Source organism: Oncorhynchus clarkii, chromosome 9, assembly GCF_045791955.1.
Source record: "Oncorhynchus clarkii lewisi isolate Uvic-CL-2024 chromosome 9, UVic_Ocla_1.0, whole genome shotgun sequence".
In the NCBI taxonomy this organism is placed as follows: domain Eukaryota; kingdom Metazoa; phylum Chordata; class Actinopteri; order Salmoniformes; family Salmonidae; genus Oncorhynchus; species Oncorhynchus clarkii.
In genome coordinates this window covers 66358171-66430259 of record NC_092155.1, presented here as the reverse complement: position 1 = coordinate 66430259, position 72089 = coordinate 66358171, and the positions used below count along the sequence as shown (strand labels likewise).

General features: G+C 40.0%; 1 protein-coding gene and 1 pseudogene across 1 annotated transcript; both read left to right on the top strand.

Annotated features, from left to right (window-relative positions):
* The first annotated feature begins 21352 nt into the window (after nucleotides 1-21352).
* On the top strand, nucleotides 21353-47178 carry LOC139416787 (E3 ubiquitin-protein ligase MARCHF9-like). Its single transcript, XM_071165855.1, has 4 exons — nucleotides 21353-21716; nucleotides 45404-45559; nucleotides 46067-46259; nucleotides 46723-47178. Exons 1-4 carry the CDS (start codon nucleotides 21393-21395, stop codon nucleotides 47049-47051), a joined length of 1002 nt encoding a protein of 333 aa, XP_071021956.1. The 5' UTR covers nucleotides 21353-21392; the 3' UTR covers nucleotides 47052-47178.
* A 6784-nt stretch (nucleotides 47179-53962) lies between these two features.
* Nucleotides 53963-68309, top strand: LOC139417602 (natural resistance-associated macrophage protein 2-like; annotated as a pseudogene).
* The last annotated feature ends 3780 nt before the right edge of the window (nucleotides 68310-72089 follow it).

Sequence of the window (72089 nt, the reverse complement as noted above, 5' to 3'; positions counted from 1 at the left end):
TTATGTTTGGAGGAAAAAGGGGAAGGCTTGCAAGCCGAAGAACACCATCCCAACCGTGAAGCACGGTGGTGGCAGCATCATGTTGTGGGGGTGCTTTGCTGCAGAAGGGACTGGTGCTGTTCACAAAATAGATTGCATCATGAGAAAAAAAAGTGGATATATTGAAGCAACATCTCAAGACATCAGTCTGGAAGTTAAAGCTTGGTCGCAAATGGGTCTTCTAAATGGACAATGACCCTAAGCATACTTCCAAAGTTGTGGCAAAATGGCTTAAGGACAACAAAGTCAAGGTATTGGAGTGGCCATCACAAAGCCCTGACCTCAATCCCATAGAAAATTTGTGGGCAGAACTGAAAATGCATGTGCGAGCAAGGAGGCCTTACAAACCTGACTCAGTTACACCAGCTCTGTCAGGAGGAATGGGCCAAAATTCACCCAACTTATTGTGGGAAGCTTGTGGAAGGCTACCTGAAACATTTGACCCAAGTTAAACAATTTAAAGGCAATGCTACCAAATACTAATTGAGTGTATGTAAACTTCTGAGAATGTGGGAATGTGATGATAGAAATAAGAAATAACAGCTGAAATAAATCATTCTCTCTACTATTATTCTGACATTTCACATTCTTAAAATAAAGTGGTGATCCTAACTGACCTAAGACAGGGAATTGTTACTAGGATTAAATGTCAGGAATTGTGAAAAACTGAGTTTAAATGTACTTGACTAAGGTGTATGTAAACTTCTGACTTCAACCGTACATGTGAGATGAGTAATGCAAGATATGTAAACATTAAAGTGGCATTATTAAAGTGACTAGTGATCCATTTATTAAAGTGGCCAATGATTTCTAGTCTGTATGTAGGCAGCAGCCTCTCTGTGTTAGTGATGGCTGTTTAACAGTCTGATGGCCTTGAGATAGAAGCTGTTTTTCAGACTAGTCCCAGCTTTGATGCACCTGTACTGACCTCGCCTTCTGGATGGTAGCGGGGTGAACAGGTAGTGACTCGGGTGGTTGTTGTCCTTGATGATCTTCTTGGCCTTCCTGTGAGATCGGGTGCTGTAGGTGTCCTGGAGGGCAGGTAGTTTGCCCCAGGTGATGCATTGTGCAGACCACACCACCTTCTGGAGAGCCCTGAGGTTGTGGGGGTGCAGTTGCCGTACCATGCGGTGATACTGCCCGACAGGATCCTCTCAATTGTGCATCTGTAAAAACTTAAAACTTTCCACCTTCTCCACTGCTGTCTCATCGATGTGGATGGGGGTGCTCCCTCTGCTGTTTCCTGAAGTCCACGATCATCTCCTTTGTTTTGTTGACGTTGAGTGAGAGGTTGTTTTCCTGCCACCACACTCCGAGGGCCCTCACCTCCTCCCTGTAGGCTGTCTCGTTGTTGTTGGTAATCAAGCCTACTACTGTTGTGTCATCTGCAAACTTGATGAATGAGTTGGAGACGTGCATGGCCACGCAGTCATGGGTGAACAGGGAGTATAGAAGGGGTTTGAGCAAGCACCCTTGTGGGGCCCCAGTGTTGAGGATCAGCGAAGCGGAGATGTTGTTTCCTACCTTCACCACCTGCGGGCTGCCCGTCAGGAAGTCCAGGACCCAATTGCACAGGGCGGTGTCGAGACCCAGGGCCTCAAGCTTAATGATGAGCTTGGAGGGTACTATGGTTTTAAATGCTGCGCTATAGTCAATGAACATAGGTATTCCTCTTGTCCAGATGGGATAGGGCAGGGTGCAGTGTGATGGTGATTGCATTATCTGTGGACCTATTGGGGTGGTAAGCAAATTGAAGTGGGTATAGGGTTACATGTAAGGTGGAGGTGAATGATCCTTGACTAGTCTCTCAAAGCACTTCATGATGACAGAAGTGAGAGCTATGGGGCGATAGTCATTTAGTTCAGTTACTTTTGCATTCCTGGGTATAGGAACAATGGTGGCCATCTTGAAGCATGTGGGGACAGCACACTGGAATAGAGAGAGATTGAATATGGCGGTAAACACACCATCCAGCTGGTCTGCGCATGCTCTGAGGACGCTGCTAGGGATGCCGTCTGGACCGGCAGCCTTGCAAGGGTTAACACATTTAAATGTTACTCACGTCGACCACGGAGAAGGAGAGCCCACAGTCCTACAAGCATTTCGCTACACTCGCATTAACATCTGCTAACCATGTGTATGTGACAAATAAGATTTGATTTGATTTGATTTGATTTGACCACGTCGGTGGCACTGAATTATACTCAAAGCTGGCAAAGAATGTGTTTAGTTTGTCTGGAAGCAAGACGTCGCTGTCCATGACATGGCTGGTTTTCCTTTTGTAGTCCGTGATTGTCTGTAGACCCTGCCACATACGTCTCGTGTCTGAGCCGTTGAATTGTGACTCCACTTTGTCTCTGTACTGACATTTTGCTTGTTTGATTGCCTTGTGGAGGGAATAACTACACTGTTTGTATTCCGCCATATTCCCAGTCGCCTTTCCATGGTTAAATGCGGTGGTTCGCACTTTCAGTTTTGCGCTAATGCCACCATCCACGGTTTCTGTTTTAGGGTAGGTTGTAATAGTCACAGTGGATACAACATCTCCTATGCACTTCCTTTTAAACTCTACAGCAGAGTCTCACAACTCAATTGCTGGTTGAAAACTGTTTTCTGCCTCTCCCAAAAGATAGAATTTGTAGATAATTAGCCCTCTTTCTGGGACACCCAGGACCAAGCCTGGCCTGCTGAGGAGTGACGGACTCCATCCTAACTGGAGGGGTGCTGTCATCTTATCTATCAACATAGACAGGGCTCTAGCTTTTCTAGATCCACAATGAGATAGGGTGCAGGCCTGTCATTATTGAAAGAGATTGTGATATCTCACATCTCAAAATATGGCAACAATATTAGATTCCTCACTTCCAAGGCAGTCATTGTCAAATAACTAAACACGGATCACAATGTTGATGTGATTTGCCTGACTGAAACATGGCTCAAGCCTGATGAATTTACTGTGTTAAATGAGGCCTCTCCTCCTGGTTACACTAGTGACCATATCCCCCCGCCCATCCCGCAAAGGTTGGAGGTGTTGCTAATATTTACGACAGCAAATTTCAATTGACAAAGACTGCGTCTTCATCTTTTGATCTTCTAGTCATGAAATCTATGTAGTCTACTCAATCACTTTTTATAGCTACTGTTTACAGGCTTCCTGGGCCGTATCCTCACTGAGATCCCTGAATTCCAATTGGACCTTGTAGTCATGGCAGATTAAATTCACATTTTTGGTGACTTTAATATTCACATGAAAAAGTCCACAGACCCACTCCAAAAGGTTTTCGGAGCCATCATCGACTCAGTGGGTTTTGTCCAACATGTCTCCGGACCTACTCATTACCACAGTCGTACCCTGGATCTAGTTTTGTCCCATGGAATAAATATTGTGTATCTAAATGTTTTTCCTCATAATCCTGGACTATCGCACCACCATCTTATTACGTTTGCAATCGTAACAAATAATCTGCTCAGACCCCAACCAAGAATCATCTAAAGAAAATTCTCGGACAACCCAAAGATTCCTACTGTACATGCCCTTCCAGGCTACCCAAGGACATCAGAGTACAAAAATTGGTTAACCACCTAACTGAGGATCTAAATTTAACCTTGCTTAATACCCTAGATGCAGTCCTACCACTAAAAACCAAAAACATTTGTCACTAGAAATTTGCTCCCTGGTGTACAGAAAATACCCGCGCCCTGAAGCAAGCTTCCAGAAAATTGGAACAGATATGGCGCTCCAACAAACTGGAAATCTTCCGACTAGCTTGGAAATATCAAAGAGCCCTCACTGCTGCTCGATCATCCTATTTTTCCAACCTAATTGAGGAGAATAATACAACATTTATTTTTAATACTGTCACAAAGCTAACTAAAAAGCAGCATTCAACAAGAGAGGGTGGCTTTCACTTCAGCAGTGATGAATTCATGAACTTCTTAGATGAAAAGATCATGATCATTAGAAAGAAATTACGGACTCCTCTTTAAATCTGCGTATTCCTCCAAAGCTCAGTTGTCCTGAGTCTGCACAACTCTGCCAGGACCTAGGACACAATCATGAAAATAATCATGGCCTCTAAACCTTCAAGCTGCATATCCCTATTCCAACTAAACTACTGAAAGAGCTGCTTCCTGTGCTTGTTCCTCCTATGTTGAACATAATAAACGGCTCTCTATCCACCGGATGTGTACCAAACTCACTAAAAGTGGCAGTAATAAAGCCTCTCTTGAAAAAGCCAAACCTTGACCCAGAAAATGTAAAAAAAACCAAAACAATCAGCCTATATCCAATCTCCCATTCCTCTAAATTGACAAAAAGCTGTTGCGCAGCTACTCAATGCCTTCCTGAAGACAAATAATGTATATGAAATTATTCAGTCTGGTTTTAGACCCCATCATAGCACTGAGACTGCACTCATAAATGTGGTAAATTAGATTTTAATGGGGTCAAATCAAGGCTCTGCATCTGTCCTCGTGCTCCTAGACCTTAGTGCTGCTTTTGACACCATCGATCACCACATTCTTTTGGAGAGATTAGAAACCCTAATTGTTCTACACGGAGAAGTTCTTGCCTGGTTTAGCTCTTATCTATCGGAAAGATATCAATTTGTATATGTGGATGGTTTGCCCTCTGACAAATAATTTGTAAGTTTCGGCGTTCCTCAAGGTTCCGTTTTAGGACCACTATTGTTTTCACTATATATTCTACCTCTTGGTGATGTCAATCGGAAACACAATGTCAACTTTCATTGCTATCAAATCAAATCAAATGTATTTATAAAGCCCTTCTTACTTCAGCTGATATCTCAAAGGGCTGTACAGAAACCCAGCCTAGAACCCCGAACAGCAAACAATGCAGGTGTAGATGCACGGTGGCTAGGAAAAACTCCTTAGAAAGGCCGGAACCTAGGAAGAAACCTAGAGAGGAACCAGGCTATGAGGGGTGGCCGTCCTCTTCTGGCTGTGCCGGGTGGAGATTATAACAGAACATGTGTGTGTGTGTGTGTGTGTGTGTGTGTGTGTGTGTGTGTGTGTGTGTGTGTGTGTGTGTGTGTGTGTGTGTGTGTGTGTGTGTGTGTGTGTGTGTGTGTGTGTGTGTGTGTGTGTGTGTGAATGCATTATATTAACTATGTGCCTAAAAGACCATGTACCCTACTGTAAACCCTCTGTGTACTTGTTATCCCAATTGTACCTGATCTGGAGTTTATGAGACTTACATTTCCAAATAAAAATCACAAGATGATATAAATGTTTTACATTGACTTATCTGAGACTCACTTCTGGGCAGTAAATGATCTCAATTCACATGTTAGTAATTATTGTGTAATAAATTGTTATTAGTAATTATTGTGTAATTTTATCCCTGGCCAGCTAAGAATTAGCTTGTTTTTACAATGTGCACCTCTATCTATGTACCACACGGTGGCAGCACAGCACTTATACCAATTCAACTGCATAACATCCATATTCACTTGTCTAAAAGGAGCGGGGAGGAACTATACTGAGCAAAAATATAAACGCATCATGTAAAGTGTTGGTCCCATGTTTCATGAGATGAACTAAAAGATCCCAGAAATGTTCCATACACACAAGAAGCTTATTTCTCTCAAATTCTGTCCACAAATTTGAGCATTTCTCCTTTGCCAAGATAATGCATCCGCCTGACATGGAAAGGCAAAAGGGGGATACCTAGTCAGTTGCACAACTGAATGCATTCAACTGAAATGTGTCTTCCACATTTAACCCAACCCCTCTGAATCAGAGAGATGCAGGGGGATGCCATAATCGACATCCACATCTTCGGCTTCCTGGGAACAGTGGGTTAACTGCCTTGCTCAAATCAAATCAAATTTTATTGGTCACATACACATGGTAAGCAGATGTTAAAGCGAGTGCAGCGAAATGCTTGTGCTTCTAGTTCAGGGGCAGAACGACAGATTTTTACCTTCAGCTCGGGGATTCGATCCAGCAACCTTTCGGTTACTGGCCCACACAGGTGTGACATATCAAGAAGCTGATTAAACAACATGATCATTACACAGGTGAACCTTGTGCTGGGGGACAATAAATCGCAGTCTATAATGTGCAGTTTTGTCACACAACACAATGCCACAGATGTATCAAGTTTTGAGGGAGTGTGCAATTAGCATGCCAACTACATGAATGTCAACCAGAGCTGTTACCAGAGAATTGAATGTTCATTTCTCTGCCATAAGCCGCCCCCCAATGTCATTTTAGTGAATTTCACAGTACATCCAACTGGCCTCACAACCACAGACCAAGTGTAACCACGCCAGCCCAGGACCTCCACATCTGGCTTCTTCACCTGTGGGATCATCTGAGACCAGCCACCCGGACATCTAATGAAACTGAGGAGCATTTCTGTCTGTAATAAATACCCTTTGTGGGGAAAAAAATGATTCTGATTGGCTGCTCCTGGCTTCCCAGTGGGTGGGTCTGGCTCCTAAGTGTGTGGGGCTCTGCCCTCCAAGGCCCACCCATGGCTGCACCCCTGCCCAGTCATGTGAAATCCATAGATTAGGGCCTAGTGAATTTATTTCAACTGAATGATTTCCTTATATGAACTGTATCTCAGTAAAATTGTTGAAATTGTTGCATGTTGCATTTATATTTTTGTTCAATATAGACTTGATAGCAATATATTCCTGGGAGATCAGCTGACTAACTCACATTCACACAGCAATCAAATGAAATCAAATTGTATTTGTCACATGCGCCGAATATAGCAAGTGTAGACTTTACCGTGAAATGCTTAATTTACAAACCCTTAACCAACAGCGCAGTTCAAGAAGAGTTAAGAAAATATTTACCAAGTAGACTAAAAAATGAAAATAATAAAAAGTAACAGAATAACAATAACGAGGCTATATAAAGGGGGCACCGGTACCGAGTGAGTGTTAAGGTAATTTGTACATGTAGATGGGGGTGAAGTGACTGTGCACAGATAATAAACAGCGAGTAGCAGCAAATTAAAATGTAAATTGTCAGGTGGCGATTTTATTAATTGTTCAGCAGTGTTAAGGCTTGGGGGTAGAAGCTGTTCAGGAGCCGACCCCCCCCCCCCCCCCTTCTATTTGGGTACTAAAGGTACTAAACTGTGATTAGAATACTTTTTGATGACCTATCATGCCCGCCGATGTGTGCCACGGGAAGTATTAGACTCTAGTCACAAAAGGAAGTGGTTATTTCAGCAGTAATAGTTTTCAGAGCCCTCTACTCTTCTTTCTACCCATCCCCCATCACATCTGCTTTTCCCTCTTGCGGTTTTTCCTACATTTTCTGTTTTAGTTCTTAAGAATGTAGGTACAGTAGTAATAATGAAATAATAATAACAATAATAAATCAAAAATGTGTACTCTGGGTGAAAAATACAATTCAAATATATAAGTCAAGATGAGTGCAGAGGAAAGAGGGTAAACTAGATCCCAACTCTCTCAGCCCATATACGGTTCGAGGTCTCGAAGGGAAATGCGCGTGGATCATATAGAGGAGACTCGTCGGATCCCTCATAAAATAAAATCAGCAGCCTCCACAGACACCACACCAGCGTCCTCCACCTCCACAACCACCAGACCAGCAGGTGCAGCCTCCACAGACACCACACCAGCGTCCTCCACCTCCACAGAAACCACACCAGCGTCCTCCACCTCCACAACCACCAGACCAGCAGGTGCAGCCTCCACAGACACCACACCAGCGTCCTCCACCTCCACAACCACCAGACCAGCAGGTGCAGCCTCTACAGACACCACACCAGCGTCCTCCACCTCCACAGACACCACACCAGCGTCCTCCACCTCCACAACCACCAGACCAGCAGGTGCAGCCTCCACAGACACCACACCAGCGTCCTCCACCTCCACAGACACCACACTAGTGTCCTCCACCTCCACAACCACCAGACCAGCAGGTGCAGCCTCCACAGAAACCACACCAGCGTCCTCCACCTCCACAACCACCAGACCAGCAGGTGCAGCCTCCACAGACACCACACCAGCGTCCTCCACCTCCACAGAAACCACACCAGCGTCCTCCCCCTCCACAACCACCAGACCAGCAGGTGCAGCCTCCACAGACACCACACCAGCGTCCTCCACCTCCACAGACACCACACCAGCGTCCTCCACCTCCACAACCACCAGACCAGCAGGTGCAGCCTCTACAGACACCACACCAGTGTCCTCCACCTCCACAGACACCACACCAGCGTCCTCCACCTCCACAACCACCAGACCAGCAGGTGCAGCCTCCACAGACACCACACCAGCGTCCTCCACCTCCACAACCACCACACCAGCTACTGATATAAACAAATGTATGTATGTAATCTTGTCAGGTTGTTCCATTTATATATCTCAGTACACTTGCAGGCACATTTTTCCAGGTGTTGCAGAGGCTTGGGGAGGAAAAGGTGTATATGTGCAATCTAAATGGTTGTTTTTCCATGTAACAGATTTACCTTCATTGTGTTTCTTTTTTTCTGCCAGACCATCAATGCCTACATGTTCCATCTGGTGCAGAATTTTAACAGGCAGTCATCTGAGCAGCTTTCTACATTGACACCTTTAAAACTACTGGCATTTGGGGGAGCAAGAAATTAAAACTTAAGGTTGGTTGGATTACTCTCATAATATCATAATATTACATATTATATGTTATATTTGGCAGGTTTTGAACTCAAGCAAATGTTACCTTGCTCTTTTAAATTTCAGATAGATCCAATGATGTACAAGTACATTATTGGCATCATCAATGAACACAACCACTGGACTGTGACGGTAAGAGCCGTTAAGGCAGTACTAAGAACTAAGAAATACATACATAATACAGAATATACATGTGAACACATACACGTGTGTAAAATGTGTGTGTGTCATATGTGTGTATGTACTGTATGTGTGTGTAATGTGTGTGAATGTAATATGTGTGTATGTACTGTATGTGTGTGTAATGTGTGTGAATGTAATATGTGTGTATGTACTGTATGTGTGTGTAATGTGTGTGAATGTAATATGTGTGTATGTACTGTATGTGTGTGTAATGTGTGTGAATGTAATATGTGTGTATGTACTGTATGTGTGTGTAATGTGTGTGAATGTAATATGTGTGTATGTACTGTATGTGTGTGTAATGTGTGTGAATGTAATATGTGTGTATGTACTGTATGTGTGTGTAATGTGTGTGAATGTAATATGTGTGTATGTACTGTATGTGTGTGTAATGTGTGTGTCTGTCTGTCTAAACTTGAAAGGTTGTGCTGCCATCCCAGAAGAGGGCTCTGTTCCTCGACCCAATGGGGGAAAGGGCCAGAAAGATTCAAAGATGCCAGGGGGTGACAATGTAAAAACTGCTTTTAATTTAAAAAATTACAATGAAATCAATAAAGTCTTTGAAATGCTATACTGTTATTAATCTCTATATTGTAATCAATAAAGTGTTTCAAAATGCTGTACTTTTATTAACATATATGTTCAGATCATTCCTGAGAGAGAAGGGGTGTAATATCTCCAGATGAGTGTGTGGTACCCTTCCTCACCCATGCCAACAAGATGTTACTTCTTGTGGGGTCTTTGCCTTGAAAGTAAGTATGAGAGTATAAGTAATGCACAATTAACCTACTGAAGGTATACTGACTAAAAGGCAAAACAGAACTGTCAAATAATATTATAGCTGTGTCGTTGTATACTTGTGATTATAATCTTAAGTGTAACATCATTTTGTTTGGGAAAACTGAAATGCCCATCACATTTTTTCCCCAGTTTGCTGAATGTGTTCTGAAGGAGGAGTTTGATTGTCTTTTCAAATACGAACAAAGATGTTTAACATCATGAGAGAAGAAATAGCAGTCACTCTCCTCCAAAACACTGCTATGTTCAATTTATAATTTAATATAATTGTAGATTTAAAAAAACAAACATTTATATGGATCTTTCAAGGTTATCTTTGATCCTACTTCTGATTAAATGGCCACTAAAACACATGTATTTAAATCATTTTGTTACAAGAAACCTATTCTATTCCCTTGTTGCCTGTTCCCAGTTTGTTCAGAAAAATAAATGTATTGATGTATAAACTACTTGACATTATGTTTTGCTAGATGACATGAGCTAACTGTGCCACTTCTGTGGGGAGGTGGACAATAATGAGGAAGACACTAACTGGGTGATTGCTTGTTCACTTCTAAAGGCACATTTTAACGAGTACGAATTTGTATAAGCAGTAATATTTCCAGAGGTAGTATTAGCCGCTTTGTCTGATAATTAAATAATTGTAATTCAAGAAAATGTATTTAATGTTTTAAATATATTAAAAATGTTCATCATAAATTTCAGATTGGTTGTAACCGCTGCCCACGTTGGTTCCACCAGTCCTGTATGAAAACCATCCCATCATTGGAGGATTGTGTCTGCGCTGCCTGTCAGGACGAGGTTAGGCTTGAGGTCAGGCGACAGTATCACCTGGAAAACTTCCCATAAAATGTGGACTAAATGTTCAGTCGAGCTGTTGCAGCTTTCCAATTTGTTTATGTTATTTATTATCTTTTTATATTTGATTTATTAAAAAACATGAGCTGGCGCACACCCAGAATAATTAGTTGTGTGGAGGTGCTGACTAACCGTGAATAAACTATAAACTATCAAAATAAAGAAAGTCTCACACTCAATATATAAACTCTCAGCAATTTAATGGGTTTTTACCAATGTTTCGGCATCACTGTGCCTTCCTCAGGGTAATGTCATGAATTCTTGAACCAGGTTATGTAGACAAAGTGCAATTAGTGCAACCAATGACAATAGTGAGGGGTGTGTCATAATGATTAAGTTAATTAGAATTCCAGCATAATTTCACATCCACAGTGGAAAGCTGTTTGGAATCAGGACAAATCACCAAAAAAGAGGTTGAATTTGTATGTGTGAAATTTCCCAAGATACCAACTTTCTAGACAGTCGTTAAATTACACAAACAAGTGTCTCCTCCTCCAGGTAGACAGACCCATTGTAGCAGCAATTGACTCTGTGACATCCAACATTTCTACATTTGTGGATTGGTTGAGAATCTCCCATTTTATGTCAAAGACACTAGTCACATGATCTCATTGATAGAGGGCTTAGGAAGGATACCAGAGGGCACCCTGTTGGCCACTTTTGATGTGGAGAGATTGTACACTAACATCCCACACACTGGAGGCTTGCAGACGCAACACTTCCTACAGCAGAGAGACTCTACCCTCTACCCTTGCATTACAACTTGCTGAACTGGTACTATCCAATAACTACTTTGTCTTTGAGTCAGACTTTTTCCTTCAAAGTCGGGGTGTAGCCATGGGCTCCCCCTTCTCCCCCAACTATGAAAACCTGTATGTGGGACAATTTGAAGAAGCACTCCTTCATAAAACACAAACACGCCCCTTACTTTATAAAATACTCCTATGGAAGAGATACATAGATGATGTCTTTGTGCTCGGGGAAGGAAGTCAGCAGGAACTAAATGAATTCCAAACTTTACTAAACGAGAGCTCTGAATACCTCAAATTCACCATACAGACTGATGAGAGAAAAATAAACTACCTGGACTTTTGGATTATCAAAGAGAATGATGCATTACACACAGACTTATATACAAAGCCCACAGACTGCAATACCCTGCTACATTGATAGTATGCATCCCCTTCCCCTCAAGAATGTTCTACCATACAGCCAGTTATGCAGGGTTAAACAAATCTGTGGCAACCAGACAGATTTGGACAGCAATGCTAAAGAAATGACAGATACATTCAAAATGAGAGGCTACAAGGACAAAACTCTTGATGCTGAAATTATGAAAATATTTCAAAAACCAAGAGAGGAATTACTAAAAACTCAACCAAAGAATAAAAACAACGCAACCATCTTTTGCACTAAGTACACCAAGAGTTCGGAGAAAATGAAAGCAACCCTGAAAAAGCACTGGCATATTCTGCAATCAGACAAAAAAAATTGCACACCTCTTAAAGGAACCCCCACTGGTGGTCTATAAGCGTGGTCGCAATATTGGAGATAGTTTGGTGAGATCTGACATGCCTCCTGAGCCCACTCAGACACTATTGACACCTATCCCAAATGGGAACTACAAATGTGGCTCATGCGCAGAGTGCAATATCACTATAAAAGCGTATTTCTTCAGACACCCACATACAGGTGGAAAGATCCCTGTTAGGGGATCATTTCATGCAAGACCAAGGGAGTAATCTATCTCATCACCTGTTCATGTGGAAAAGCTTCTGTAGGACAAACGAAAAGACAATTAAAACAAGCTGAGCACCGCAGCTCAATCAGGTGTAAGAACATTGACTATCCTGTAGCAGTTCACTTTGTTGAAGCTAACCATCCAATCTCCTCCCTCAAATACACAGGCATTGAGCATGTTGTTCTACCAAGGAGAGGAGGAAACATCGAGATTTTGGCAGGCAAGAAAATTGCCTTGCTGAAATCCTCCCCCTCTTCTAATGTCCTTAATTTTGTGGCTAGAATCAAATGCTTTCTGTGGCACACATCAGAGTCAAATACTTTCTATAGAACAAACTTCACATCAGGATATGCAACCGAAATGAATAATTAATGTATGTGTGTTGTATTAAACATAGAGGATGGAGTAAAATGTAGGCAAGCAATAAACATTTCAGAACAAGGTCTGTACCAAAACAATTCGAGCTTCTACTTCTCAAAATTCACCTTTCCAGAAACAAGTCTCTCACTGTTGCCACTTGCTATAGACCACCCTCTGCCCCCAGCTGTGCCCTGGACAGCATATGTGAATTGATCGCCCCCCATCTATCGCCTGAGCTCGTGCTGCTAGGTGACCTAAACTGGGACATGCTTAACACCCTGGCCATCCTACAATCTAAGCTTGATGCCCTCAATCTCACACAAATTATCAATGAACCTACCAGGTACAATTCCAAATCCGTAAACACGGGCACCCTCATAGATGTCATCCTAACTAACTCGCCCTTCAAATACACCTATGCTGTTTTCTTTCAACCAAGATCTCGGCGATCACTGCCTCATTGCCTGCATCTGTAAAGGGTCTGCGACCAAACGACCACCCCTCATCACTGTCAAACGCTCCCTAAAACACTTCTGTGAGCAGGCCTTTCTCATTGACCTGGCCGGGGTATCCTGGAATGACATTGCCCTCATCCCGTCAGTAGATGATGCCTGGGTATTCTTTAAAAGTGCCTTCCTCACCATCTTAAACAAGCAAGCCCCATTCAAACAATTTATAACTAGGAATAGTTATAGTCCTTGGTTCACTCCAGACCTGTCTGCCCTTGACCAGCACAAAAACATCCTGTGGCATTCTGCATTAGCATCAAATAGCCCCCATGATATGCAACTTTTCAGGGAAGTTAGGAACAAATATACACAGGCAGTTGGGAAAGCTAAGGCTAGCTTTTCAAACAGAAATTTGCATCCTGTAGTACTAACTCAAAGATGTTCTGGGACACTGTAAAGTCCATGGAGAATAAGAACACCTCCTCCCAGCTACCCACTGCTCTGAGGCTAGGAAACACTGTCACCACCGATAAATCCACTATAATTGAGAATTCAATAAGCATTTCTCTACGGCTGGCCATGCTTTTCACCTGGCTACCCCCACCCCGGTCAACTGCCCGGCACCCACCACAGCATCCCGCCAAAGCGCCCACCATTTCTCCTGTACCCAAATCCAGATAGCTGATGTTCTGAAAGAGCTGCAAAATCTGGACCCCTACAAATCAGCCGGGCTAGACAATCTGGACCCTCTCTTTCTAAAATTATCTGCCAAAATTGTTGCAACCCCTATTACTAGCCTGTTCAACCTCTCTTTCGTATCGTCTGAGATTCCCAAAGATTGGAAAGCTCCCGCGGTCATCCCCCTCTTCAAAGGGGGTGACACTCTAGACCCAAACTGCTACAGACCTATATCTATCCTACCCTGTCTTTCTAAGGTCTTCAAAAGCCAAGTTAACTGTCACGGTCGTCCTCCTCTTCATCTGAAGAGGAGAGGCGAGAAGGATCAGAGGACCAAAACGCGGCGTGGTATGTGTTCATAGTGAATATTTAATAAAGAAAGTACTGAACACTGCATACAAAACAATAAACAAATAACGACCGTGAAGCTACAAATGAGACCTGTGCTGACACAAGCCACTAACATAGACATTCACCCACAAACAAACAGTGCAACCCAGGCTACCTAAGTATGATTCTCAATCAGAGACAACTAATGACACCTGCCTCTGATTGAGAACCATACTAGGCCGAAACATAGAAATCCCAAATCATAGAAAATCAAACATAGACTGCCCACCCAACTCACGCCCTGACCATACTAAATAAATACAAAACAAAGGAAATAAAGGTCAGAACGTGACATTAACGAACAGATTACCGACCATTTCGAATCCCACCGTACCTTCTCCGCTATGCAATCTGGTTTCAGAGCTGGTCATGGGTGCACCTCAGCCACGCTCAAGGTCCTAAACGACATCATAACCGCCATCGACAAGAGACATTACTGTGCAGCCGTATTCATCGACCTGGCTAAGGCTTTCGACTCTGTCAATCATCACATTCTTATTGGCAGACTCGACAACCTTGGTTTCTCAAATGATTGCCTAGCCTGGTTCACCAACTACTTCTCTGATAGAGCAGTGTGTCAAATCGGGGGGCTGTTGTCCGGACCTCTGGCAGTCTCTATGGGGGTGCCACAGGGTTCAATCCTTGGGCCGACTCTCTTCTCTGTATACATCAATGATGTTGCTCTTGCTGCTGGTGATTCTCTGGTACACCTCTACGCAGACGACACCATTCTGTATACTTCTGGCCCCTCTTTGGACACTGTGTTACCTAACCTCCAGACGAGCTTCAATTTCATACAACTCTCCTTCCGTGGACTGTAACTGCTCTTAAACGCAAGTAAAACTAAATGCATGCTATTCAACCGATCACTGCCCGAACCTGCTTGCCCATCCAGTATCACTACTCTGGATGGCTCTGACTTAGAATACGTGGACAACTACAAATACCTAGGTTTCTGCTTAGACTGTAAACTCTCCTTCCAGACTCACATTAAACATCTCCAATCCAAAATTAAATCTAGAATTGGCTTCCTATATCGCAACAAAGCATCCTTCACTCATGCTACCAAACATACCCTCGTAAAACTGACCATCCTACCGATCCTCGACTTCGGTGATGTCATCTATAAAATAGCCTCCAACACTCTACTCAACAAACTGGATGCAGTCTATCACAGTGCCATCTGTTTTGTCACCAAAGCCCTATATACTACCCACCATTGCGACCTGTACGCTCTCGTTGGTTGGCCCTCGCTTCATACTCGTCGCCAAACCCACTGGCTACAGGTTATCTACAAGTCTCTGCTAGATAAAGCCCCGCCTTATCTCAGCTCACTGGTCACCATAGCAGCACCCACCCGTAGCACGCTCTCCAGCAGGTATATCTCACTGGTCACCCCCAAAGCCAATTTCTCTTTTGGTCGTCTTTCCTTCCAGTTCTCTGCTGCCAATGACTGGAACGAACTGCAAAAATCTCTGAAGCTGGAGACTCATATCTCCCTCACTAGCGTTAAGCACCAGCTGTCAGAGCAGCTCACAGATCACTGCACCTGTACATAGCTCATCTGTAAATAGCCCATACAATCTACCTCATCCCCATACTCTATTTATTTATCTTGCTCCTTTGCACCCCAGTATCTCAACTTGCACATTCATCCTCTGCACATCCTACCACTCCAGTGTTTAATTGCTATATTGTAATTGCTTTGCCACCATGGCCTATTTATTGCCTTACCTCTCTTATCCTTCCTCATTTGCACATGCTGTATATACATTTTCCTACTGTATTATTGACTGTACCTTTGTTTATTCCATGTGTAACTCTGTGTTGTTGTATGTGTCGAACTGCTTTGCTTTATCTTGTCCAGGTCGCAGTTGCAAATGAGAACGTGTTGTCAACTAGCCTACCTGGTTAAATAAAGGTGGAAAAAAACTAATAGTCGAATAAGACATGGGAGAGATAATGAATTTTGGCAAAGAGATTTATACACTTGAAACAAATAGCCAAACTGCAAAACTGCAGACATTATTAGTGCCTCCCCACTATCAAACTACAGAAACAAATCAAATGAAACACAGCCTAACGTGATCAGAAATCTCAACTAGCAAGCAAGTCGCAGCAATGAAGATTTGAGTGGGTGCGCGTTCACGTGAAGGGGGGGGGGGATTCTGGCAGCTTTTCGGCACAACACCTGTCCCGCTTGCCATGTGGTAGCAGAGAAAACAGTCTATAATTTGGGTGACTGGAGTCTCTGACAATTGTAATACAATATGATAACGCAGGGTTCGGCAACTACTGTATATTCAGCTGCGGGCCTATTTTTGTCAGAGGGGATGGTCGGGGGGCCGGAATATAGGCCTAATTAAAATCATCTGTACACTGAAAATTGACCACAACTTAGCCCAAAAAGAGATTGTATTTGAAAATCATAATTTTGTGCTTTGATTACAATGAGACACTCACATATTTCTCTTTATTCGTGGGAATACTTGGGAACAGATTTCCTAAATTAAACACATTTTTAGCTAAATTCCTGGTGATTTTACAGTCTTTTTAGAGAAAAAAAACTAAAATCGTGCAGGCTGCCAGTTGTGAAACCCTGTGATAGAGATTGCTAATTAGTCCTACTTTGTCTATTGAATAAAAATACCACATACTGTAAGTGTGATGTCGGGTTAAAAAGCATCGGGACTGGAACAAATATTGAGGACATTTTCTCAGGCACAATGGTATGGGACAGTTTCCCAACACAGATTAAGCCTAGTCCTCGACTAAAAGCCATACTCAATGGAGAATCTCCATTGAAAGTGCTTTTGAATGCAGGACTAGGGTTAACCTGTGTCTGGAAATATGAATCTATGAGTATAAGGCTACGTTAAGACAGGCAGCCCAATTTTGATATTTTTTTCAATCATTTTTTATTTTGATCAATCAGATTAGGTTTGAAAAAGATCTGATGTGACTCGTCAAAATCGTCATACCAATTAGTGGGGAAAATATCAGAATTGGGCTGCATGTGTTTAAGCCTGTAATGTAAGTCTATTGATCCTCTTGTTGGTTCCCATGACAGAAGACTCTGGGTAATAATACACAAGAGACCATGTAGTTGCATGCATTACTTTACCAATTCAAATGAATGGCAAATCCTGTTGAGTAAGCATGAACAAGTTTATTAACAATGGGAACATAACTTGAGATTCCCTAATTCCCTATTCTATCCCTGCCTGACAGATTGCCACCACCATAGTTATACATTGATATTATGGCTATCTGGATAGGGGAACGATATTGACATATTGAACAATCTTGTGATTAGTTGCACCATAGCTCATGCTAATTTTCAACACCCGCCCTTAGATGGGTTGTTTTAAGTGTAACCAAATCACATGGCGTTTTTTTAATAGTCTATGTATACAACTTGGCTGGGTGGTCTACCTGCATGCAGGCCGGGCCTATCCCCTGGGGTGTAGTAGGAACATTAATGTAAGTGAAATGTGCCTAGTAAGGGCTTTGGGTCCTCTAAGTTTCCTGTGTGCGTACAGCAGTGTGGTTTAGACACCTTGCTGTGTGTGTGTGTGTGTGTGTGTGTGTGTGTGTGTGTGTGTGTGTGTGTGTGTGTGTGTGTGTGTGTGTGTGTGTGTGTGTGTGTGTGTGTGTGTGTGTGTGTGTGTGTGTGTGTGTGTGTGAGTGTGTGTGTGTGGGGGGGTTCGGACACCTAGCCGGTCCCCATCATCCCCATCCTGTCAGCGTGCTCTTCTGCGGGCCCTCTGCCAGTCCATGTTACAAATGGCACTCTATTCCCTATTTAGTGCCCTACTGTTGACCAGGGTTCATAGGGCCAGCCCATAGTGTGCACTATAAAGTGAATAGGGTGCCATTTGGGAAGAAGCCCTGTCCCTACCCTGTGATGAATGTCCATATGCCGGGAGTATTAACGTGGAGGAGCTGTGGAGATTCACACCAACAGGGACGACCATCTGGGCCCATACAGATATAGCATAGAGCTCTGCAAGGCAGCACACAAAGGAAGACCAGAGATAAAACACACATTTTGCATTATGTGGAAATGACTGAATATGCTGTAGTCAACCATTTTATGTGGCTGTGTTGTGTGCTGTACAATGCCTTTGCAAAGCTTAAAGTAAGGAATATCATATGCATCCTATGTTAAAATTATAGATTATATTATAGATCTGATTACATGGCCGTTTATTTGTCAATCATTATAATATACATCAATACCCACATAAAAGTAACTGATATTTCTCTATTATACTGAGCTCTTCAAATAACAGAAGGAAGAATGACGTTAAAACCATAGAAATAGAATGATAAGAATGTAATTCACACTATTTCTATAGATGAAACCATGCGACCATGAGACAAGAGATAACAACGATGTGTCTGGATTTAGATGTAGACTCCTCTCAGTCACGATGCAGCCAGGACCAACAGGAGAGGAAATCATTGTCATCGGTTCAGTAAGAGGAGACAAACAGCTCAACAAGCCTATCAATAATGTAACAGACCAACTGGGTACGTTGGTGGGTGGGTGGATGTTGTTAGTGCTCATAAAGAGAAGAGGGCTGCTCTGCTACATCTGGCACTATGGGAGGGAGGATAGCTTGCACTAACCAGCCTAGCACTGTGTTAATGTACGAGACAGGATGCTCCTAAAGAGGGCTTTGCCCTGCTACGCCTGGTACTGGCAGTATGGGAGACGATATCCTGTAGTGATCATTCTTCCTCCATGGCGATGGTGGTGGGTGATTGTTACAGGGCTCATTAAAGACAGGCCTGCTATGTTTGGAAGTATGCGAGAGAGGAAGGATATCTTGTGATCCCATCATTATATTACAGTATGAATCACATCCCATAGAGCCATTGGTAGGAATGGTACATTAAGTGATCATATGGGGGCAGGTGATGAGTCGGGGTGGGGCAGGGTATTTGTGAGTCACTGAAACGACCTCAAATTACTGTAAGGGGTTTTTGTGTAGGAATACAGAAAGCAAATATGATCTTAGCTCTGGTCCAGGGCTTTAGTGAGCATGGAGGAACTACCTGGACCAGAGCTAATATGATCTGTGAGAGGCAATGAGAATTATGGTAATCATGGTATGTAAAATAAACATCCACATATCATAAATACCTAACATAGTTCCAATACAGTATCAGCTTCCTCCACCATTTATGGAGACTTCACATAGTAGCCTACCCATGGCACTGCCTCTCAAGCCAGGCTCCATGTCGAAAAATGTACAAGTGCAAAGAGTATGTGTGAAAAATCCATTACAATCAAATCTGTGCAGGGTGGCAGGGCATTGCTATGGGTTCAGAATGTGAATGTGGGGGCCGGCCAGTGGTCAAACAACCACCAATAATTGAGTGTGTGTGGCTTTCTCAGTAGTTTTTCCGTCACCATGACACTATGAATCTCAAATCAAATCAAATTTTATTTGTCACATACACATGGTTAGCAGATGTTAATGCGAATGTAGTGAAATGCTTGTGCTTCTAGTTTCCGGCAGTGCAGTAATATTACAGAGAAAGAAAGAAAGAAAGAAAGAAAGAAAGAAAGAAAGAAAGAAAGAAAGAAAGAAAGAAAGAAAGAAAGAAACGCTCAGACAGGCATCATCCTTTATATTTCCCGGCGTGTAGTAGTCCATGTGGCACTGTGGCTGTATACGTCACTAGGCGAGATCAGCACCTTGGACAGCGACAGCGTCTCCTGTCACTACAACAGCCGAACGAAATCTGCCCTCCCCATCCCTAACTACAGGGATACAGAGAGGGTGCATCCATATCATACAGAGGAAACAGACTAATAACTGTAGAGTAGAAAATGGGAAGTGTCATACAGTTTTTCATTCTAGAAGGCTAGAATTAATTCCGGAAGTATAGGTCCTGCGTTGATTCATTATCAAAGTCGACCATTTCGAGGAGAATTCAGGCAGCGAAATCGAGCAGTAGGCTATCATCCTCATCGTCACCATCTGAGAGGCTAGCCTACCATATCAACGGCATTACTGCTGTAATTGCCCTCTCGGATGTGTAGACATCTCTATCTATGCGTCTGTAATTAAAAGATTGCAGCAACTGTTGTTTTGAATTCTGGTCTGTTGTTCTGAAATTTCGGTGCACCATATTTTCAACGCAAAGATAAAAGACACAGAAGAGAAATGCTGATGGGTATCGAATGAAGATGAGATGTATCGCTGTTTTGGGTGGCTGTATTTACAGCTACTTAACATGCAAATGCACTGGATTGTAAATTGGATCCACTCTGTGTGGACGTCGGGTGCAATGGGGTGGATCATTCTTGATGGATCAATCCGAAACATTACCGAGGTATAGAATATAAAATAATTATCATGATCTGACCGCTGGGATGCTACTTAAGAACAATAAAAAGACGATATAATCACACGCCTTCACCTAACTTCCATTACATCATCTTTCGGCACCCTTTTGGATTATGATTCTTGACAACAGTCTCAGATATGACTGTGTGACTGGTAATGGAATGTTGTTGTTTTTCACACCTCGCTCTACATTCTATTATGGCTCTACGTCACCCCGTTCTACATTTTATTATGGCTCTATGTTGCTCTCTCTTCCGCTAGTCATACTCTGGCTGTCTTCTGCTTTGGGTAGCAAAACATGGATTTTTTGCTGCAAACCCCAAGTGCAATGCATTTGACGATGTGCAAAATTAAGATCGATAGTGCAAGCAATGGACTCTGACATTGTACGTTATAGGCCTGTCACGCAATTGTGGTGGTAGGGGTGGAGGAAACATCTCACTAGACTGCATTCGCAGAGTTGTTCGGTAATGAATATTGAGAGTGTCTCGAGCTTCTCAAGAGAAAAATCTCCCATCCGCATTGTTTTAGACACACATGCCATCAGAGACAACAACCAAGACGTGGTCATTTATGTCTTACCATTTGACAGCACGTTTACAGTAGGGTAGGCCTAACCTACAAGTTTGTTATGCTCATCGGTAATGTTATTCAGAAGATGTATTGGTGAAAATTTGTCATACTTTATGTAGTAAAATAATTGGCTAAAAATAATAATACCAAAATTAATAATAAAAATAACAACAATAATATTATTATTAACAATAAGAATATTTCTAAATCAACGGCATATTTTATATTTGATTGAGACCACATTATTGTCAAATAGGTTTCATTCCCTTCCAAAGAATTAATGTAGGCAAAAATGTTCAAATATCGGATCCGAATGTTTTTCAACGAACTGAAAGTGCTGGTTTTTATGCGAGACGATTCGAGACAGCCCGACAGATCCGACGCAGATAGACCGTCCAGCATGCGGGGTCTAGGGATGGGCGGCTGCGGCTGGCCTCCCTTTGTGGACTGCTCCTCCCGGGATGACGAGGAGGAGTATTACGGGACGGAACCTCGACCTCGGAGCCTGGGCTTTGAGGAGAAGGACCCCAAACTGCAAGTGGGCATGGATACCGTGTCGCTCACCAGCACCGCAAGCAGCCTGCGCTGTCGTATCTGCTTCCAGGGCCCAGAACAGGTACTGTCCGAGATAGATACATGCTCCTCCTTCACGTTGTCCTGCTTTTCGCGCCACAACACAACACTGCTCAATTGAACCATAGGCAATAGCCCTATGCTGTCCATGGTGCTGAATGTTAGTGCACCTATAGACCTGTAGTTAAACCTATATGCCCTGGCTATATTTTGACCAGTTGCGAGTTGGTGTGTTCTGTGTTGACAAATTGATTTGGTTGAGAAAATACTGACAACTATTATTTGTATTGTAGTACTCATTGTGGATTATCGCATGACTGATGTCACGGTCCACGTGTAAACGTGATTAATAATTGGCCTGGCAATGAACTTGTAACGAATGGCAGAAGAGCATAAAAAGACTGGCACGCAGGCTTGTTTGTGGGCCTATAAGCCAAGGAAAGTATAGGCATGCAGAACAATGAACGAATCTTTGGTCCTCAGCCAAAACTTGACACAACAGATGTGCAGAACCAGTACAGCCTGGCTGAGCTGGATAATCATGGTCTTGAGATAATTGTATATGGTGTACGTGCCACTGGAGCACAGATGGAAATCACCACTTAATCACTTTATTAGATTTGATGTTTGTCATAGTGTTAATACAATATACAGTAGGTGCTAATTTATAGCATCTGTAAATTCAATGGGATGTTGCAGAAATGAGAAACCATAGAAAAGAACAGGCCGTTTTTTTACACCTGTAATTGAACCTTAAAGGCCCAGTGATTTATATATACACTGAGGGTACAAAACAGTAAGAACACCTGCTCTTTACATGACAGACTGACCAGGTGAATCCAGGTGAAAGCCATGATACCTTATTGCTGGCACTTGTTAAATCCACTTCAATCAGTATAGATGAAGGGGGGCACACAGGTTAAATGATTATTTGTAAGTCTTGAGACAATTGAGACATGGATTGTGTGCCATTCAGAGGAAGAATGGGCAAGAAAAAATATTTTCTATTAACCCCTCCCCACTCAGACCCCTCCCAGACAGTCCTATAGCAACATTCTTGCTTGAGAAAATGCTCTTTGCTAAGAAGCTGTTTTTGTTTCTTTTCACCATTTTAATTGAAAACAATCACAGTAAGTACTATATTGTTACCCAAGAATGATTTGATATTGAGAAAAAAATGTCTTTAAGTATTAAAGACACATTTATCTGTTACCTGGCTCTGGCCAGTTGTACCACATTGTCTGGTTCTCAGGCTAGTTGATCGGGCCTTCAGTGAATAGACTATGAAGCACAGGCAAACACACATATTCAGAAAACATTTAAAAGTGATTTAAAAGTAGCATCAATCTTCTTTAGATTGAAAATGATATTAACCTCTCTTTCAGAACCGCTTTCTACCACTTCGATTGAATGATTACTTGGAGGATCACTGGAAAGTCCATGATCAGATGAATTTAGGCTTTTCTGAGAGCAAACTCCATATAAGGAAGGAGTATGTTAAAAGCACTGTGTGTTCCACTGCATTTTTTAGTAAGATGCCCAAATAATAATTTCTAGGTGAATGAAACAAGTTGAGCTAATTTTAAGTTGAATTTTTGCCTACATTTTCTCAAGTTAGAGATTGGGCCAACTATTTTTGTTGTTGTTCAGGTAACCGAAGTTGAGTAAACATTAAAAAAAGGCTGTGGAACCAGTTGCTTAATAATAATTAGTTGAAACAACTAGACCATTTTTTACAGTGATGACCTATTATCTTAGACCCCGCAACTTTGTCACTTAGTTGTTATTTCATTATTTAAGTGCGTCACAACAGGGGACAGAGTCATGTCCCTGTCAGATAGTCTGGGTAGCCATTTGGTTAGATGTTCAGGAGTCTTATGGCTTGGGGTTAGAAGCTGTTTAGAAGCCTCTTGGACCTACACATGGCGCTCCGGTACCACTTGCTATATGGTAGCAGAGAGAACAGTCTATGACTAGAGTGGCTGGAGTCTTTGAAAATTTTTAGGGCCTTCCTCTGAAACCGCCTGGTATAGAGGTCCTGGATAGGAGGAAGCTTAGCCCCAGTGATGTACTGGGCCGTACGCACAACCCTCTGTAGTGCCTTGCGGTCGGAGGCCGAGCAGTTGCCATACCAGGCAGTGATGCAACCAATGCTCTCGATGGTGCAGCTGTAGAAACTTTTGAGGATCTGAGGACCCATGCCAAATCTTTTCAGCCTCCTGAGGGGGAATAGGTTTTGTCGTGCCCTCTTCACGACTGTCTTGGTGTGTTTGGACCATGTTAGTTTGTTGGTGATGTGGACACCAAGGAACTTGAAGCTCTCAACCTGCTCCACTACAGCCCTGCCGATGAGAATGGGGGCATGCTTGGTCCTTCTTTTCCTGTAGTCCACAATCATCTCCTTTGTCTTGATCACGTTGAGGGGGAGGTTGTTGTCCTGGCACCACACGGCCAGGTCTCTGACCTCCTCCCTATAGACTGTTTCATTGTTGTCTGTGATCAGGCCAACCACTGTTGTGTCATTGGCAAACTTAATGATGGTGTTGGAGTTGTGCCTGGCCGTGCAGTCATGAGTGAACAGGGAGTACAGGAGGGGGCTGAGCACGTACCCCTGAGGGGCTCCCGTCTTGAGGATCAGCGTGGCGCATGTGTTGTTACCTACCCTTACCACCTGGAGGCGACCCTTCAGGAAGTCCAGGATCCAGTTGCAGAGGGAGGTGTTTAGTCCCAGGGTCCTTAGCTTAGTAATGAACTTTGAGGGCACTATGGTTTTGAACGCTGAGCTGTAGTCAATGAATACCATTCTCTCATAGAAATTCCCATTAAAGTCAATATGGGTGATGGGTGAAGGGGTATGAGGCATATAAATATAATCTAGTTCTGTGTTCTGAGGAGCTATGCCCGTTCTAGAATGACTATTCTATTTCTATGTGTGCACCACCACCAACCATTCCACTTGACTCACTGGTGTACACAGCTAGCTTCAGTATTGGCTGTGTCAGAGTCTTATATTTTGAATAGAAGCCAAATGTAAGGCTCTGGGCAAAGCCTGGCAGCATTTGCTTCAAACTGGCTGGGTTCCTGGATGGATGGGTTGGGTGTGTGGGTGGGAGGATGGATGGATGGATGGATGGGTGGTTCGGCATACTGGATTACTTTTACCTGGATTGACATTTTACTGTACAACAAGTGTTTGTTTAAGTTTTATTCAGTTCCTCATATTCTGCTGATATTATTTTAATGTCTTTATAATGTCAGCCCAGTTGTTATAACTTCTTTATAATGTCAGCCCAGTTATTATAATGTCTTAATAATGTCAGCCAAATTATTATATTGTCTTTGTAATGTCAGACAAGTTATTATAATGTATTTTTATTGCCATCCCAGTTATGATAACTTCTTTATAATGTCATCCCAGTTATTATAAATTCTTTATAATGTCAGCCCAGTTATTATAATGTCTTTATATTGTCATCCAAGTTATTATTGCGCCTTTAAAATGTCGGCCTTGTTATTACAATGTTTTATAATTTCATCCCAGTTATTATAACTTCTTTATAATGTTAGCCCAGTTATTATAACTTCATTATCATGTCAGCCCAGTTATTATAATGTCTTAATAATGTTAGCCCAATTATTATAATGTCTTTATAATGTCAGCCCAATTATTATAATGTCTTTATAATGTCAACCCAGATATTATAACTTCTGTATAATGTCAGCCCAGTTATTATAATGTCTTAATAATGTCAGCCCAATTATTATAATGTCTTTCTAATGTCAGCCCAGTTATGATAATGTCTTTCTAATGTCGGCCTAGTTCTTACAACGTCTTTAGAATGTCAGCCCGGTTAGTATAATGTTTTTATAATTTCAAACCCAGTTATAGTAACTTCTTTATAATGTCAGCCCAGTTATTATAACTTCTTTACATTGTCAGCCCAGTTATTATAACATCTTTATAATGTCAGCCCAGTTATTATAGTCTTTATAATGGCAGCCCAGTTATTTTATTGTCTTTATATTGTCACCCCAGTTATTTTAACTTCTTTATAATGTCAGCCCAGTTATTATAACTTCTTTATAATGTCAGCACAGTTATTATAATGTCTTTCTAATGTCGGCCCAGTTCTTACAACGTCTTTATAATGTCAGCCCAGTTATTATAACTTCTTTATATTATCAGCCCAGTTATTTTAATGCTTTTATAATGTCAGCCCAGTTTTTATAATGTCTTTATAATGTCACCCCAGTTATTATAATGTCTTTATAATGTCAGCCCAGTTCTTATCACTTTTTTATAATGTCAGCCCAGTTATTATAACTTCTTTGTAATGTCAGCCCAGTTATTATAAGTTCTTTATAATGTCAGCCCAGTTATTATAACTTCTTTATAATGTCAGCACAGTTATTATAACTTCTTTATAATGTCAGCCCAGTTATTTTAACTTCTTTATAATGTCAGCCCAGTTATTTTAACTTCTTTATAATGTCAGCCCAGTTATTATACCTTCTTTATAATGTCAGCACAGTTATTATAACTTCTTTCTAATGTCGGCCCAGTTCTTACAACGTCTTTAAAATGTCAGCCCAGTTATTATAATGTTTTTATAATTTCAACCCAGTTATAGAAACTTATTTATATTGTCAGCCCAGTGATTATAACTTCTTTATGTCAGCCCAGTTATTATAGTCTTAATAATGTCAGCCCAGTTATAATAACTTATTTTTAATGTAAGCCCAGTTATGATAACGTCTTTATAATGTCAGCCCAGTTATTATAACATATTTTTAATGTCAGCCCAGGTATTATTACTTCTTTATAATGTCAGCCCAGTTGTTATAACTTCTTTGTAATGTTAGCCCAGTTATTAGAACCTCTTTATAATGTCATCCCAGTTATTCTAACTTCTTTATAATGTCAGCCCAGTTATTATAACTTCTTTATAATGTCAGGCCAGTTATTATAACTTCTTTATAATGTCGGCCCAGTTATTATAACTTCTTTATAATGTCAGCCCAGTTATTATAACTTATTTATAATGTCTTCCCAGTTATTATAACTTCTTTATCATGTCAGCCAAGTTATTATAACATCTTTATAATGTCAGCCCAGTTATTATAACGTCTTCATAATGTCATCCCAGTTATGATAACGTATTTATAATGTCAGCCCAGTTATTATAACTTCTTTATAATGTCTTCCCAGTTGTTATAACTTCTTTATAATGTCAGCCCAGTTATTATAACATCTGTATAATGTCAGCCCAGTTATTCTAACGTCTTTATTATGTCAGCCCAGTTATTATAACTTCTTTATATTGTCATCCCAGTTATTTTAACATCTTTATGTCAGCCCAGTTATTATAATGTCTTTGTAATGTCAGCCCAGTTATTATAATGTCTTAATAATGTCAACCCAGTTATTATAACTTCTTTACAATGTCAGCCCAGTTATTATGTCTTTCTAATGTCGGCCCAGTTCTTACAACGTCTTTAGAATGTCAGCCCGGTTATTATAATGTTTTTATAATGTCAACCCAGTTATTATAACTTCTTTATATTGTCAGCCCAGTTATTATAACATCTTTATAATGTCAGCCCAGTTATAATAGTCTTTATAATGGCAGCCCAGTTATTTTATTGTCTTTATAATGTCAACCCAGTTATTATAACTTCTTTGTAATGTCAGCCCAGTTATTATAACTCTTTATATTGTCACCCCAGTTATTATAACTTCTTTATAATGTCAGCCCAGGTATTATAACTTCTTTATAATGTCTCCCCAATTATTATAACTTCTTTGTAATGTCAGCCCAGTTATTATAACTCTTTATAATGTCAACCCAGTTATGATAACATATTTATAATGTCAGCCCAGTTATTCTAACGTCTTTATAATGTCAGCCCATTTATTATAACTTCTTTATATTGTCATCCCAGTTATTTTAACATTTTTATGTCAGCCCGGTTATTATAGTCTTTATAATGTCAGCCCAGTTATTATAACTTCTTTATAATGTCATCCCAGTTATTATAACTTCTTTCTAATGTCGGCCCAGTTATTTTAACTTCTTTATCATGTCAGCCCAGTTATTATAACTTCTTTATAATGTCAGCACAGTTATTATAATATCTTTCTAATGTCGGCCCAGTTCTTACAACGTCTTTAGAATGTCAGCCCAGTTATTATAATGTTTTTATCATTTCAACCCAGTTATAGAAACTTCTTTATACTGTCAGCCCAGTTATTTTAACATCGTTATGTCAGCCCAGTTATTATAGTCTTAATAATGTCAGCCCAGTTATTATAACTTCTTTATAATGTCAGCCAGTTATTATAACGTCTTTATAATGTAAGCCCAGTTATTATAACTTCTTTATAATTTCAGCCCAGTTATTTTAACTTCTTTAGTATGTCAGCCCAGTTATTATAATGTATTTTTCTGTTAGCCCAGATCTTATAACTTATTTTTTATGTCAGCCCAGCTGTTATAACTTCTTTATAATGGAAGCCCAGTTATTATAATGTCTTAATAATGTCAGCCCAATTATTATAATGTCTTTATAATGTCAACCCAGTTATTATAACTTATTTATAATATCAGCCCAATTATTATAATGTCTTTAAAATGTCAGCCCAGTTATTATAATGTCTTTATAATGTCAGCCCAGTTGTTATAACTTCTTTATAATGTCAGCCCAGTTATTATAACTTCTTTATGATGTCAGCCCAGTTATTATAACTTCTTTATAATGTCAGTCCAGTTACTATAACTTCTTTATAATGTCAGTCCAGTTACTATAACTTCTTTATAATGTCAGCCCAATTATTATAATGTCTTTATAATGTCAGCCCAGTTATTATAACATCTTTATAATGTCAGCCCAGTTATTTTAACTGCTTAATAATGTCATCCCAGTTATTAAAACGTATTTCTTAAGTCAAACCAGTTTTTATAACGTCTTTATAATGTCAGCCCAGTTATTATAATGTATTTTTATGTCAGCCCAGTTCTTATAACTTCTTTACAATGTCAGCCCAGTTATTAAAACTTCTTTTTTATGTCAGCCCAGTTGTTATAACTTATTTCTAATATCAGCCCAGTTATTATAATGTCTTTCTAATGTCAGCCCAGTTATTATAATGTCTTTATAATGTCAGCCCAATTATTATAATGTCTTTAAAATGTCAGCCCAGTTATTATAACTTCTTTGTAATGTCAGCCCAGTTATTATAACTTCTTTGTAATGTCAGCCCAGTTATTATAAGTTCTTTATCATGTCAGCCCAGTTATTATAAAAAAAATTATAATGTCAACCCAGTTATTATAACTTATTTATAATATCAGCCCAGTTATTATAACTACTTTATAATGTCAGCAATGTTATTATAACTTCTTTATAATGCCAGACCAGTTATTATAACTTCTTTATCATGTCAGCCCAGTCATTATAACTTCTTTATGATGTCAGCCCAGTTATTATAACTTCTTTATAATGTCTTCCCAGTTATTATAACTTGAATATCACATCAGCCCAGTTATTATAACTTCTTTATAATGTCTTCCCAGTTATTATAACTTCTTTATCATGTCAGCCAAGTTATTATAACATCTTTATAATGTCAGCCCAGTTATTATAACGTCTTTATAATGTAAGCCCAGTTATTATAACTTCTTTATCATTTCAGCCCAGTTATTTTAACTTCTTTAGTATGTCAGCCCAGTTATTATAACTTCTGTATACTGTCAGCCCAGTTATTATAACTTCTTTATAATGTCAGCCCAGTTATTATAACTTATTTGTAATGTCAGCCCAGTTATTTTAAGTTCTTTATCATGTCAGCCCAGTTATTATACATTTTTTATAATATCAGCCCAGTCATTATAATGTATTTTTCTGTTAGCCCAGATCTTATAACTTCTTTATAATGGAAGCCCAGTTATTATAATGTCTTAATAATGTCAGCCCAATTATTATAATGCCTTTATAATGTCAGCCCAGTTGTTATAACTTCTTTATAATGTCAGCCCAGTTATTATAACTTCTTTATGATGTCAGCCCAGTTATTATAACTTCTTTATAATGTCAGTCCAGTTACTATAACTTCTTTATAATGTCAGCCCAATTATTATAATGTCTTTATAATGTCAGCCCAGTTATTATAACATCTTTATAATGTCAGCCCAGTTATTTTAATGCTTTTATAATGTCAGCCCAGTTTTTATAACGTCTTTATAATGTCAGCCCAGTTATTATAATGTATTTTTATGTCAGCCCAGTTCTTATAACGTCTTTATAATATTAGCCCAATTATTATAATGTCTTTATAATGTCAGCCCAGTTATTATAACTTACTTATAATATCAGCCCAGTTATTATAATGTCTTAATAATGTCAGCCCAATTATTATAATGTCTTTAAAATGTCAGCCCAGTTATTATAATGTCTTTATAATGTCAGCCCAGTTGTTATAACTTCTTTATAATGTCAGCCCAGTTATTATAATGTTTTAATAATGTCAGCCCAGTTATTATAGCGTCTTTATAATGTCAGCCCAGTTATTATAATGTTTTTATAATGTCAGCACAGTTATTTTAACTTCTTTATTATGTCAGCCCAGTTATTATAAGTTATTTATCATGTCAGCCCAGTTATTATAACTTCTTTATAATATCAGCCCAGTTATTATAACATCTTTATATTGTCACCCCAGTTATTTTAACTTCTTTATAATGTCAGCCCAGTTATTATAACTTCTTTATAATGTCAGCACAGTTATTATAATGTCTTTCTAATGTCGGCCCAGTTCTTACAACGTTTTTAGAATGTCAGCCCAGTTATTATAATGTTTTTATAATTTCAACCCAGTTATTATAACATCTTTATATTGTCACCCCAGTTATTTTAACTTCTTTATAATGTCAGCCCAGTTATTTTAACTTCTTTATAATGTCAGCCCAGTTATTATAACTTCTTTATAATGTCAGCCCAGTTATTTTAATGTCTTTATATTGTCACCCCAGTTATTTTAACTTCTTTATAATGTCAGCCCAGTTATTATAACTTCTTTATATTGTCACCCCAGTTATTAAAATGTTTTTATAATGTCAGCCCAGTTATTATAACTTCTTTATAATGTCAGACCAGTTATTATTTCTTTATAATGTCAACCCAGTTATTATAAAGTTTGTATAATGTCAGCCCAGTTTTTTAAAAATCTTTATAATATCAGCCCAGGTATTATAATGTTTTTATAATGTCAGCCCAGGTCTTATAACTTCTTTATAATGTCAGCCCAGTTATTATAACTTCTTTATAATGTCAGCGCAGTTATTATAACTTCTTTATAATGTCAGGCTAGTTATTATAACTTCTTTATAATGTCGGCCCAGTTATTATAACTTCTTTATAATGCCAGCCCAGTTATTATAATTTCTTTATAATGTCTTCCCAGTTATTATAACTTCTATATCACGTCAGCCCAGTTATTATAACTTCTTTATAATGTCTTCCGGGTTATTATAACTTCTTTATCATGTCAGCCAAGTTATTATAACTTCTTTATAATGTCAGCCCAGTTATTATGACATCTTTATCTTGTCAGCCCAGTTATTATAACTTCTTTATAATGTCAGCCCAGTTATTATAACTTTTTTATAATGTCAGCCCAGTTATTATAACTTCTTTATAATGTCAGCCCAGTTATTATAATGTTTTAATAATGTCAGCCCAGTTATTTTAACTTCTTTATAATGTCAGCCCAGTTATTATAACTTCTTTATAATGTCAGCCCAGTTATTATACGTTCTTTATAATTTCAGCCCAGTTATTATAATGTTTTTATAATGTCAGCCCAGTTATTATAATTTCTTTATAATGTCAGCCCAGTTATTATAACTTCTTTATAATGTCAGCCTAGTTATTTGAACTTCTTTATAACGTCAGCCCAGTTATTATAATGTTTTTATAATGTCAGCCCAGTTATTATAATGTTTTTATAATGTCAGCCCAGTTATTATAATGTTTTTATAATGTCAGCCCAGTTATTATAACTTCTTTATAATGTCAGCCCAGTTATTATAACTTCTTTATAATGTCAGCCCAGTTATTATAATGTTTTTATAATGTCACCCCAGTTATTATAACTTCTTTATAATGTCAGCCCAGTTATTATAACTTCTTTATAATGTAATCCCAGTTATTATAATGTTTTTATAATGTCAGCCCAGTTATTATAACTTCTTTATAACGTCAGCCCAGTTATTATAATGTTTTTATAATGTCAGCCCAGTTATTATAACTTCTTTATAATGCCAGCCCAGTTATTATAATTTCTTTATAATGTCTTCCCAGTTATTATAACTTCTATATCACGTCAGCCCAGTTATTATAACTTCTTTATAATGTCTTCCGGGTTATTATAACTTCTTTATCATGTCAGCCAAGTTATTATAACTTCTTTATAATGTCAGCCCAGTTATTATGACATCTTTATCATGTCAGCCCAGTTATTATAACTTCTTTATAATGTCAGCCCAGTTATTATAACTTTTTTATAATGTCAGCCCAGTTATTATAACTTCTTTATAATGTCAGCCCAGTTATTATAATGTTTTAATAATGTCAGCCCAGTTATTTTAACTTCTTTATAATGTCAGCCCAGTTATTATAACTTCTTTATAATGTCAGCCCAGTTATTATACGTTCTTTATAATTTCAGCCCAGTTATTATAATGTTTTTATAATGTCAGCCCAGTTATTATAATTTCTTTATAATGTCAGCCCAGTTATTTAACTTCTTTATAATGTCAGCCTAGTTATTTGAACTTCTTTATAACGTCAGCCCAGTTATTATAATGTTTTTATAATGTCAGCCCAGTTATTATAATGTTTTTATAATGTCAGCCCAGTTATTATAATGTTTTTATAATGTCAGCCCAGTTATTATAACTTCTTTATAATGTCAGCCCAGTTATTATAACTTCTTTATAATGTCAGCCCAGTTATTATAATGTTTTTATAATGTCACCCCAGTTATTATAACTTCTTTATAATGTCAGCCCAGTTATTATAACTTCTTTATAATGTAATCCCAGTTATTATAATGTTTTTATAATGTCAGCCCAGTTTTTATAACTTCTTGTTAATGTAATCCCAGTTATTATAATGTTTTTATAATGTCAGCCCAGTTATTATAACTTCTTTATAATGTAATCCCAGTTAATATAATGTTTTTATAATGTCAGCCCAGTTATTATAACTTCTTTATAATGTCAGGCTAGTTATTATAACTTCTTTATAATGTCGGCCCAGTTATTATAACTTCTTTATAATGCCAGCCCAGTTATTATAATTTCTTTATAATGTCTTCCCAGTTATTATAACTTCTATATCACGTCAGCCCAGTTATTATAACTTCTTTATAATGTCTTCCGGGTTATTATAACTTCTTTATCATGTCAGCCAAGTTATTATAACTTCTTTATAATGTCAGCCCAGTTATTATGACATCTTTATCATGTCAGCCCAGTTATTATAACTTCTTTATAATGTCAGCCCAGTTATTATAACTTTTTTATAATGTCAGCCCAGTTATTATAACTTCTTTATAATGTCAGCCCAGTTATTATAATGTTTTAATAATGTCAGCCCAGTTATTTTAACTTCTTTATAATGTCAGCCCAGTTATTATAACTTCTTTATAATGTCAGCCCAGTTATTATACGTTCTTTATAATTTCAGCCCAGTTATTATAATGTTTTTATAATGTCAGCCCAGTTATTATAATTTCTTTATAATGTCAGCCCAGTTATTATAACTTCTTTATAATGTCAGCCCAGTTATTTGAACTTCTTTATAACGTCAGCCCAGTTATTATAACTTCTTTATAATGTCAGCCCAGTTATTAAAATGTTTTTATAATGTCAGCCCAGTTATTATAATGTTTTTATAATGTCAGCCCAGTTATTATAATGTTTTTATAATGTCAGCCCAGTTATTATAACTTCTTTATAATGTCAGCCCAGTTATTATAACTTCTTTATAATGTCAGCCCAGTTATTATAATGTTTTTATAATGTCACCCCAGTTATTATAACTTCTTTATAATGTCAGCCCAGTTATTATAACTTCTTTATAATGTAATCCCAGTTATTATAATGTTTTTATAATGTCAGCCCAGTTATTATAACTTCTTGTTAATGTAATCCCAGTTATTATAATGTTTTTATAATGTCAGCCCAGTTATTATAACTTCTTTATAATGTAATCCCAGTTAATATAATGTTTTTATAATGTCAGCCCAGTTATTATAACTTCTTTATAATGTCAGGCTAGTTATTATAACTTCTTTATAATGTCGGCCCAGTTATTATAACTTCTTTATAATGCCAGCCCAGTTATTATAATTTCTTTATAATGTCTTCCCAGTTATTATAACTTCTATATCACGTCAGCCCAGTTATTATAACTTCTTTATAATGTCTTCCGGGTTATTATAACTTCTTTATCATGTCAGCCAAGTTATTATAACTTCTTTATAATGTCAGCCCAGTTATTATGACATCTTTATCATGTCAACCCAGTTATTATAACTTATTTATAATATCAGCCCAGTTATTATAACTACTTTATAATGTCAGCAATGTTATTATAACTTCTTTATAATGCCAGACCAGTTATTATAACTTCTTTATCATGTCAGCCCAGTCATTATAACTTCTTTATGATGTCAGCCCAGTTATTATAACTTCTTTATAATGTCTTCCCAGTTATTATAACTTGAATATCACATCAGCCCAGTTATTATAACTTCTTTATAATGTCTTCCCAGTTATTATAACTTCTTTATCATGTCAGCCAAGTTATTATAACATCTTTATAATGTCAGCCCAGTTATTATAACGTCTTTATAATGTAAGCCCAGTTATTATAACTTCTTTATCATTTCAGCCCAGTTATTTTAACTTCTTTAGTATGTCAGCCCAGTTATTATAACTTCTGTATACTGTCAGCCCAGTTATTATAACTTCTTTATAATGTCAGCCCAGTTATTATAACTTATTTGTAATGTCAGCCCAGTTATTTTAAGTTCTTTATCATGTCAGCCCAGTTATTATACATTTTTTATAATATCAGCCCAGTCATTATAATGTATTTTTCTGTTAGCCCAGATCTTATAACTTCTTTATAATGGAAGCCCAGTTATTATAATGTCTTAATAATGTCAGCCCAATTATTATAATGCCTTTATAATGTCAGCCCAGTTGTTATAACTTCTTTATAATGTCAGCCCAGTTATTATAACTTCTTTATGATGTCAGCCCAGTTATTATAACTTCTTTATAATGTCGGTCCAGTTACTATAACTTCTTTATAATGTCAGCCCAATTATTATAATGTCTTTATAATGTCAGCCCAGTTATTATAACATCTTTATAATGTCAGCCCAGTTATTTTAATGCTTTTATAATGTCAGCCCAGTTATTATAACTTCTTTATAATGTCGGCCCAGTTATTATAACTTCTTTATAATGCCAGCCCAGTTATTATAATTTCTTTATAATGTCTTCCCAGTTATTATAACTTCTATATCACGTCAGCCCAGTTATTATAACTTCTTTATAATGTCTTCCGGGTTATTATAACTTCTTTATCATGTCAGCCAAGTTATTATAACTTCTTTATAATGTCAGCCCAGTTATTATGACATCTTTATCATGTCAACCCAGTTATTATAACTTATTTATAATATCAGCCCAGTTATTATAACTACTTTATAATGTCAGCAATGTTATTATAACTTCTTTATAATGCCAGACCAGTTATTATAACTTCTTTATCATGTCAGCCCAGTCATTATAACTTCTTTATGATGTCAGCCCAGTTATTATAACTTCTTTATAATGTCTTCCCAGTTATTATAACTTGAATATCACATCAGCCCAGTTAGTATAACTTCTTTATAATGTCTTCCCAGTTATTATAACTTCTTTATCATGTCAGCCAAGTTATTATAACATCTTTATAATGTCAGCCCAGTTATTATAACGTCTTTATAATGTAAGCCCAGTTATTATAACTTCTTTATCATTTCAGCCCAGTTATTTTAACTTCTTTAGTATGTCAGCCCAGTTATTATAACTTCTGTATACTGTCAGCCCAGTTATTATAACTTCTTTATAATGTCAGCCCAGTTATTATAACTTATTTGTAATGTCAGCCCAGTTATTTTAAGTTCTTTATCATGTCAGCCCAGTTATTAAACATTTTTTATAATATCAGCCCAGTCATTATAATGTATTTTTCTGTTAGCCCAGATCTTATAACTTCTTTATAATGGAAGCCCAGTTATTATAATGTCTTAATAATGTCAGCCCAATTATTATAATGCCTTTATAATGTCAGCCCAGTTGTTATAACTTCTTTATAATGTCAGCCCAGTTATTATAACTTCTTTATGATGTCAGCCCAGTTATTATAACTTCTTTATAATGTCAGTCCAGTTACTATAACTTCTTTATAATGTCAGCCCAATTATTATAATGTCTTTATAATGTCAGCCCAGTTATTATAACATCTTTATAATGTCAGCCCAGTTATTTTAATGCTTTTATAATGTCAGCCCAGTTTTTATAACGTCTTTATAATGTCAGCCCAGTTATTATAATGTATTTTTATGTCAGCCCAGTTCTTATAACGTCTTTATAATATCAGCCCAATTATTATAATGTCTTTATAATGTCAGCCCAGTTATTATAACTTACTTATAATATCAGCCCAGTTATTATAATGTCTTAATAATGTCAGCCCAATTATTATAATGTCTTTAAAATGTCAGCCCAGTTATTATAATGTCTTTATAATGTCAGCCCAGTTGTTATAACTTCTTTATAATGTCAGCCCAGTTATTATAATGTTTTAATAATGTCAGCCCAGTTATTATATTGTCTTTGTAATGTCAGACAAATTATTATAATGTCTTTATAATGTCAGCCCAGTTATTATAGCGTCTTTATAATGTCAGCCCAGTTATTATAATGTTTTTATAATGTCAGCACAGTTATTTTAACTTCTTTATTATGTCAGCCCAGTTATTATAAGTTATTTATAATATCAGCCCAGTTATTATAACATCTTTATATTGTCACCCCAGTTATTTTAACTTCTTTATAATGTCAGCCCAGTTATTATAACTTCTTTATAATGTCAGCACAGTTATTATAATGTCTTTCTAATGTCGGCCCAGTTCTTACAACGTTTTTAGAATGTCAGCCCAGTTATTATAATGTTTTTATAATTTCAACCCAGTTATTATAACATCTTTATATTGTCACCCCAGTTATTTTAACTTCTTTATAATGTCAGCCCAGTTATTTTAACTTCTTTATAATGTCAGCCCAGTTATTATAACTTCTTTATAATGTCAGCCCAGTTATTTTAATGTCTTTATATTGTCACCCCAGTTATTTTAACTTCTTTATAATGTCAGCCCAGTTATTATAACTTCTTTATATTGTCACCCCAGTTATTAAAATGTTTTTATAATGTCAGCCCAGTTATTATAACTTCTTTATAATGTCAGACCAGTTATTATTTCTTTATAATGTCAACCCAGTTATTATAAAGTTTTTATAATGTCAGCCCAGTTTTTTAAAAATCTTTATAATATCAGCCCAGGTATTATAATGTTTTTATAATGTCAGCCCAGGTCTTATAACTTCTTTATAATGTCAGCCCAGTTATTATAACTTCTTTATAATGTCAGCGCAGTTATTATAACTTCTTTATAATGTCAGGCTAGTTATTATAACTTCTTTATAATGTCGGCCCAGTTATTATAACTTCTTTATAATGCCAGCCCAGTTATTATAATTTCTTTATAATGTCTTCCCAGTTATTATAACTTCTATATCACGTCAGTCCAGTTATTATAACTTCTTTATAATGTCTTCCGGGTTATTATAACTTCTTTATCATGTCAGCCAAGTTATTATAACTTCTTTATAATGTCAGCCCAGTTATTATGACATCTTTATCATGTCAGCCCAGTTATTATAACTTCTTTATAATGTCAGCCCAGTTATTATAACTTTTTTATAATGTCAGCCCAGTTATTATAACTTCTTTATAATGTCAGCCCAGTTATTATAATGTTTTAATAATGTCAGTCCAGTTATTTTAACTTCTTTATAATGTCAGCCCAGTTATTATAACTTCTTTATAATGTCAGCCCAGTTATTATACGTTCTTTATAATTTCAGCCCAGTTATTATAATGTTTTTATAATGTCAGCCCAGTTATTATAATTTCTTTATAATGTCAGCCCAGTTATTATAACTTCTTTATAATGTCAGCCCAGTTATTTGAACTTCTTTATAACGTCAGCCCAGTTATTATAATGTTTTTATAATGTCAGCCCAGTTATTATAATGTTTTTATAATGTCAGCCCAGTTATTTTAATGTCTTTATAATGTCAGCCCAGTTATTATAACTTCTTTATAATGTCAGCCCAGTTATTATAACTTCTTTATAATGTCAGCCCAGTTATTATAATGTTTTTATAATGTCACCCCAGTTATTATAACTTCTTTATAATGTCAGCCCAGTTATTATAACTTCTTTATAATGTAATCCCAGTTATTATAATGTTTTTATAATGTCAGCCCAGTTATTATAACTTCTTGTTAATGTAATCCCAGTTATTATAATGTTTTTATAATGTCAGCCCAGTTATTATAACTTCTTTATAATGTAATCCCAGTTAATATAATGTTTTTATAATGTCAGCCCAGTTATTATAACTTCTTTATAATGTCAGGCTAGTTATTATAACTTCTTTATAATGTCGGCCCAGTTATTATAACTTCTTTATAATGCCAGCCCAGTTATTATAATTTCTTTATAATGTCTTCCCAGTTATTATAACTTCTATATCACGTCAGCCCAGTTATTATAACTTCTTTATAATGTCTTCCGGGTTATTATAACTTCTTTATCATGTCAGCCCAGTTATTATAACTTCTTTATAATGTCAGCCCAGTTATTATAACTTTTTTATAATGTCAGCCCAGTTATTATAACTTCTTTATAATGTCAGCCCAGTTATTATAATGTTTTAATAATGTCAGCCCAGTTATTTTAACTTCTTTATAATGTCAGCCCAGTTATTATAACTTCTTTATAATGTCAGCCCAGTTATTATACGTTCTTTATAATTTCAGCCCAGTTATTATAATGTTTTTATAATGTCAGCCCAGTTATTATAATTTCTTTATAATGTCAGCCCAGTTATTATAACTTCTTTATAATGTCAGCCCAGTTATTTGAACTTCTTTATAACGTCAGCCCAGTTATTATAACTTCTTTATAATGTCAGCCCAGTTATTAAAATGTTTTTATAATGTCAGCCCAGTTATTATAATGTTTTTATAATGTCAGCCCAGTTATTATAATGTTTTTATAATGTCAGCCCAGTTATTATAACTTCTTTATAATGTCAGCCCAGTTATTATAACTTCTTTATAATGTCAGCCCAGTTATTATAATGTTTTTATAATGTCACCCCAGTTATTATAACTTCTTTATAATGTCAGCCCAGTTATTATAACTTCTTTATAATGTAATCCCAGTTATTATAATGTTTTTTATAATGTCAGCCCAGTTATTATAACTTCTTGTTAATGTAATCCCAGTTATTATAATGTTTTTATAATGTCAGCCCAGTTATTATAACTTCTTTATAATGTAATCCCAGTTAATATAATGTTTTTATAATGTCAGCCCAGTTATTATAACTTCTTTATAATGTCAGGCTAGTTATTATAACTTCTTTATAATGTCGGCCCAGTTATTATAACTTCTTTATAATGCCAGCCCAGTTATTATAATTTCTTTATAATGTCTTCCCAGTTATTATAACTTCTATATCACGTCAGCCCAGTTATTATAACTTCTTTATAATGTCTTCCGGGTTATTATAACTTCTTTATCATGTCAGCCAAGTTATTATAACTTCTTTATAATGTCAGCCCAGTTATTATGACATCTTTATCATGTCAGCCCAGTTATTATAACTTCTTTATAATGTCAGCCCAGTTATTATAACTTTTTTATAATGTCAGCCCAGTTATTATAACTTCTTTATAATGTCAGCCCAGTTATTATAATGTTTTAATAATGTCAGTCCAGTTATTTTAACTTCTTTATAATGTCAGCCCAGTTATTATAACTTCTTTATAATGTCAGCCCAGTTATTATACGTTCTTTATAATTTCAGCCCAGTTATTATAATGTTTTTATAATGTCAGCCCAGTTATTATAATTTCTTTATAATGTCAGCCCAGTTATTATAACTTCTTTATAATGTCAGCCCAGTTATTTGAACTTCTTTATAACGTCAGCCCAGTTATTATAACTTCTTTATAATGTCAGCCCAGTTATTAAAATGTTTTTATAATGTCAGCCCAGTTATTATAATGTTTTTATAATGTCAGCCCAGTTATTATAATGTTTTTATAATGTCAGCCCAGTTATTATAACTTCTTTAAAATGTCAGCCCAGTTATTATAACTTCTTTATAATGTCAGCCCAGTTATTATACTGTTTTTATAATGTCACCCCAGTTATTATAACTTCTTTATAATGTCAGCCCAGTTATTATAACTTCTTTATAATGTAATCCCAGTTATTATAATGTTTTTATAATGTCAGCCCAGTTATTATAACTTCTTGTTAATGTAATCCCAGTTATTATAATGTTTTTATAATGTCAGCCCAGTTATTATAACTTCTTTATAATGTAATCCCAGTTAATATAATGTTTTTATAATGTCAGCCCAGTTATTATAACTTCTTTATAATGTCAGCCCAGTTCTTATAACTTCTTTATAATGTCAGCCCAGTTATTATAACTTCTTTATAATATCAGCCCAGTTATTATAATGTTTTTATAATGTCTGCCCAGTTATTATAACGTCTTTATAATGTCAGACCAGTTATTATTTCTTTATAATGTCAGCCCAGTTACTATAATGTTTTTATAATGTCAGCCCAGTTATTATAATGTCTTTATCATTTCAGCTCGTTTAATATAACGTTCATGACTTACGTGTAAGTAGCTCCTCTCCCCCACTCAAATCGGTATGTGGTTAGTCAATGAATGTATCTTATAATAACACGTTTATAACAAGCGAGACAGGGGGGAATTCAATGATGAAGGTACAATACAGCTGTTTTTATCTCAATATCAAATTATTTCTGGGTAACAATGAAGTACCTTACTGTGATTTTTTTTCCATTAAAATGGCCAAAAATGTAGCTAGGACATTCTGGGACAGTTGTGGCTGCTGAGGAGAGGATGGCTCATAATAATGGCTGGAACGGAGCAAATTGAAAGGCATCAAACACATAGAATGTGTTTAATGTGTTTGATACCATTCCACATGTACTGAAATTTCAGGTGGTCTTTTCAAGAGCTCTTACACTAAAAGGACATTATCATAATTTTCACAATTTTACAGTATTATTCCAACCTCCTAGTGTGGAAATACATACATCACACAGGAAAATCACTTGTTTGACATCACTGGGCCTTTAAAACTGGAAAATATCGTTTTGTCTAATTGTCGTCCCCCTGTCCAGAAGCAGGGTTCCTGGTTACTTAGGGAGGAATAAACATGGCTTAAATGAGCCACTCCATTTGTGATTGGAAATAAAGAAAAGGATTTGGGATGTAATTATTTCTGCAGTGAGTGTAGTTTCTAATATTGCACTATTAAATATAATTTTCATGAGTCATCAGGGACTATGGCCTTATCTCAATTTAATTTGGTCAACTCCTACCGTCCTCTCTCGTCTCCTTTTGAAAAATGTCAAAGGTAATCGAGGAGAGGTGTTGAGGAGAGGGAAAGTGGACAAAATAGTGCTTGTATGAAATTAGACCGTCTCCATGCCTTATCCAAGAAGAATAGCTGCTGCCTTTGCAAAAGCTAGTGGGAAATCCAAATAAACAAATAACCACTCACACATCGTCAGGCAAATTACGTTTACAGGGGTGGATCCCAAAAGAAGTGTGTAAAGTAATAAAAACAAATTAAGTTTGTTGTGCAAGTTGTCGGTCCAGTGTGGCTTAGTTGGTAGAGCATGCCATTTGAAATGACAGGGTTGTGGGTTTGATTCCCACGGGGGACCAGTACAAATTAACATTTATGCTCTGGATAAGAGTGTCTGCTATTTGACAAAAAATTAAAAAATGCAAGACAACCAACCAACTTAATTAGTGAGGGTAGTTTCTAATATTCCAATATTGCAAAGGGAGAGAAGCCTCGGGATGCAGCCTGACTTCCTTCCCATCTCACCAGATGGGATGTTTGCTGTAGATGCTGCTAGCAATTAATAGGAAACAGCATTCAGAGGAATGACTGGGCTACACTTTTAAAGCCCAATCCAGCCAATTGATGTCAAAATCAAATAATTTCTGGGTAACAATGAACTACCTTACTGTAATAGATTTCCATTAATTAAAATGAGCAAAACATTTTAGCAACTCAAAAATATTTCTCAAGCAAACAATTTGCTAGGACTGAGTGGTCTTGAGTGTGGAGGTTGAAACTGAAAACTGATAACTCCCACTAGCTTTTGCAGAGGCAGCAGCTATTCTTCTTGGATAAGGCGTGGAGACGGGATAATTCCCTAGGTTTGAACTCTTTTTGTTATTGGTCCTGTAAACCTGCTGATTACAAGGTCCTGTGTATATTGTATTTTCAACAATCATGAAACAACACTGATAAAATTTGTTCACACGTTTACAGTGTTAGTTTTATCATCTGTTGTACAATATAATACACTGCTCAAAAAAATAAAGGGAACACTTAAACAACGCAATGTAACTCCAAGTCAATCACACTTCTGTGAAATCAAACTGTCCACTTAGGAAGCAACACTGATTGACAATACATTTCACATGCTGTTGTGCAAATGGAATAAACAACAGGTGGAAATTATAGGCAATTAGCAAGACACCCCCAATAAAGGAGTGGTTCTGCAGGGGGTGACCAGACCACTTCTCAGTTCCTTTGCTTCCTGGCTGATGTTTTGGTCCCTTTTGAATGCTGGCGGTGCTTTCACTCTAGTGGTAGCATGAGACGGAGTCTACAACCCACACAAGTGGCTCAGGTAGTGCAGCTCATCCAGGATGGCACATCAATGCGTGCTGTGGCAAGAAGGTTTGCTGTGTCTGTCAGCGTAGTGTCCAGAGCATGGAGGCGCTACCAGGAGACAGGCCAGTACATCAGGAGACGTGGAGGAGGCCGTAGGAGGGCAACAACCCAGCAGCAGGACCGCTACCTCCGCCTTTGTGCAAGGAGGAGCAGGAGGAGCACTGCCAGAGCCCTGCAAAATGACCTCCAGCAGGCCACAAATGTGCATGTGTCTGCTCAATGAGGGTGGTATGAGGGTCCGACGTCCACAGGTGGGGGTTGTGCTTACAGCCCAACACCGTGCAGGACGTTTGGCATTTGCCAGAGAACACCAAGATTGGCAAATTCGCCACTGGCGCCCTGTGCTCTTCACATATGAAAGCAGGTTCACACTGAGCACATGTGACAGATGTGACAGAGTCTGGAGACGCCGTGGAGAACGTTCTGCTGCCTGCAACATCCTCCAGCATGACCGGTTTGGCGGTGTGGGGTGGCATTTCTTTGGGGGGCCGAACAGCCCTCCATGTGCTCGCCAGAGGTAGCCTGACTGCCATTAGGTACCGAGATGAGATCCTCAGACCCCTTGTGAGACCATATGCTGGTGCGGTTGGCCCTGGGTTCCTCCTAATGCAAGACATTGCTAGACCTCATGTGGCTGGAGTGTGTCAGCAGTTCCTGCAAGAGGAAGGCATTGATGCTATGGACTGGCCCTCCCGCTCCTCAGACCTGAATCCAATTGAGCACATCTGGGACATCATGTCTCGCTCCATCCACCAATGCCACGTTGCACCACAGACTGTCCAGGAGTTGGCGGATGCTTTAGTCCAGGTCTGGGAGGATAACCCTCAGGAGACCATCCTCCACCTCATCAGGAGCATGCCCAGGCATTGTAGGGAGGTCATACAGGCACATGGAGGCCACACACACTACTGAGCCTCATTTTGACTTGTTTTAAGGACATTACATTAAAGTTGGATCAGCCTGTAGTGTGGTTTTCCACTTTAATTTTGAGTGTGACTCCAAATCCAGACCTCCATGGGTTGATACATTTGATTTCTATTGATCATTTTTGTGTGATTTTGTTGTCAGCACATTCAACTATGTAAAGAAAAAAGTATTTACTAAGAATATTTCATTCATTCAGATCCAGGATGTGTTATTTTAGTGTTCCCTTTATTTTTTTGAGCAGTGAATAAAACAGGAAAAACAGGGGAAACAGAATTTTGGCTGCACTGGGACTTTAACTTCAGCCCTTTTAGATGTGTGTAAATAGGCACATACATAACTGTTTAAACGTTTCTACAATGCTCAACATTCTCCCTGTTCCTCAAGAGTCAGTCTGTTGAAAGGGCAATGTTTGCTGCAGGTGCTGCAGTAGGGCCTGTATTGATGGAGTTCACTGAGAGTCTGTCTCTGCATTCCAAATGGAAACCTATTCCCGACATAGTGCAATACTTTGACCAGAGTCCTATGTGTCCTAGTCAAAAGTTGTGCACTATAAAGGGAATAGACCGCCAATTTGAGACACGTACTATGTTAACAGTAGGCTCACCTCCCATTCACCTGCCTGCACTTCAAATCTCTGTGCACCCCTGCCAATGTTGCTGGGTCCTAATAGGCTCGTTCTGGCCAACAGGCCACAATCAAGATGGGTGCATGCATTGATCTACTAATGATTCCTAGATATTAATCATTTTAGCACTAATGATTCCTAGACATGAATCATTTAGCAATAATGATTCCTAGACATGAATCATTTGAGAACTAATGATTCCTAGACATTCATAATTTTAGCACTGATTCCTAGACATTCATAATTTTAGCACTAATGATTCCTAGACATTCATAATTTTTGCACTAATGATTCCAAGACATTAATCATTTGTGCACTAGTGATTCCTAGACATTAATCATTTGACCTCTAATGATTCCTAGACATTCATAATTTTAGCACTAATGATTCCTAGACATGCATAATTTTAGCTTAATGACTCCTTAATGACACCAATCATTTTAGCACTATTGATTCCTTCACAGACATAATTTTAGCACTAATGATTCCAAGACATTAATCATTTTAGCATTGATGAGGAGTAACGAAACAACCTCGGCATTTAGCTACATACGGACGTTTTCAGCACTTACTTTTTAAGAAGGAAGTTAGCCAACATTTACTAAGGTGGAAATCATGGAAGAGGAGGAAGATACTCTATTTAATAATGAATAGTTGCTTTCCGACAGTTTCAAAGTCTACATTAAGTGGGAGGATTGTGATGTTGAGTTAAGGTCCCACAACCTGTGTGGACCCACTCATCGTCCTCTTCCTGAGTGTGCCAGACAGACATACACCAAACCAGTAGCTTCGGAGAGACATTGAAGGCTATCCATAATCCAATATTTTTTTTATTTTTTATATATATATTCAATTCAGAAATAACTTATGGTATGTTATGCCACGTCAGAACATTGACTTGAATAGGAATATCTGTTCTAGTAATTCTGTTTCTACCCCTCTGTCTCCTGCAGGGAGAGCTGCTGAGCCCGTGTCGCTGTAAGGGCTCTGTGCGCTGCACCCACCAGCCCTGCCTCATCCGCTGGATCAGCGAGAGAGGCTCCTGGAGCTGTGAGCTGTGCTACTTCAAGTACCATGTTCTGGCCATCAGCACCAAGAACCCACTGCAGGTACCTTTCCTCAGCCTGTCCAACCCCTCATTCTCTGGGACTTACTCTCTGGACAGAATCAGACCCTAACTCCTAGGTACTTCATGCGGTACAATACGGTAGTAGCTACACCTTGCCAACTGCATGATATTCGCCATATTGCTCACACCTATCCTTTCAGATCTACACAAGTGTCTAAGGGGTAGGGGCTAGGGGTCTGTCTCATCCACTCCAGTCGTATTTTCATTGTGCACCAGGTCTACTCTCATCTCAAATTAATTAATATTTTTTCTAGTAGCCACAGATCTTATCTCACAGTTTTCTGCTAATGCATCGATTTAAACAATGCACAATACCGCAATCAGGAGTATGCAGTGCTCTGCTCAGGTGCACCAGTCTAGGCATTACAGTTACTCACTTTGCTAGAACAAATCGTGGGCACTCACAATGATGGTGTGAGGACTGGACTTCACCATATTGTCCCTTTCTTACTGTCCCTGTCTTTGCCCTTGTGGCTGTTCTGTTCAGTGGCAGGCCATCTCCCTGACGGTGATTGAGAAGGTCCAGATTGCTGCCATCATCCTGGGCTCCCTGTTCCTCATCGCCAGCATCTCCTGGCTCATCTGGTCGTCCCTCAGCCCCTCGGCCAAGTGGCAGCGTCAGGACCTGCTCTTCCAGATCTGCTACGGCATGTACGGCTTCATGGACATCGTGTGCATCGGTGAGGGGGATGAATCATGTGAATCTGGACCGTTGGCATAGTCACACAAATTCTCATACACAGGCCCATGAACACACACACATGCACGCAGGCAGGCAGGCAGGCAGGCAGGTAGGCATGCACAAAGATGCACGCAGGCATGCAGGCAGGCAGGCAGGCATGCACACACATGCACTCAGGCAGGCAGGCATGCACACGCACAGACACGCACACACACGTAAATCTTTGCAGATAGATTTGTTTTGTGTGAAATGGTGCATTGCCAACCTGAAAACAGATGGTACTAGCTTTGTATCTGCACTGTGTGGTTATGCCAAATGCCAGTTATATATACTAGTGCTATAGTATTTGGCTGATTCTTACATATTAGTTGCTGGACGTATGTCATGCAAAAGCCTTTAAAAGCATTAGATATCTTGCCTTTCCCATATCTGTAAAAATAAAAAACTCTCTCTCTTCCCAGGCCTTATAATCCACGAGGGCTCATCAGTGTACCGAATATTCAAGCGATGGCAGGCTGTCAATCAGCAGTGGAAAGTATTGAACTATATAAAAGCCAATGACTTGGGGGACCCTCTGAGTAGCAGTAAGGGTGGGGGTCGGGGCTCACGAAGTAACTCCCATGGCCTGGGTAGTGGCAGCAGTGGGAGACGGAACCGGAGGTTCAGGACTATTCTGGACCACCACTGTGGCTACACCATCCTGCACATCCTCAGCCAGCTACGGCCCCACAACCCACGCTTTGGCTCCACGGCCAACCGGGAGGTGGTGATGAGGGTGACAACGGTATGAGACTGAACGTGGAAGGGCTGGAAGAAAAGACTAAAGCTGGGTATCGTGTTTTCTTTTTTAATCTAGCCAGTTCTTTCAAGTGATTCTGTCAACACCATTGAGGAACTGGATTTCAATACCCAGCCCAGGGAAGGACATGTACAGACAAGACCATGTCTCGCACTGCAGTCAAGCTACTGTGATATTGTAACGACCATTGCCATGCTAGGCTCATCATGATTCCTCCCAAATGGATTTATCCTACTGGAGCAGTGGTTTGCCCTGAAACAACAACAGACAGAACATGCTGAACTATGAGGATCTTTCCAGGAGTTTGTTTAGAGGTGCGCATTTGTAATAATTGAAGAACTGATATTATGAGCTACGTTAAACATGCAAGGCTTTATAACAACGCAATCCAAGGTGAGAACAGATATTTTTCCGGACAATTTCAGGATGCACAAAGATTATTTTATCTTTAATGTATTTTCTCCGGCGTTTTTTGGTATGATTTCCATTTTACTCATTTCAATTTTTTTTGGTGGCAGTATGATTTAAAGAGATACCTGAAACTCCTTATGCCACGCCAAACATTAACAAACTCTGAATAATAATTAATTTACGAGTTTTGCAGTTCTGAAATATTGCTGTAGATAATGATGATTAGGCTACAGACCAGAGAACAACAAATACATCATATCTAAGACAACATATGAAAACAGCAGTTATTACTGCAAACAATAAATATAGGGATCAATGGATAGACTACAAAATGAAGATTATTTATTTATTAACATTAAAATTACTCCTAGTCCTATCTTCTCTGCAATAAAGATATCTGTACATTTCACGGTGAATTTTGCATGGGTATATAATTTTTTTTATGCAGCATCATCATTACATAACATTTAAGCACTTCTACAAATTTGCTCATTCAGAATGGTGCTTTTCAGAAAAGCTTTTTATTCATCTGGTTTCATTGCACCAAACTGTTTTTTGAATCTGTCAAATAGCAGTGTGTTATTTCAGCTAAAACAAAGATGGCTGACTCGCTGCTGTGTGCTGATGATTCAGATTTGGATTAAAGATGGAGATCTATGTAATCTCTTGCTATTCACTATCTCACTCCTGTGTCATTGTTTTTCTTTATATCTACTTATACAGTTAGAAATGACTGCCTCATTCTTATTATTATTAAAACTGCCCTCTTGCAAGTTGTATCTTGCTTTATGGTGTAAATACAATTACATACACACTACCATTCAAAAGTTTGGGGTCACTTGGAAATGTCTTTGTTTTTATGAAGAAAAGCTATTTTTTTGTCCATTAAAATGACGTGAAATGGATCAGAAATACAGTAGACATTGTTAATGTTGTAAATGACTATTGTAACTGGACAACTTCCGGTGAAACTGGAGGGCGTGCAATTCAAATAAATAATAATAAATATTATGGATTTTAAACATTTATGTACTTATACATCTTATACTTATACATCTTATATTGGCTGAAAGCTTAAATTCTTGTTAATTTAACTGCACTGTCCGATTTACAGTAGCTATTACAGTGAAAACATGCCATGTGATTGTTTGAGGACGGCGCCCCACATCAAAATATTTTTCCACGGGCACAGGTTTCATACATTCACAAATAACGATTAAATATTCACTTACTTTTTGAAAATCTTTCTCTGATTTATCATCCAAAGGGTCCCAGCTATAACATGTAGTGTCATTTTGTTAGATAAAATCCTTCTTTATATCCCAAAAAGTCTGTTTAGTTGGCGCCATCGATTTGAGTAATCCACTCGTTCAACAGCAGAGGAAGGAATCCAAAAATCTACCCCTAAACTTTGTGTCAACAAGTCAAAATACATGTCTATTTACTCCTCAGATACCCTAAAATGTAATCAAACTATAATATATATTTTGAAAATAAGTATGTTCAATAGGAAACTGATTTTAGCAGGTGAGCAATTTCTTTATGGCGCACGCAAGCACAAATTTACAAGACTGTGTCCCACTACTAAAACTGATTTATCTTGTTCGTTTTTGAAGTTACAAGCCTGAAACCTTGAACATAGACTGCTGACACCCTGTGGAAGCCATAGGAATTGCATCCAGGGAGCTATTTTCAATATGACCTTACTCTTGCATTTCTAAGAGGACAGTCTCTCTCAAAAAAAATGTCAGGTTGGTTATTCTTTGGATTTTCTCCTACCATATCTATTGTCTTATATTATCCTATATTATTTTAACATTTCTACGAACTTCAAAGTGTTTTCTTTCCAATGGTACCAATTACATGAATATCCTGGCTTCAGGGCCTGAACTACAGGCAGTTTACTATGGGCACGTCATTCAGACAGGAAGTGGAGAAAAAAGGGGCCTAGACCTAAGAAGTTAAAACAACATTAAATGGATTAGAAATACAGTGTAAATGTGTTGTAAATGACTATTGTAGTTGGAAATGGCAGATTTTTTAAATGGAATATCTACATAGGCGTACAGAGGCCCATTATCAGCAACCATCACTCCTGTGTTCCAATGGCACGTTGTGTTAGCTAATCCAAGTTTATCATTTTAAAAGGCTAATTGATCATTAGAAAACGCTTTTGCAATTATGTTAACACAGCTGAAAACTGTTGTTCTGATTAAAGAAGCAATACAACTGGCCTTCTTTAGACTAGTTGAGTATCTGGAGCATCAGCATTTGTGGGTTCGATTACAGGCTCAAAATGGCCAGAAACAGAGATCTTTCTTCTGAAACTCGTCAGTCTATTCTAGTTCTGAGAAATGAAGGCAATTCCATGCGAGAAATTGCCAAGAAGTCCTCATCAAGAGGATAAGTACATTAGACTGTCTAGTTTGAGAAACAGATGCCTCACAAGTCCTCATCTGGCAGCTTCATTAAATAGTACCCGCAAAACACCAGTCTCAACGAGTTCCTCTGTCCAGTGTCTGTGTTCTTTTGCCCATCTTAATCTTTTATTTTTATTGGCCAGTCTGAGATATGGCTTTTTCTTTGCAACTCTGCCTAGAAGGCCAGCATCCCGGAATTGCCTCTTCACTGTTGACGTTGAGACGGGTGTTTTGAGGGTACTATTTAATGAAGCTGCTAGATGAGGACTTGTGAGGCATCTGTTTCTCAAACTAGATAGTCTAATGTACTTATCCTCTTGCTCAGTTGTACACCGGGGCCTCCCCCCTCTTTTTATTCTGGTTAGGGCCAGTTTGCACTGTTCTGTGAAAGGAGTAGTATACAGCACAGTTTTCAGCTGTGCTAACATAATTGCAAAAGGGTTTTCTAATGATCAATTAACCTTTTAAAATTATAAACTTTGATTAGCTAACACAACATGCCATTGAAACACAGGAGTGATGGTTGCTGATAATGGGCCTCTGTATGCCTATGTAGATATTCCATAAGAAAATCTGCCGTTTCCAGCTACAATAGTCATTTACAACATTAACAATGTCTACACTGTATTTTTTATCAATTTGATGTTATTTTAATGGACAAAAAAAATGCTTTTCTTTCAAAAACAAGGATATTTCGAAAGGACCCCAAACTTTTGAACGGTAGTGTAGGTAGGTAATTTATGGACATTAGAAGTTCTGTCATTGGCCCATTATTACATTAGAAGTTCTATCAAAAGCCCATTATCACATTAGAAGTTCTGTCAAAGGCCATTTATTACATTAGAAGGTCTGTCAAAAGCCCATTATTACATTGAAGTTCTGTCGTAGGCCCATTATTACACTAGAATCTCTGTCATAGGCCATTATTACAATGTAATAAACTGTAGTATGATCTCTGCATACTGTGGAAAGGACGCCTCCTAGACGGAAAGGACGCCTCCTAGAAAGGACGCCTCCTTTGTCGCCTCCTAGAGACCTAACCATCTAATTCTCTCTTCATAATGTAGTCTAATTCAGGTGTGTGGCCTAATCATTCTGATAGATGGCGCCCCAATGCCATACATTCATTGTTACCTCAACGGCTCTAGTCCTAGGGTTTTGTCTAGAAGGGATACAGCTTTTGTCAAAATTGACTTTTTGTAGCAGGTTTAGGATAACTTAAGCAGCAGGTTAGGAGAATGAACGTAGCAAGTTAGGAGAATTAGGTTTAGGTTAGGAAAAGACTTAGGGTTAAGGTTAGCTAAAATGCCAAATAAATAAACTTTTGACTTCAAATTTGACAAAAGCTGTAATCATACTAGACATGACCTAGTCCTAAGGCTCGGACAAAGCCAGCCAGGTAGGCCGGGCACGTGATATAAATACTGCACATTCATATCAAACATTGCCAAATGTGACTTTGCCCTCTCTCTTTTGATCTTTTTTGACTAATTGATACTTTGACCAATCAGATCAGCTCTGAAAAAGAGCTAATGTAAAAAGATGTGATGTGATTGGTCATAAGACCAATTAGTGGAAAAAATATCAAAATGTGCATGCCTTTGTAAACACACCTTTACTGGCCTCCTCTCACCCTCAATGGCTCAGACACCAGTGGACAAGATAAGTTGCAACACGGTGCAACTATGATTTGAATGTATGGATGAGGTGTAAACTCACGAAGTTGGCTATTTTAATACAGTAAGGCACACTATTTTCCTGAATACCTGATCGTCGATGAGGACTTATAAATGGACAGGTAGCCTACCTTTCGCTTTGAAGACGAGGATGAAGAGCTTCAGTTAAAACATCTTCTCGTTTCTGATGACAGGTAATGTGCCAGTAGGGTTGTAATATTGAGTGCTTTAGAGGAAAATGCAGACCTCTGTAGCGACACCATTTGATTTGTTACATTGACTGTTAAAACGTGTGTACTGTACAGGTTGTGTTCAATGCATTATCATGCTATTTCCGTATTCAGTGCATGAAGTATAAAACATATTTCCATTGTCACCATGTTTGAGGGCAATATGTATTAACTGGCACCATAATACAATGAATTGTTGACAGCTAAAATGTGCATGCTTATTATTTGACTCAGTCAGTTCAATTGTTTGTGTGTGGCCTTTTTCAGCAAGACCCTGTAATGTGCAGTTTGTGGAAAGTCCCAGTTCTCTTTACATGGGTTGGATTAGTTTTTTGTATACAGTAAGCTATGGTATCTTTTGTGTAGCCTACCACACCACAACCTACCCTAAATTATAACACTTTGTGTTTGCAGAGAGAAACCCCCAGCCTAAAAACATCCACATCTCTTCTCTACCTCCCAGTCTTCCCACAGGCCAGGAGCCAACGCATGGAGAAGGTAAGGCAGCACTAGAAATAGAACAGTAAAGTGTACTATGACAGGAGCAGGTTCGGTTACGTTGGCTGGTTGTTTCAGCGGGAGTCCAAAAGACAACACAGAAGTTAGGGTTTGCATGACAAACACATCTCAGAAAAAAACAGGTATTAGGAATCAAGGTAAGCCCCATGTGCAGACTGTGTGAAGTAACAATGTTTATTGTAACCACAAGGGTAGGCAAACGACAGGTCAAGGCAGGCAGGGGTCGACATTCCAGAACAGAGGTACAGGTACAGGACGGCCAAGGTACAGGACGGCAGGCAGGCTCAGGGACAGGGTAAGACAGATGTCGGTAATCCAGAGATGGAGCAAAGGCACAGGACGGAAGGCAGGCAGGCAGGCAGGCTTAGGGTCAGGGTCAGAGACAGGCAGTGGTCAGGCGGGCGGGTACAGGGTCAGGACAGGTAAAAAACCAGGAGGATGCGAAAAAGAGAGACTAGGGAAAAACAGGAGCTGAGACAAAACTCTGGTAGGCTTGAACAGGCAAGATGAACTGGCAACAGACAGACAGAAAACACAGGTATAAATACACAGGGGATAATGGGGAAGATGGGTGACACCCGGAGGGGGATGGCGACAAGCACAAGGACAGGTGAAACAGCCCCCCCCCCCCCCCCTCTCTTTAGGGACGCCACCTGGTGTCCTACCTGGAGGCATACCATGTTGAACGGGGTGCTGACGCTGAGACTCAGAGATGAGGGCTGGGTCCAGGTTGTCCCTAGTGGAGACCCAGAACCTCTCTTCCGGGCCATACCCCTCCCAGTCAACCATGTACTGGAATCACCTGCCCAGAGGTCGAACATTCTGGAGGCGTCTCACCATGTATGCCAGTCGGCCGTTGATGAGACGAGGGAGAGGGGTGGGCATGGAAACAGGAGACAAGGGGCAGTTATACATGGTTTTAACTCCAGACACAGAAAAGGTAGGAAAAATACGGAGGGTACGGGGCAACAGAGGACGAACAGCAGAGGGGCTATTGATCTTGGAGCAGGGGGAAAAGGTCTCGGCTTCTGGGGTAGTAGCCACGGCACTATAGCTTGACCTTCTTGGATACCGGTCCGTGCTGCTGAAGAGAAGTTGCCCGGGCCTTACTGAACCTCTCCCGGAGGTCCTGGTACTCTGCGGAGCAGGGTCCGGGGAAATTTCCAAGCCCCCAGGAAGATGTCCTGGGGCAGGCAGAGCTGACTTCAGGCAATGAGAGTGGCAGGACAGGCTCCAGCCCATGTTGGCACCAGTAGCCCAGTCAATGGAGGGATTGTGTCGCTGGAGCCAAGAGAATCCCAATACCATGGGAACCTGCGGAGACTCAACCAGCAGGAATTGGATCGTCTCGCTGTGGTTCCCCGACACTCGTAGGTTTACTGGGGTGGTCTGGTGGGTGATCCGACCTATAGAGCGCCCATCCAGGACTCTAACACCCATGGAAATGGAGCGGGGTTGAGTGGGGATGCCCAGCTCGGACACCCCGAGTCGATGAGTACCTGGAGAGACTTGGAATGGCCGCCCCACAGCAGGGTGGCATGGAGAGGTGGGCGAGTAAGGGGAGAAGAATAATTCTCTTTAAGACCCACCAGAGTACTCACTCCAATGAATGAGCTGGGTCTCTTGAAGGGACAGGCAGACACATAATGACTGAAAGTACCGCAATACAGACAACTCTGGGTGTTCAGTCTGCGTACGCATTTGGCTGGACGCAGCCTAGCCCTGCCGAGCTGCATCGGCTCGGGAAGAGGCAACTCGGCGGTCTTCGGAGTCTTTTGGAGGAACTCGGGTAAGCTCGGATCCTCTCTGGGAATTCCGGAGGTCATCAGATGCAAGGTGGGATCCTTGAGTGAGCGATTGGGACCGTGATCAGACCACTTCTCCCTACTACATTCCCATAACCATCCATGGAAATGGAAGGTTAAGGGGATGAGTGAGTTGAGATCCATCGGTAGTTCCCGGGCTGCAAGCTCGTCCTTTACCCCCGCCGATAATCTGTGCAGGAATGCGTCGAACAGCGCTTCTGGGTTCCAGGTACCCTCCGCTGCACCGCATAGAGCCTCAAACATCTCACCTTCCTCACAAATACCTCCAGACTGAGCAGGCAACGTATTATTGCTCCCACACCGCCGTGGCCCAGGCGAGTGCCCTACCGGACTTCAGCATAATAATGTACGCTATCTTTGAGCGGTCCGAGGGGAACGAAGAAGGCTGCAGCTCGAAAAGGAGGGAACATTGGGAGCGAAAGGCCTGGCAGTTTCTGGAATCTCCATCGTAGCACTCCGGGGGAGTTCCCGGGAAGCCGGGGTGACGGCGCTGCTATCAGCCGGGTTACTGAGGGGCTGGGAGGTTACCGTCATTGTAGGCTGCCTAGTAGGCAAGCCAAGGAATTGCTCCCGCAAAGCATCTAATGCTAGGTCGTGACGTCCGGCCACGTCCTGGAACCCTTCCATCAGACCACGAAGCATCTCCTTGTGTCTACCAATGAGGGCTCCTTGGGAGGAGATGGCATTGCAGAGCTGGTCCAACACAGGTATAAATACACAAGGGATAATGGGGAAAATGGCCAACACCTGGAGGGGAGTGGAGACAAGCACAAGGACAGTAAATCACCAATCTTATGTACATTACAATGTAACCTGCCTGCCTTGTAGCAGTGATTATAAACTCAGTAAAAAAATAAACGTCCTCTCATGGTCAACTGTGTTAATTTTCAGCAAACTTAACATGTGCAAATATTTGTATGAACATACAAGATTCAATAACTGAGACATAAACATACATGTGACTAATAGAAATGGAAAAATGTGTCCCTGAACAAAGGGGGTGGGTCAAAATCAAAAGTTACAGTTAGTATCTGGTGTGGCCACTAGCTGCATTAAGCACTGCAGTGCCTCTCCTCCTCATGGACTGCACCAGATTTGCCAGTTCTTGCTATGAGATGTTACCCCATTCTTCCACCAAGGCACCTGCAAGTTCCTGGACATTTCTGGGGGGAATGGCCCTAGCCCTCACCCTCCGATCCAACAGGTCCCAGACGTGCTCAATGGGATTGAGATCCGGGGTCTTCGCTGGCCATGGTAGAACACTGACATTCCTGTCTTGCGGGAAATCACACACAGAACGAGCAGTATGGCTGGTGACATTGTCATGCTGGAGGGTCATGTCAGGATGAGCCTGCAGGAAGGGTACCACATGAGGGAGGAGGATGTCTTCCCTGTAACGCACAGCGTTGAGATTGCCTGCAATGACAACATGCTCAGTCTGATGATGCTGTGACACACCGCCCCAGACCATGACGGACCCTCCACCTCCAAATCGATCCTGTTCCAGAGTACAGGCCTCGGTGTAACGCTCATTCCTTTGACAATAAACGCGAATCCGATCATCACCCTTGGTGAGACAAAACCGCGACTCGTCAGTGAAGAGCACTTTTTGCCAGCCCTGTCTGGTCCAGCGACGGTGGGTTTCTGCCCATAGGCAACGTTGTTGCCGGTGATGTCTGGTAAGGACCATCCTTGCAACAGGCATACAAGCCCTCAGTCCAGCCTCTCTCAGCCTATTGTGGACAGTATGAGCACTGATTGAGGGACTGTGCATTCCTGGTGTAACTCGGGCAGTTGTTGTTGCCATCCTGTGCCTGTCCCGCAGGTGTGATGTTCGGATGTACTGATCCTGTGCAGGTGTTGTTACACGTGGTCTGCCACTGCAAGGATGATCAGCTGTCTGTCCTGTCTCCCTGTAGCGCTGTCTTGGGCGTCTTATAGTACGAACATTGCAATTTATTGCCCTGGCCACATCTGCAGTCCTCATGCCTCCTTGCAGCATGCCTAAGGCACGTTCACACAGATGAGCATGGACCCTGGGCATCTTTCTTTTGGTGCTTTTCAGAGTCAGTAGATAGGCCTCTTTAGTGTCTTAAGTTTTCATAACTGTGACCTTAATTTCCTACCGTCTGTAATCTGTTTGTGTCTTAACAACCGTTCCACAGGTGCATGTTCATTAATTGTTTATGGTTCATTGAACAAGCATGGGAAACAGTGTTTAAACCCTTTACAATGAAGATTTGTGAAGTTATGTGGATTTGTATGAATTATCTTTGAAAGACAGGGTCCTGAAAAAGGGATGTTTCTTTTTTTCTGAGTTTATATGTGCTCTCTGAGTGGATAAACATTGTAGTGCCCTCTGTTTGTTCAGGGACAAGTTGTAGTGCCCCCCCTTTGTTCAGGGACGCATTATTTAATTTATGTTGGTCACATGTGTCACGCCCTGACCATAGAGAGCTGTTTATTCTCTGTGTTGGTTCGGACAGTGACTAGGGTGGGTTCTCTAGGTGATTATTGATCTATGTTGGCCTGGTATGGTTCCCAATCATCGTTGTCTCTGATTCGGGATCATATTTTGACAGCCATTTTCCCATTGTGCTTTGTGGGATCTTGTCTAGGTATACTTGCCAGTGAACATTATATCAGCGTCACGGTTCATTTGTGAGCTTTATTGTTTTTGTTCTTTGAGTTTTTCTCTTCCTAATTAAAAGGATGGAAACATACCACGCTGAATCTTGGTCCACTCCTTATAATGATCGTGACAACATGTCTGTGGAACTTGTTCAGTTTATGTCTCAGTTGTTGAATCTTGTTATGTTCATATAAATATTTACACATGTTAAGTTTGATGAAAATAAACGCAGTTGACAGTGAGAGGATGTTTCTTTTCTTTTTTTCTTTTATTTCAATGCTGTGTTGCTTCTAGACGTTGATGTTGTCGTTATTAACATGTCTTGTGGCTCTTTATTTCAGCATGAAGTCTGTAAATCAACACATCCTCATCTAGATCTGTTCCTGTTGAACAATTAGACACTGCAGGTGAACATTTTCAAAGGGTTAAGGCTGCCCTTTCACCCTCAGGCTGAATGCCAACATTCAGGTTTTTCCTGGTGTAGGCACATTGTCTTAAGTCAGAGAGCGTGTTGATTCCACCTGCACTGATCGTTTAAGGGATGAGCGTCGCGTAGGAGTGACGCGATCTGATGTAAGACAATGAATGAGTGTAGGCTAGGTGTGTTCTAGCCTGGGACAACCATGACTGGGACCTACTCAGGATAGTTTGTCATGGAGGATTGTGCAAGAACTCATTCATTTATTAATTCAAGGTCAATTGAATTGGGAGATGAGATCCTCTTAGACTCACCTATAACTCTGCCCTATTTACAAGTCAACCCCTAGATCAATTAGATGTATTGATCTGTTAATTGCTTTAACTGTCTGTCGATGACTAAATAATACCAGGTATCAGGCTGTGGAGCGTTTGTGATGGTAAGAAGATAAAATGACAGTGGCTCAGCTCTCTCATCACAACTAACATCATAGAAAACCTTACAGTAGCTAAATGAAAATCAGAGTTAAAGATTTTGAACCCAGTCTCTTCCCTACAGAGCTTTCTGAACCTACACTTGTCCCATTTCTCTCGGGTGTTGCTGACCCGCTCCATCGGCATCACGCCCACCCTTCTGGTAGCCATCTTCAAGGACGTCACCCATGAACGACTTCCTCAACGTGTTGCAGAGCATGCAGGTTTTTTTGTTTAAAAATAAATACATTTCTTTAAGTAGATGAGTCAGGTCAGACAGCAGATCCCCTTAATCTAGTTTCATGTCCACACCCCAGCTCAACCCTTACTCTATCCTCAACCCTAACCCTCAACCCTAATCCTAACCCCCCCATGCCTACACTAGGGTGACCACATGTCCCACATTATGTCAGGAAGTCCTGCATTTTGTCCCTTTGTCCTATGTCGTGCAACCAAACAATCATATCCCGCATTTGATCAACAAATTCAAACACCACTACTTTAGAAAAAAAGGTTGATTTGTCCCGTATTTCAGTCAGACACTCCAACCAGTCTCTTGCAGTCACGTTTGGCTTTATGAAAGGATATACACTGCTCAAAAAAATAAAGGGAACACTTATCCAACACAATGTAACTCCAAGTCAATCACACTTCTGTGGAATCAAACTGTCCACTTAGGAAGCAACACTGATTGACAATACATTTCACATGCTGTTGTGCAAATGGAATAGACAACAGGTTGTAATTCTAGGCAATTAGCAAGACACCCCCAATAAAGGAGTGGTTCTGCAGGTGGTGACCACAGACCACTTCTCAGTTCCTATGCTTCCTGGCTGATGTTTTGGTCACTTTTGAATGCTGGCGGTGCTTTCACTCTAGTGGTAGCATGAGACGGAGTCCCACACAAGTGGCTCAGGTAGTGCAGCTCATCCAGGATGGCACATCAATGCGAGCTGTGGCAAGAAGGTTTGCTGTGTCTGTCAGCGTAGTGTCCAGAGCTTGGATGCGCTACCAGGAGACAGGCCAGTACATCAGGAGATGTGGAGGAGGCCGTAGGAGGGCAACAACCCAGCAGCAGGACCGCTACCTCCGCCTTTGTGCAAGGAGGAGCAGGTGGAGCACTGCCAGAGCAAAATTACCTCCAGCAGGCCACAAATGTGCATGTGTCTGCTCAAACGGTCAGAAACAGACTCAATGAGGGTGGTATGAGGGTCCGACGTCCACAGGTGGGGGTTGTGCTTACAGCCCAACACCGTGCAGGACGTTTGGCATTTGCCAGAGAACACCAAGATTGGCAAATTCGCCACTGGCGCCCTGTGCTCTTCACAGATGAAAGCAGATTCACACTGAGCACATGTGACAGACGTGACAGAGTCTGGAGACGTCGTGGAGAACGTTCTGCTGCCTGCAACATCCTCCAGCATGACCGGTTTGGCGGTGGGGCAGTCATGGTGTGGGTTGGCATTTCTTTGGGGGGCCGCAAAGAGGTAGCCTGACTGCCATTAGGTACCGAGATGAGATCCTCAGACCCCTTGTGAGACCATATGCTGGTGCGGTTGGCCCTGGGTTCCTCCTAATGCAAGACAATGCTAGACCTCATGTGGCTGGAGTGTGTCAGCAGTTCCTGCAAGAGGAAGGCATTGATGCTATGGACTGGCCCGCCCATTCCCCAGACCTGAATCCAATTGAGCACATCTGGGACATCATGTCTCCACCAACGCCACGTTGCACCACAGACTGTCCAGGATTTGGCGGATGCTTTAGTCCAGGTCTGGGAGGAGATCCCTCAGGAGACCATCCGCCACCTCATCAGGAGCATGCCCAGGCATTGTAGGGAGGTCATACAGGCACGTGGAGGCCACACACACTACTGATCCTCATTTTGACTTGTTTTAAGGACATTACATCAAAGTTGGATCAGCCTGTAGTGTGGTTTTCCACTTTAATTTTGAGTGTGACTCCAAATCCAGACCTCCATGGGTCGATAAATTTGATTTCCATTAATAATTTTTGTGTGATTTTGTTGTCAGCACATTCAACTATGTAAAGAAAAAAGTATTTAATAAGAATATTTCATTCATTCAGATCTAGGATGTGTTATTTTGGTGTTCCCTTCAGTTTTTTTTTAGCAGTGTATATCATAAGGATATGGTACTGGTGATGTTAAACACTTCTTCAATCATTGTTGAGATCTGACATTCTTCGCAGCGCAAGACGAGTTATAGGCGGCCAATGTCATAGACCTATCATCAACTAATCACGTTTCTCAAATCCTTTCTGGATAAATACCAGCTAAACTTGGAGAGGACAGTTATGCATAACTACTAAAAAAAAGCGTGTTTCTGACGAGGAGCTAGAACAGTAAGTAAATAGTCAGATTAGACTGAAAGATAGGTGATTTAGTCAAATTTGTGAGGCTCTCCAGACTCCATGCTCCATGATTTCTTCCGGCGCCGACAGAGATGGCCGCCTCGCTTCGCGTTCCTAGGAAACTATGCAGTATTTTCTTTTTTTTTACGTGTTATTTCCTACATTCGTACCCCAGGTAATCTTAGGTTTCATTACATACAGTCGGGAGGAAATACTGAATATAAGAGCAACGTCAACTCACCATCATTACGACCAGGAATATGACTCTCCCAACGACCCCAAACAACGATGCCGTAAAAGGGGCAAACGAGGCGGTCTTCTGGTCAGGCTCCGGAGACGGGAACATCGCGCACCACTCCCTAGCATACTACTCGCCAATGTCCAGTCTCTTAACAACTAGGTTGATGAAATCCGAGCAAGGGTAGCATTCCAGAGAGACATCAGAGACTGTAACGTTCTTTGCTTCACGGAAACATGGCTCACTCGAGAGACGCTAACGGAGTTGGTGCAGCCAGCTGGTTTCTTCACTCATCGCACTGACAGAAACAAGCATCTTTCTGGTAAGAAGAGGGGCGGGGGAGGGGGGGTATACCTTATGATTAACGAGACGTGGTGTGATCATAACAACATACAGGAACTCAAGTACTTCTGTTCACCTGATTTAGAATTCCTCACAATCAAATGTCGACCGCATTATCTACCAAGGGAATTCTCTTTGATTATAATCACAGCCGTATATAGTCCCCCCCAAGCAGACACATCGATGGCCCTGAACAAACTTTATTTGACTCTATGTAAACTGGAAACCACATATCCTGAGGCTGCATTCATTGTAGCTGGGGATTTTAACTAGGCTAATCTGAAAACAAGACTCCCTAAATTCTATCAGCAAATCGATTGCGCAACCAGGGCTGGGAAAACCCTGAATCACTGTTATTCTAACTTCCGTGACGCGGAAAACTGCTTCGATCACGTGGATTGGGATATGTTCCGCATTGTGTCCAACAACAACATTGACGAATACGCTGATTCGGTGAGCGAGTTCATTAGAAAGTGCATTGACGATGTTATACCCACAGCAACGATTAAAACATTCCCAAACCAGAAACCGGGGATTGATGGCAGCATTCGCGCGAAACTGAAAACTATCTCAATACTTTGTTATATACCCTTTGTTGGCAATGACAGAGGTCAAACGTTTTCTGTAAGTCTTCGCAAGGTTTTCACACACTGTTGCTGGTATTTTGGCCCATTCCTCCATGCACATATCCTCTAGAGCAGTGATGTTTTGGGGCTGTTGCTTGGCAACACGGACTTTCAACTCCCTCCAAAGATTTTCTATGGGGTTGAGATCTGGAGACTGGCTAGGCCACTCCAGGACCTTGAAATGCTTCTTACGAAGCCACTCCTTTGTTGCCTGGGCGGTGTGTTTGGGATCATTGTCATGCTGAAAGACCCAGCCACGTTTCATCTTCAATACCCTTGCTGATGGAAGGTGGTTTTCACTCAAAATCTCACGACACATGGCCCCATTCATTCTTTCCTTTACACGGATCAGTCGTCCTGGTCCCTTTGCAGAAAAACAGCCCCAAAGCATGATGTTTCCATCCCCATGCTTCACAGTAGGTATGGTGTTCTTTGGATGCAACTCAGCATTCTTTGTCCTCCAAACACGACGAGTTGAGTTTTTACCAAAAAGTTATATTTTGGTTTCATCTGACCATATGACATTCTCCCAATCTTCTTCTGGATTATCCAAATGCTCTCTATTAAACTTCAGACGGGCCTGGACATGTACTGGCTTAAGCAGGGGGACACGTCTGGCACTGCAGGATTTGAGTCCCTGGCGGCGTAGTGTGTTACTGATGGTAGGCTTTGTTACTTTGGTCCCAGCTCTCTGCAGGTCATTCACTAGGTCCCCCTGTGTGGTTCTGGGATTTTTGCTCACCGTTCTTGTGATCATTTTGACCCCACGGGGTGAGATCTTGCGTGGAGCCCCAGATCGAGGGAGATTATCAGTGGTCTTGTATGTCTTCCATTTCCTAATAATTGCTCCCACAGTTGATTTCTTCTAACCAAGCTGCTTACCTGTTGCAGATTCAGTCTTCCCAGCCTGGTGCAGGTCTACAATTTTGTTTCTGGTGTTCTTTGACAGCTCTTTGTGGAGTTTGGAGTGTGACTGTTTGAGGTTGTGGACAGATGTCCTTTATACTGATAACAAGTTCAAACAGGTGCCATTAATACAGGTAACGAGTGTAGGACAGAGGAGCCTCTTAAAGAAGAAGTTACAGGTCTGTGAGAGCCAGAAATCTTGCTTGTTTGTAGAAATCTTGCTTGTTTGCAAATACTTATTTTCCACCATAATTTGCAAATAAATTCATTAAAAATCCTTCAATGTGATTTTCTGGATTTTTTTTCTAATTTTGTCTGTCATAGTTGAAGTGTATATATGATGAAAATTACAGGCCTCTCTCATCTTTTTAAGTGGGAGAACTTGCACAATTGGTGGCTGACTAAATACTTTTTTGCCCCACTGTATGTGAGAATGCTGTTCATCGACTACAGCTCAGCATTTAACACCATAGTACCCTCCAAACTCGTCATCAAGCTCGAGACCCTGGGTCTCGACCCCGCCCTGTGCAACTGGGTACTGGACTTCCTGATGGGCCGCCCCCAGGTGGTGAGGGTAGGTAACAACATCTCCACCCCGCTGATCCTCAACACTGCCCACAAGGGTGCGTTCTGAGCCCTCTCCTGTACTCCCTGTTCACCGACGACTGGCCATGCACGCCTCCAACTCAATCATCAAGTTTGCGGACGACACTACAGTGGTAGGCTTGATTACCAACAATGACGAGACGGCCTACAGGGAGCAGGTGAGGGCCCTCGGAGTGTGCTGTCAGGAAAATAACCTCACACTCAACAAAACAAAGGACATGATTGTGGACTTCAGGAAACAGCAGAGGGAGCACCCCCCGATCCACATCGACGGGACAGTATTGGAGAGTATAGTAAGTTTTAAGTTCCTCGGCTTACACATCACGGACAAACTGAATTGGTCCACCCACACAGACAGCATTGTGAAGAAGGCGCAGCAGCGCCTCTTCAAACTCAGGAGGCTGAAGAAATTCGGCTTGTCACCAAAAGCACTCACAAACTTCACCAGATGCACATACTGTCGGGCTGTATCACCGCCTGGTACGGCAACTGCTCCGCCCACAACCGCTCTCCAGAGGGTAGTGAGGTCTGCACAACGCATCACCGGGGGCAAACTACCTGCCCTCCAGGACACCTACACCACCCGATGTCACAGGAAGGCCATAAAGATCATCAAGGACAACAACCACCCGAGCCACTGCATGTTCACCCCGCTATCATCCAGAAGGCGAGGTTAGTACAGGTGCATCAAAGCAAGGACCGAGAGACTGAAAAACAGCTTATATCTCAAGGCCATCAGACTGTTAAACAGCCACCATTAACATTGAGTGGCTGCTGCCAACACACTGACTCAACTCCAGAAAATTTAATAATGGAAATTGATGGGAATTTATGTAAAAATGTATCACTAGCCACTTTAAACAATGCCACTTAATTTCATGTTTACATACCCTACATTACTCATCTCATATGTATATGTATATACTGTACTCTATATCATCTACTGCATCTTGTCATCTTTATGTAATACATGTATCACTAGCCACTTTAAACTATGCCACTTTATGTTTATATACCCTATACCCAATGTTGCCTCTATGCCACGCAGCTCCCCCTTGACTGCTGAGTTTTCCCTGTGCGTTAACGCTATCAACGTTTTCCTTTACTGTGACAGTTGTGATCGAATCAACTAATACTGGCCACTTTCATACCAAAACGAAATATGCAAGAGATTTTGCTGTAGGCAGAACGTATCTGAGTAGGAATCTATTGCGCCCATACTCTACATAGACCTGTGCAGCATAACCAATCAGAGCTGCACTAGGCCTATGTGCAAATAGACCATTGCCATATATGGATCTTTGCCATTTACTTTGAACTGGACTATGTTTACAGCTGTGGTCCTGTGCTTGTTTTGAAATCAAAGCAAGAGCTGCATGTAGCCACGTCCACATTTAGTTCATATCCTTTGCTAGTTCGTGAGTTACTGGCCCTGTTATAGATCATTTGTAGTCAGCAATAGGGGAATGATTGCTTCCTACAAGAGCAGAAAACGTGTACGTACATTTCTAGACATCTTTTAAAAGTGAGTCAAGTAGAGAAAGATTTTTTTGTCTTAAAGGGGCAGTGTTGTATTTTGAGACAGACTTGAATAAGCTAAGTAGCCAATAGGCAGAGGGTAGCATCATTTGTCTGATTCTATGTAATAATGATATGGAAATAATAATGCATTTTATTTTGTAGTGACTTCTTGCATTACACAACACAAAAACATTTTCAGTCACCTCCTTATCTGCCTTATCTGTAGGATAAACAGGTTAATGTCAAACCCTGTATGTTTTTTTCAAAAGTCTCATGGAATGTACAGTCGTGGCCAAAAGTTTTGAGAATTACACAAATATCAAGTCTGCTGCCTCAGTTTGTATGATGGCAATTTGCCTATACTCCAGAATGTTATGAAGAGTGATAAGATGAATTGCAATTAATTGCAAAGTCCCTCTTTGCCATGCAAATTAACTGAATCCCCAAAACACATTTCCACTGCATTTCAGCCCTGCCACAAAAGGACCAGCTGACATCATGTCAGTGATTCTCTCGTTAACACAGGTGTGAGTGTTGACGAGGACAACGCTGGAGATCACTCTGTCATGCTGATTGAGTTTGAATAACAGACTGGAAGCTTCAAAAGTGTCACACCCTGACCATAGTTTACTTTGTATGTTTCTATGTTTTGGTTGGTCAGGGTGTGATCTGAGTGGGCATTCTATGTTACATGTCTAGTTTGTCCAGTTCTATGTTCGGCCTGATATGGTTCTCAATCAGAGGCAGGTGTTCGTCATTGTCTCTGATTGGGAACCATATTTAGGTAGCCTGGGTTTCACTGTGCGTTTGTGGGTGATTGTTCCTGTCTATGTGTTTTCACCAGATAGGGCTGTTTAGGTTTTCGTTACGTTCATTACGTTCTTTATTTTGTAGTGTTTGTATTGATTCGTGTTTTACGTTTGGTTATTAAAACATGGATCGCAATCTACACGCTGCATTTTGGTCCGACTCTCCTTCTCATACAGAAAACCAATACAAAAAGGAGGGTGGTGCTTGTAATCATTGTTCTTCCTCTGTCAATTATGGTTACCTGCAAGGAAATACGTGCTGTCATCATTGCTTTGCACAAAAATGGCTTCACAGGCAAGGAAATAAATGCCAGTAAGATTTCACCTAAATCAACAATTTATCAGATCATCAAGAACTTCAAGGAGAGCGGTTCAATTGTTGTGAAGAAGGCTTCAGGGTGCCCAAGAAAGTCCAGCAAGCGCCAGGACCGTCTCCTAAAGTTGATTCAGCTACGGGATCAGGGAACCACCAGTACAGAGCTTGCTCAGGAATGGCAGCAGGCAGGTGTGAGTGCATCTGCACGTACAGTGAGGCGAAGACTTTTGGAGGATGGCCTGGTGTCAAGAAGGGCAGCAAAGAAGCCACTTCTCTCCAGGAAAAACATCAGGGACAGACTGATATTCTGCAAAAGGTACAGGGATTGGACTGCTGAGGACTGGGGTAAAGTCATTTTCTCTGATGTATCCCCTTTCGATTGTTTGGGGCATCCGGAAAAAAGCTTGTCCTGAGAAGACAAGGTGAGCGCTACCATCAATCCTGTGTCATGCCAACAGTAAAGCATCCTGAGACCATTCATGCGTGGGGTTGCTTCTCAGCCAAGGGAGTGGGCTCACTCACAATTTTGCCAAAGAACACGGCCATGAATAAAGAATGGTACCAACACATCCTCCGAGAGCAACTTCTCCCAACCATCCAGGAACAGTTTGGTGACGAACAACACCTTTTCCAGCATGTACCTTGCCATAAGGCAAAAGTGATAACTAAGTGGCTTGGGGAAAAAAACATCGATATTTTGGGTCCATGGCCAGGAAACTCCCCAGACCTTAATCCCATTGAGAACTTGTGTTCAATCCTCAAGAGGCGGGTAGACAAACAAAAACCCACAAATTCTGACAAACTCCAAGCATTGATTATGCAAGAATGGGCTGCCTTCAGTCAGAATGTGGCCCAGAAGTTAATTGACAGCATGCCAGGACGGATTGCAGATGTCTTGAAAAAGAAGGGTCAACACTGCAAATATTGACTCTTTACATCAACTTCATGTAATTGTCAATAAAAGCCTTTGACACCTGTGAAATGCTTGTAATTATACTTCAGTATTCCATAGTAACATCTGACAAAAATGTGTAAGACACTGAAGCAGCAAACTTTGTGGAAATTAATATTTGTGTCATTCTCAACTTTTTGCCACGACTGTAGGCCTACATTGAACACCACACATTGGCTGCTAATGTAGGTTGAATGACAGAACAGCAATTTCCATGTTAAAATGTTATGGGATGCATTTTCTCCATAATTTTTTATGGGGACAACTACATTATGATCAAATAGCCACAGTATCCCACTTGGCCAAGGTTAAAACTGTACTTTAAAGTGGGTACATTCTCAGTGTTTACAGAATTGTCACAACTTTGAAGTTTGCGCTCAAGAACATTGGTGCTGACCATTTTTGTTCATGTTTTGCATTTTTAAATGTAACCTTTATTTAACTAGACAAGTCAGTTAAGAACACAGTTTTGTTTACAATGACGGCCTACAGCGGCCAAACCTGGACGACTTGCGCCACCCTATGGAACTCCCAATCACAGCCGGTTGTGACACAGCCTGGATTCGACAAGGGAGTCTGTAGTGACGCCTACTAGCACTGAGATGCATTGTCTTAGACCTCTGCGCCACTCGAGAGCCTGTGTGGGCTACAATATCCTGTGAATGTCTTGCAAAATCATCCTATTGTTCCGCATTTTGGGTATTTTAAGCGTGGACACCCTAGACCACACCCCAGCTCAATCCTAACCCTAGCCTCAACCCTAACCCTACCTTCATGTCCACAACCCAGTTCCACCCTAACTCTAGCCTCAACCCTAACCATAACCCTAACCCTAGTTTTATCTCCACAGCCTGGTTCAACCCTAGCCTTTACCCTAACCCTAACCCTAGCTTCATGTCCACAACCCGGTCCAACCCTAACCCCTGTCTCAACCACAAACCTAGCTCTAGCTTCAGCTACACACCCCGGCTCAACCCATACCCTAATCCCAGGCAAGCTGTTGCATTCCAACAGAGTAGTAGGTTGATGATTTCTGTTTCTATCACTCAGCTGCCATTCCAACAGATTAGTTGGTTAATGCTTTCTGTTTCTCTCTCTCAGCAGCCATTCCAACAGAGTAGTTGGTTGATGCTTTCTGTTTCTCTCACTCAGCTGCCACTCCAACAGAATAGTTGGTTGATGCTTTCTGTTTCTGTCACTCAGCTGCCATTTACTTTGATTCCCATCCTCACCAGTTTGTCATCCCTCATGACTGAATTAGCCAATGGATTGTAAGTATACTGTGAATATGCTGAAAACGTTACAATTTTAACTACATTAAATGGTATATTTTAAAGAACATCATATGATAATATGAGAAGATTCAACGTACATTATTTTTGATCCGAATGATTTCTGTTGCTATCACCATTCTTTCAGATTTTGGAAGATTGGGGAGGAGTTGTGATCCTGCTAGTGTTTTGTATCAACATGTACTTTGTGGTCATCTATGTGACAGTTTTGGACAGCGTGTGGCTGGCTATATGTGCTGGCTGCTTTTCTTTGCATAGGATATTTGGGATTTGTAGGTTACCTGGTAAGTATTTATTTTAGTTTAGGCTGTTTATTTATTACTGAAAGCTTTGTGTGGTTAGTTTTAAAGGTTTTTCACTCTTTGATTTCTATGTCGTGCAATGCATACTAAACTAAATTGGTAATATAGAGGACCACTTTAATCTTCAACCACTGAGTCAGTTATTAATCATTTGACAAACTTTGCATGAGGACAGTTATATGTGTGAGAATGACCTCCTGGCAGTAGAATGATTATACATTGTACTGAATCTCTCACACCCCTTTCTCCCTCTCTCTAGGTGTTGTTTAGTCTGATAGCATTAGGCGTGTCCTGTCTGGATGTCAACGGCAGGGTCAGGAACGACACCACAGTTCTGATACAGCAGCTGTGTGTGGCTATGTGAGGATCCTTGGGATATTTTTAAGTTAATTGACATATTAATGGTAATAGGACTTGCTTTGTGATGAGTCTAGAAAATTATTGTGAAATGGTACTGTAAATGTCAATATATTATTTATTCACTTAGTGACTGAATTACATCTTGAAATGGTTAACTCAAATAGATTCTCCTATTTTTTTGTATGTGGTGTCAATGAGATCTACCATAGAAAAATGGTAAATGGTTTCATAATGTCGGTGCTTGACAGAAGCCTAGCATTCCTCAACTCCTGAAACTACTTTTCCATTAGATGCCATTGACCATCACATAAATATTAGGGCCATCTATTTGATGTGCTATGAGATCAGTGTTTGCCCTCTACCTGTTTGTTTGTCTTGTCTGTATAATCTTTGGGCCAGTAACCAAAAGGTTGCTGGATCGAATCCCAGAGCTGACAATCTGTCGTTCTTCCCCTGAGCAACGTGGTTGTCGATTAAGGCAGCCCCCCGCACCTCTCTAATTCAGAGGTATTGCGTTAAATGCAGAAGACATTTCAGTTGAATGCATTCTGTTGTACAAGGGACAAGATATCTCCCTTTCCTAATATCACCTTCAAGGCTCATTGCATAGCCTCACAGCACAGGTTTCATAATGCACGTGCTTGACAGAAGCCTAGCATTCTGCCACAGGGAGGCACTGTTGACTAAAATGAATGGTAATGTTTAAAAGTACCAGACTACCAGTACTGTAGTCTGAACAACAAACATTTAATGCCATGAGTTTTTACATATTGTGAAAGTGCATCACTTTATTTTTATTTGTACATCCACCATGTTCATCTTATCTCACCTCAAATATAAGTCTTGATTGCTTCTGGATGCAATTGCTACCGTGTATAGCTAATGTTGTTGATTGGAATTCTTATGCTAGTATGCACAATTGTGTCATTACATTTCCTGTAGAAGACTGGTAGAGTCATTGTTATAAGAGTTTAGCATATTTTAGTCCTCAAGTGCCGTGCTGTGACTGTGAAATAGAGCGCCAAACAGGTTTTCTTTGCATTGTGGTGGCTGGGAACGTTTTCCTGTCATTGAGGCAGCAGCCTTATGTAAGGAGGAGTTTTTGTTTTTCTCTATGAGCCAATCTTTCCCTGCATAGGCCTCTCTCACAGCCTGTCCAGCAGGCCCCTTTCCTGGAAACATAGCCCAGCAGAGGCCACTAAGGGGCAGGGGAAGGAGGAGGGAGGGGAGGGGAGGTGGGCTTCCAGCAAATCACATGATCCTAGACCTAAAGTCCCAGTCCTACATAAAGCTCAGATGTGATCTTCATAGTCGCCATAGCTAAGTATGGAGGGGGCAGACATTGAACATGTATGCTAGATTTACAGAGTCTGATTGGAGATACAGTTGAAGTCTGAAGTTTACATACACCTTAGCCAAATACATTTAAAGTCCGTTTTTCACAATTCCTGACATTTAATCCTAGTAATAATTTCCTGTCTTAGGTCAGTTAGGCTCACCACTTTATTTTAAGAATGTGAAATGTCAGAATAATAGTAGAGAGAGTGATTTATTTCAGCTTTTATTTCTTTCATCACATTCCCAGCGGGTCAGAAGTTTACATACACTCATTTATGATTTGGTAGCATTGCCTTCAAATTATTTAACTTGAGTCAAACGTTTCGGGTAGCTTTCCACAAGCTTCCCACAATAAGTTGGGTGAATTTTGGCCCATTCCTCCTGACAGAGCTGGTGTAACTGAGTCAGGTTTGTAGGCCTCCTTGCTAGCACACGATTTTTCAGTTCTGCCCACAAATTTTCCATAGCATTGAGGTCAGGGCTTTGTGATGGCCACTCCAATACCTTGACTTTGTTGTCCTTAAGCCATTTTGCCACAACTTTGGAAGTATGCTTGGGGTCATTATCCATTTGGAAGACACATTTGCGACCAAGATTTAACTTCCTGACTGATGTCTTGAGATGTTGCTTCAATATAGCCACATCATTTTCATGCCTTATGATGCCATCTATTTTGTGAAGTGCACCAGTCCCTCCTGCAGCAAAGCACCCCCACAACATGATGCTGCCACCCCCGTGTTTCACGATTGGGATGGTGTTCTTCGGCTTGCAAGCCTCCTCTTCCTTTCTCCTCCAAACATAACGATGGTTATTATGGCCAAACAGTTCTATTTTTTGTTTCATCAGACCAAATCAAATCAAATCAAATCAAATTTTATTTGTCACATACACATGGTTAGCAGATGTTAATGCGAGTGTAGCGAAATGCTTGTGCTTCTAGTTCCGACAATGCAGTAATAACAAGTAATCTAACTAATCTAACAGAGGACATTTCTCCAAAAAGTACAATCTTTGTCCCCATGTGCAGTTGCAAACCGTAGTCTGGCTTTTTTATGGCGGTTTTGGAGCAGTGGCTTCTTCCTTGCAGAGCGGCCATTCAGGTTATGTTGATATAGGACTCATTTTACTGTGGATATAGATACTTTTGTACCTTTTTCCTCCAGCATCTTCACAAGGTCTTTTGCTGTTGTTCTGGGATTGATTTGCACCTATTGCACTAAAGTACGTTAATCTCTAGGAGACAGAACGCGTCTCCTTCCTGAGCGGTAAGATGGCTGCGTGGTCCCATGGTGTTTATACTTGCATACTATTGTTTGTACAGATGAACGTGGTACCTTCAGGCATTCGGAAATTCCTCCCAAGGATGAACCAGACTTGTGGAAGTCTACAAAACAAATTCTGGGGTCTTGGCTGATTTCTTTGGATTTTTCAATGATGTCAAGCAAAGAGGCACTGAGTTTGAAGGTCGGCCTTGAAATACATCCACAGGTACACCTCCAATAGACTCAAATGATGTCAATTACCCTATCAGAAGCTTCTAAAGCCATGACATCATTTTCTGAAATTTTCCAAGCTGTTTAAAGGCACAGTCAACTTAGTGTATGTAAACTTCTGACCCACTGGAATTGTGATAAAGTGAAATAATCTGTCTGTAAACAATTGTTGGAAAAATGACTTGTGTCATGCGCAACGTAGATGTGCTAACCGATTTGCCAAAACTGTAGTTTGTTAACAACAAATTTGTGGAAGTTGTAAAACGAGTTTTATTGACTCCAACTTAAGTGTATGTAAACTTCCGACTTCAACTGTATGTAATATGGTTCATTACATGTTTAGGTTCATGTTTAATTTAAACAGTGTATTCCCAAATTAATATTGTGTTGATATTGTGTCATATTTTTTTTTTTTACAGAATTTAATAAGATGAAGTTTGATGGTGAATGATAACTATCTGCACATTTGTACTGTTTTGTACAAAGATTGATAGATCCTGATTCTCTGACCTTGCTCTTTTCAGATAACTAAGATTGGAACTAAAGAATAATATAGGACATTTGAAATTACTTTGTCTAATTATTTATTTAAAAAAAGCTTTCCTTGAAACTTCTCATCATGTTTATAACACTATTTTATAACATAAAATGTTCAACTCAATTATCTTTCAGTGATTATTTGGGAAATCAAATGCTGCTGTTGTCACGTTTGTCGTACGAAGGAGACCAAGGTGCAGCGTGGTAAGCGTACATTCTTCTTTATTATAAGAACGAACACTGAACAAACAAACAAAAATAACAAAACGAACCGTGAAGCTAATATGAGTAGTGCAGACCGGCAACTAAACATAGAACAAAAATCCACAAACACAAAAGGGAAAATGGCTACCTAAATATGACCCCCAATCAGAGACAACGATCAACAGCTGCTTATGATTGGGAACCATATCAGG

Coding starts and splice junctions, on each gene's coding strand:
- LOC139416787 (XM_071165855.1), top strand. CDS start 21,393: ATGTTCAAATATCGGATCCGAATGTTTTTCAACGAACTGAAAGTGCTG. Junction 21,717..45,403: donor GCTTCCAGGGCCCAGAACAG/GTACTGTCCGAG, acceptor TGTCTCCTGCAG/GGAGAGCTGCTGAGCCCGTG. Junction 46,260..46,722: donor CATGGACATCGTGTGCATCG/GTGAGGGGGATG, acceptor CTCTCTTCCCAG/GCCTTATAATCCACGAGGGC.